The sequence below is a fragment of the Mya arenaria genome, chromosome 13 (genome assembly GCF_026914265.1).
Source record: "Mya arenaria isolate MELC-2E11 chromosome 13, ASM2691426v1".
Classification (NCBI taxonomy): Eukaryota; Metazoa; Mollusca; class Bivalvia; order Myida; family Myidae; genus Mya; species Mya arenaria.
Window position 1 is genome coordinate 59,573,280 of NC_069134.1, and position 60,439 is coordinate 59,633,718.

General features: G+C 34.5%; 1 protein-coding gene across 1 annotated transcript; it reads left to right on the plus strand.

The window, feature by feature from the left end:
• The first annotated feature begins 1,053 nt into the window (after positions 1-1,053).
• LOC128214307 (uncharacterized) lies at positions 1,054-36,346 on the plus strand. Its single transcript, XM_052920701.1, has 14 exons — positions 1,054-1,695; positions 10,738-10,843; positions 13,537-13,748; positions 14,168-14,284; positions 14,700-14,838; positions 15,443-15,723; positions 17,143-17,378; positions 26,642-26,748; positions 28,808-28,937; positions 29,590-29,733; positions 31,178-31,307; positions 32,055-32,162; positions 34,095-34,151; positions 34,933-36,346. The coding sequence occupies exons 1-13, from the start codon at positions 1,612-1,614 to the stop codon at positions 34,137-34,139; spliced, it is 1,839 nt and encodes a 612-aa protein (XP_052776661.1). The 5' UTR covers positions 1,054-1,611; the 3' UTR covers positions 34,140-34,151; positions 34,933-36,346.
• The last annotated feature ends 24,093 nt before the right edge of the window (positions 36,347-60,439 follow it).

Consider the following 60,439-nt stretch of genomic DNA (forward strand, 5'->3'; position numbering starts at 1 on the left):
CTTTACAATGCATGAAACAAGAAATGCATCAACTTATGCGATAAAATGCCATACTGTCAACGAAACCTAAGTTTTATAGTCTTTATTCTCCATTTAGATACATAACCTCAACCGATAGGAGAGCAAAAACAATATTTTTTTACTTCAGATCTTCATTTTTTTTATAACTCTACCTTTATAGGAAATCCAGCCACTAGACTTCACAACAATCTGGAGGAATATCTTAGCAAGATTAAATGCCATAATTGAAGCCCATGTTTTGAAGACTTACTTCTCCATTTATTATGTACAAGTAACTATTTATACTTAAAGTGGCACTCTTATTCAAAATCTATACATACAATTGTAAAACAAACATCAATTTTAAGTGATTAACCTTTAACTGCTACCTTAATAATGCATTTATGGAAAATATTAATTACTGATAACAAGATTGTAACCTTGTATTTAATAGCTTAAAATGCAAAAATATGAAATGATTGGTGAGTGCTAAAAGATTTACTATCACAAGGTAGTGATATGGTGTATTTCTGAACATTCTTTTCAAATTAAATTCGGTGTCCTTCATTAAATCATTGTTTTCGACATATATTCATCCTTTTTGGTATATTAAAACAATGATATGTTTGTGGTAGATCTGATTTTGGAGTAAGAGTGCATCTTTAAAGAAAGGAGTGGGAGATAATTCACATTACGGCTTGAAGCAAATTTGAATCTGATTGACAATTGCCCTACTTTCAACTGAACAAATGTCCAAAAAAACTTCTAGATTTGAATACATAATTAAATAGGTTATGCCTTGTGTCTTTTCTATTCATATCTAGTCGTATGATATTGAATAAATAAATACTTATCCGGCAATAAAACAAATAATATAGCAATAATTACAATAATAAAACCTATCATCGCTTGTATAACATAACTTCTAAACATGACTTGTAGCTGTATTGTATACATATATTTATGAGCGTTATCAAGGCGACGTACAGTAAGGTTATATATACGAGTCACAAAAAGGCTGGCTGTCATACAGTTGATGAATGACACATTTTGCATTAACTACTCAATTCTCGTCTAATTTTCTTTCAGATTGGATTGTTACAACGAAAAAGTTAAAGTAAATTATTTTTATAAAAACAAAACGTGTTAAAAGACGATTTTTATTGGATAAAAAATATTTGAAAGTAAATTAAACACGGAGTTATATTGTTTGATCCAGTCTTCATTTAAAACTACATAATTTTAATTAGAGTTTGATAAATTGAGTTGAATCAAGCAAGACTATTTACATTTGAAGGGGATAATATATTGTTTTAATAATTAGTTTATATCACGAATAACAACTTCGGAGTACAAAAAAACATCATCCTTAATACGAACACAATTTAAACATAATTAGGAGGAAAAATATTCTTCGAATTGGAATTACAAATGTGAAGTTTTTCTTTTATTATTTTTTTGGATTAAATATGACGACTGAAAAGCACGCCTCAGTTAAACAACACCCACCACGGGCAAGCTGAAACGACCCAAGAAGTCCCGACGGACCCACCGTTTTCTCTAACGAAAAGGAATTAACGGATAGAAAACAGAACATACCAGAAGACTAATATGGGGATTACGGATTATACCCAGCATATGTTTTTGGTGGTGTTTGCTGGAATGATGAGCATTCAAATTGTGAAATGTGCTGTGGTGAGTTTCATTTCCCATTAAAAATAAATAAATTATGACTGTGCCAAGAATTGATTGGCACCTATAAATATTAATGACTGCGTTTGTTTTTGAACACCCCGCGTCATGCTGTTTTGTTTTCGTTGTTTTAACTCCCCTAGTATAATATATCTCATATTGATACTCGCGTGTTTTAACATCCCTCATTTTAAATCCTCCATAGAAATGCTTGTGTTTGATTTTATCAACCTTGTATCCGAGCTCCAATATCAATGATCGCGTTTGTTTTGGACACCTCTTGAGTCAGAGCTCCCATATTAATGCTTTCGTTTGTTTTTGAACACCTCTCATTTTAGAGCTCCAGTTTTAATACTTGGGCTTCTTTTGAAAACCCCCCATAATAATGCATGTGTTTGATCATCCTCATATTAGAGCTTCCATACTAACGTTTGTGCGTGTTTTTGAACATCCCTCATATTAGAGCTCCCATAAGAATAGTTTCATTTGATTTGAACACCCCTCCCACAAATTAGAGCTCTCATATTTATGACTTCGTTTGTTTATGAACATCCCACGTTAATTCAACATATAAGAGCTCCCATATTTATGACTTTGTTTGTTTATGAACATCCCACGTAAATCCCACATATAAGAGCTCCCATATTAATTATTTTGTTTGTTTTAGAACACCCCTCGAACATCCTACATATTAGAGCTCCCGTATTTATTCTTTCGTTTGTTTTTGAACACCCCTCATTTTAGGGCTCCCATTTTAATACTTGTGTTTGATTTTGATCCCCTTCGTATTAGAGCCCCCATATTAACCTTTGCGCGTGATTTTGAATATCCCATATTAGAGCTCCAATAGCAATGACTTCGTTTGTTTTGAACAGCCCTCAAGTAAGAACTCCCATATTAATGTTTTCATTTGTCTTTGAATACCCCTTAAAGCAGCACTCTCACAGATTGAACGTTTTGACAACTCTTTTATTTTTTGTCTTGGAACGAGACAACTTTTGTGAGTATCCATGGAAACCAGTTATATAAGACTGCTGACAAAAATTAGATCGCAGATTTTTATATTTGAGTTAAAAATGATGTTTTATGCATTTTTCTTAAACCGTTAGTAATGGTTTAAGACATAAAACATTAATTTTCGAACGGAAATATGTAAATCTACGATCTGATTTTTTGTCAGCAATCTCATATCATTGGTTTGCAGATATTTATGCAAAAATTTGCTCTTTCCAAGACAAAAAATAAAAAAAGTTGTACAAATGGTATATTTGTGACAGTGCAGCTTTAAATATTCCACATATTAAAGCTCCTATAGAGTTGTCAGTATACTCGTGAGTTTCGCTAGTGTTGTGGTCTTTATGGGTGCCCTAAGAGTAAAGTGTTGAAGTCCTAAAACCTCCGGTTCTTATAGGTTGATGCTTCGTTTTGCATTAGACAATACACTTTTTAACAAAGCGTTTAACAAAATGTACATTCTTGCTTTCCATGGGTTCCCTAAGAGTAAAGTGTTGAAGTCCTAAAACCTCCGGTTCTTAAAGGTTGATGCTTCGTTTTGCATTAGATAATACCCTTTTTAACAAAGCGTTTAACAAAATGTACGTTCTTGCTTTCCATGGGTGCCCTAAGAAAAAAGTCTTGAAGTCCTGAAACCTTCCGGTTCTTAAAGGTTGATGTTTCGTTTTGCATTAGACAATACGTTTTTTAACAAAGCGTTTTAACAGAATGATAATGATTTATAATAGAAAGTCAATCAATCAATTGCCGTTGTCTAGGAAAAGTGTCCCTTATGCAAAAACGTACACATGTGACGGAAAGCTCTGAAACTGAATAGTTTTAAATAAGATATAATTTAAATGACAGCTATGTGAATATATTTCGCGTCTTATTAGCACACTGCTTTTAAATGTTTATATGAAAAGCTACAGAAACAAGCTCAATAGCCAAAAGTTTAATCATTAACTTTAAATCTCTTCAAAACATATCAGAACCCAAAACCTAGTATAGAGTCTCATGTAAGTCAAACAATCCAGAGAATCTTTGTGCATGATACAGTTGAAACTACAGGAACAAGCCCAGAAGCCACTTTTTTGTTAAAGAAGAGCCTGTTTAGAGGCGAACTGATAAAGCCCTAACAGACACAAAACGAGAGTCGCACATCACTATATAAAACTAAATAAGTCTTAATTAATAAATGTTTGGACTACTGCCTTGGAGCAGTGTTGGGGTAGGGGAAGTGTGGGGACAGGGGGGCTGTTCGTACACCGCCATGAAAGAAGAACGACTTACTACACATATATCAAACTATATTAGATCGTGTTTGTATAAAAGTATGGGTAACAGCTTTGGAACGGTAAGCGAAATAGGAGTTAAATAGGGAGCCTGGGTAGGGGCGGGGCGGGGCGGGCGATCGGGCGGGCGGGGTGTTGGCGGACTGTCGTACATGGCCATAAAACAAGATCGTCAAACTACCATGGCACACATACATCAAAAACTATCTTTTATTTATAAATGTTGGACTTACCGCCTAAAACGATCAGCAAAACAGAGGTTCACTGCTTGGGGTGTGTGTGTGTGGGGGGGGGGGGGGGTCGTACGACGCCATGAAACAAGATCGTTAGACTACGCATACGTCAATACATCAAACTAAGTTCACTGGGGATGTGGGGGTGAAGGGGTGGGGGTGGGGTTGATAGTCATTTGTATCAGAATTCTTTACATTTGAGTATTAGAATGTGGTCATGACAATGAATAGGTTCGATGAATGGGACAATCAAGGGTGAAAGTCAACTTAATAAGTATTCAATCTCTTTGATGTAGAGTTCATTTAGTATAAATCATGTACATTTGTATACATGAAAACTCGTGATAAGGTCAGCCTATTTTGAGACTATATAGCCTTATCTAAATGCAGTTTTTGTTCATATACCACTTTTGACATATTACATTGGCATTGAAATATCAATTGTCATTTGAAGCTGACACAAAATATGTAAATTCGGAGCTTTAATTGTGTTAAAGAGGCAGGGATGGATTCTGATTAATAAATTATCTTAAATGTATTACAAATCAGTCATTAAGATGCAGCGAAGATATCATTTGTATCAAAAGTTTGGTCTAATTAAAACAGATTTGAGATTATGAATACAAGCAGAATACAGACAATACTTCATTAAAGTGACACTCTTATTCAAAATCAATACACACACATGTATAACAAACATAAATTTTGACTGATAAACCTTTGACTGCTTACTAAATAATGCATTTATGGAATATATTTATTACTGATAACAAGATTGTAACCGTGTATTTTATAGCAGAAAGCGCAAAAATATTAAATGATTGGTGAGTGCTAAAAGATTTACTGTGGGGTACTATAGTTTTATAAGGTGTTTTATTCTTTCAAATTTAACTCGGTATCCTTCATAAGTACCATTGTTTTCGACTTTTATTCGTCCTTTTTGTAATATCAAAACAATATTATTAATTGTGGTAAATCTTATTTGGGAGTAAGAGTGCATCTTTAAGGAAGTCTTATATGCAAGACAATTATTCATATCATATATTGATGCGATTTCAAAATCATCAACACCTACTGGAACTGCCTTACACATTGGCTATATCTAAGGATCTGCAAACAAACTTAAAGCAAATTGTTATGAAGTATTATGATAAAAAATATAACGACTTTTTACCAAAGTTCTGTGAATTTTAAAACTTATTTCGATGTATTTTAAGGTTTCAAGCCACGTTCTTTTTGGCATTATATCAAATCTCCTATAATCTGCAATTCTTGAATTCAAATAATGTTCAGAAATTGAAAATCTTGGTACCGGATATTGCCTGTGGACCCGTGTACCGCTCTCGTTAGAACCAAAGTTTCCCTAAAACTTGCATGTCTGTTTTTTGTGTGTGTGTTTTGTGGTGTTGTAGTATTTGCTGTTGGTGTTGTTTGTTTTTGTATGTTGTGGTGAATGTAGTTGGCGGTGCGTGTTAAGGGTGTGGGGGAGGGGTGCATTTCGAAAAAGAACTCAAATTTCTTTGAATTTGAAATCTTAACTCATGCCCTTTTCCATGCAAATATTAAACAAATGATACTGCTTTATATGGATATGTGGATTTCAAAAACAAAATTGTAGTTATTTAAATATTCATATTTAAACATTTAAGTTTAAAACCGATCCCATACATGTATATCGGCAGATTACTCAATTGCACGTAAAATTTAGTCATATATAATTTCGGCAATTGAAAACAGCGTGTTTACATTGATTTTATTGACAGATGAAATATACAATTTACCCCTAGGGATGAGGAAATAGGTTTTGTAAATTTAGCGTGTGAAGTACGATAACTATTATTTGTTATCAATTAGTTATTCTAAATTTTGAAAATTAAAAGGGATTTTTAATGGCCCAAATAACACGAAAATACAAGAGTCAAATCTTAATCTCAACTCATTTTACCACATTAAAGAACAATAAGCCGATTAAAACAATTTAAAGTTTGTACTTTTTTTAAAACGTATTTTTTCATGAAATGCGTTTATAAAAATCTTTTGTCAGCATTTTAAAGAAAACTTAAACTAGAGCAAACAAGTACTTGAGTAATTGCTAAAAACAATGAGTTGTACTTAATAAAAAAATTTGATGTAGAATATTTTTCTTCCGAGTCTTGATCAAAGTCAACACATTCTGAGAGAGATATAAGATTTTTTAACACTTGATGTTATGGTGTAAAATGAGTTTAAGACAAATAAATTCTTATTTTTTGGTCACATTTCTAAGCTTAATCCTAGTTTGTATTTGTACTGTTTACTTGATTCCGAAAATGTTGACTGCACTTTTTTTGTACATTTTCCCGTATCAAAGCAGGAATCGTAAAGTCTGATTATTGTATAACATGTATATTATCTAAACAAGATTGCTTAAAACACATTGCAATCCCACGAATTACATTATTTTTCAGATTCTACTCTGCCTCTTACATATTGAAGTTTACTAGAATATTTGAAAACGGCGATCCTTATTTTTGTCCGTATTGAGTGGCTTTTAGAAAATATTAAAAGTATGCAAACGTTTGTCTGTATTATATTACTTCTATGAATTTTTGAGATATTTACTGGACGTATACAACTGTAAAGTTAGGACATTCAAGTTCAATGTGTCATTTTCTTTTCGTGTTATAAATTAAGAGTAAGAGTTCATGAGGCCTTGTTATTTATGGCTGGTCAAAACTTTATTTTCACTTGGTCCCATGTTCATTAACCGAGTATCATTTCAAGGTAAAGCTGACAGTTTTGATAGTAATTAAATTGATTAATCTGGGCACCATTCATTTACCTGAAATATGGTGTTATCCTGAGATATGCTTGTATATGTAGAATAATGATTAAAGCTGCACTCTCACAGATTCACAGTTTTGACTGTTCTGTTCTTCTTTTATTCAGAATAAGCTGATTTTGACATTAATGCTTTCAAGTCAGTCGTATAAGATAAATCAAAATGGAACAGATTTCAATTGTTTTGAAAACTGCCGAAAAGCTATCTTTTCTTAAAGCGTTAGCCATAAAACATCATTTTTCGAACGTAAATATAAAACACTACGATCTGATCTTTTGGTAATAGTCCCATAACACTGGCTGTCAGACATTTACGCGACTATGTGCTCATTCCAAGACGAATACTAAAACAGTAAAAAAAGGGAAATCTGTAAAGGTGCAGCTTTAAGCCCACTGTATCATTATAACGTGAAAAAACCTCCGTGTTTTGTGCTGATTTGTGTTTGTGTTCATAACGAACCTGCTACATATGTTATCAGACAAGCTTTAAGCCTTCTTTAAGCGACCTCTCCTCCACCCACGAAAGGCTTCTTTGAGTGACCTCTCGCCCATCCCCACATATCTTCTTCAAGTGACTTCTCGCCCTGTCCACACGTCTTCTTTAAGTGACCTCTCACCCTGCCCACAAGCCTTCTTTAAGTGACCTTTCCCCACCCCCACAAGCCTTCTTAAAGTGATCTCTTGCCCACCCCCACAAGTCTTCTTTAAGTGACCTCTCGCCCACACACACAAGCCTTCTTTAAATGACCTCTCCCACACAGCCACAAGCCTTCTCTAAGTAATCTCGCCCGACCCCCTCCCCAAATCCAGTGAGTTGCACATGCTTGCTTAACTCTCCTAATCTAAATTGCCTTTGGTGTTTGTTGTCATAAGTTTCAACATATTTTCACCAATAAACAATACAAAGGATATTTGTCACCCTGCTAAGACAAAAGTACAATAAATAGGAGATGCATAGCTGAGGATTACCTTAAACATGATGGCCGTTTAGTAAATTATAAACTTTCTGGTCAGCTTTTGCTGATCCCAATGTTTGTTTTATACAAACGATTTGTGCTTAAAGATGCACTCTTACTCCCAAATAAGACTAACCACAATTTATACAATTGTTTTGATATACCCAAAAGGATAAATACATGTTGAAAACAATGATTCTTATAAAGGATACCGAGTTTAATTTAAAAGAAAGATGCTGATAACATGGTATTTCTACCTTATGAGACAATAATAGATCAACATAAATCTTTACGAACTCACCAATCATTTAATATTTTGGCGTTTTAGCTATTAAATACACGGTTACAATCTTGATATCAGTAATTACAATTTTCCATATTTTCATTAATTAGTAGGTAGTTAAAGGTTTATCACTCAAAGTTTATGTTTGTTATACACGTGTATATATTGATTTTGAATAAGAGTGTCACTTTAAGTGTCAGAGTGATATTCGTCTTTATAAGTGTCGTATGTGTTGCTCTCTTTGGTTTCCCTTTATTATGATCATAGTATCGCAAAATCAAGCCTATGACTTGGCAAGTCTATGTAGTTGGATTTAACCAGATTCCAAACATTAGAAACAAACTGAATTTACAAAACTCTAAAAAGCATACTTTCAAAAATAGTACATAAAAATTGCAGGCATGCCTGCTTTACACAAACGGTGTTATTAATTACACCAATAAACCCTGACCGGTTGACACCTAAAATAAATACGAAATAGACAAGTGCTGTGAGCGTGCCTGATGTAATTGAACGTCAGACAGTTTTCGCGTGGCTACCGTCGCATACTTGTTTGGTCTTTTTGTTGAGAGTACATACAAAGCATACAAGGAATTGAAAAGATTAATCGAATGCAAATGGAGCTACGGCGGCAAGCCCAGTAGTATGTTTTAACATTAAAGGGACTAGACACCAGATATTACAATTGCAAGAAAAACAGAAAATTGTAAAAAACACTTACATACAATTGACATCGTTGTGTACAACGCATACAATCTTACTTACTGATGTATCACACATGCATCTTTGGAAATTTTGCGCATTGTTCCAATTCGAAATTTACTGGGGATCTCTAAGCGTCTGTATATTCATCTGTACTCATAAACAAATATGATTTAAAATGGGAAAGCATTGTTGCAATAAAAGCGGATCCGTTGTCTAGTGGTAACACACTTGACTGTCATTCCAGGGGTCGCAGGTTCGATTCCCCGACGCAAATCTAAAACAAATATTATTCATCCGGGAGGGGCGTTAAATGGGGGTCCCGTGTGACAGTGCTATACACTGGTGCACGATAAAGACCCAGGGTAGCTCTAATCAGGTTTGCATTCTGCCTGTGCATAAAACCTAATATGACTAATAATCTTATCGGAGCACTCTCCGAATGGGCCTTGCCCGAGTGTGAGTATAAATTAACACACCCACCCATATTTCCTTATGGGTTTATTCTAGGGATACAGAGGCTCAATAGGGGTATAAACTAGTATTAATGTTGGGGTTACAGCTTTGGAATGGTCACAAATACTGGAGCTCAATATGGGTTAAAACTAGTTCAAATATTTGTGTTACAGCCTCAGAATGGTCGCAGATACAGGAGCTCAAAATGGGTTTAAACTAGTTCAAATGGTTGGGATACCGTCTAAACTAGTTTATGCGCGTGCAAACTCGCATATCAACACGTTCCATTCACAGGATTCGTTCAATCAAGGCAGTAACCGCAAGATTAATAAATTAATAAACAAAAACGTCTGCATTGATTTTTATGTGATTGTGTTGGCGTTGTCCTTTTCTTGTTGTCACATAAGTGCCATGAAACAAGAGCTGATGAAGCGCTTTGTTGTTTGGCTTGTTCCCATTGTTTCCTTTAATAATACTTCATTTGATTAACATACATATACAAGTGTCAGACATGTTTACGGCCATAAAATATGACAACCTTTAACAACCATATATAGAAAGGCTCTTGGCAAATTTATTTCTTTTCAAATTTTGATTGCTCAATATGACGAGATTCGTTAAGCAAATTAATGTATTCTTATTCTCATTCTGAAAATTAAGTTGACATTGTAATAGGTAAAAAGTGAAGAAAGGATTTGTTTTTCTGGGAATACATAGTATTTATAGTTTCTTCTTTCGATCATGTTCATAATCGATTACATTTTTCAACAACATACTGTCTAGAAGAAGAAAAGACCCTAGAGTTTATAGAAATGACAATATAATATATAGGAATTACGGTATTCCCAATATTTGAACTTGATTAAACGTCTACTGAGCCCTTGTTTCGGTGACCGATCCAATGCGGTAACCCCAATATTTTATTTGTTTAGTGTGTGTATCTCGTTTTATCTGTTGGACCATAGAATTTTGTCTTAAATCATGGAATTCGTTAATTGTTAGCTACAATGTTTGTCCCTGTAGTTTAAATTGCATTATTGGAATGCCCGGTAGAACGGCTTAAACAACAGACTGGGGTTTGAACCGGTTAACGAACGTCCGAATCTGATCACATCCGAATACTGTAATAATTAAGTTTAACTTAAGTATCACTGTAAGTCTTTTCAGGATTGCGATTAGGATGAATTTTTTCTCTTTCAACTAGTTCAGTTTTAAATCTAATAATATAATAATAAAAAAATCAGTTTAACGACCATTTTAACGAGTTTTGTCACGTGTTGTTTTAACAAACTGATTTCTCTTTACAGATGAATATCGACTCTACAACTTCAAAAGAAATCATGGATTCATCAGTATTTAAACAACATGTAAAGTCTGTTGAGAATATATACAAATTCGACCAACATAACTCAGGTAGGCATAAGCCGTCGGTAAGCTTTGAAGGGGGGATATATTGGCTACATTGTGATCCCCCCACCCCCACCCCAGTGCAGTTTAAAGAGGAATGTAAAAGGACTTATCGGTAACTGACGTATAAAACTTAAGAAAAACAAAATCATTTAGCCCCAACGATGAATTGCAGCTCGGACAGGCTTATGGTGCCTCATCTTGGTTCGGTTTTCATTTTATCATTCCTTTGGGATGCTCAAAGCCTCAACTTAGACACACAAAGGTGGAATGCTTTTCGATCTTGTGTTTTGTACATTATACGGTTAAATTGAAATATATCGATCATTCACAGCTATATCATGTCTACACCAATAATACGATCAATGAACAATTGTGATATATCCACTTATTTTTATTTTATCAACGTGTATAACAAATGTTTTATAAATTAAGATATATCTACAAGCATGACAATTTCAAACGATGAAAGGTTAGTTTCTGTGTTTGCATTATAGCTTAAATTGCATAATTTTACAAACCAAATAGGAAACTAAGTCTAAGATGTCTTAGTTTGTGGTAAATTAATTGTTTCTTTAAACAAATATAATTACATCTAATACAATTTATAATTTTATATGATGTTTTTAATCTGGTACAGGTTCAGCGATTAACATATGCATCATATAAAGCCATCGATTAGTTTAGTAATTCGTGTTTTTATGTTAAGTTGCATAATTTCTCCTTTTTGCGAAACATACATATTATATCGCAGCCATGTTAAAATATTGAGTCATTTAAACTTATTATTTGGATTAAATAACTGATATTACAATGTGGAACCATCGTCTGTCATTGATGATATAATATAGATAGTTTGTACTTGTTTGCCTATGATATTCAAAGTCAACTATTTAATGTCAAATTAAAAGTAGTCAACATGTTTTTCCTCCCCAAAACCACATCACAACTTTTAAACCAATATGTTACTGATTTCTTATCTTTACAATATACCAGTCAATTGTGTTTGATATTTATATAAGTATATGACGAACAACAACAACAAAAACAACAGCAGCAGCAATAACAATAGCAGCAGCAACAGCAGCAGCAACAACAACAACATCAACAACAACAACAATAACAACGACAACATCAAAGATAACAACAAAAACACCACCACCACCATCACCACCACTACGACGACGATGACAACTATCCCCACCACCACCATCACCACCACCACCAACAACAACAAGACAGAGAATCATCAATAACAATACCAAGAATAGAAATATTCTGTTTATTGTATAATATATAATATACTTCTCATGAAGTAGCTTTTCTCTTTTATATAACCAAACATATCGTTTATTAAGCTAAACTTTCATTTACATAAATTAAAAATATAAGGCGGAAGATGGTTTTTTTTGCATGCTTACAATAGTCACTATGCTATCTGTCCAGAAGGGTTTGGCAAACCATATCATTTTCGTGTGGTCATCATACATCATAAACGGGTCATAAACAATTTATTGACGCGCAAACAATGCTAAGGTGAAGTGATGAATTGGTTGACAGGCGATTCAATAAAAACAATAATTACAATGCTATTAATACATACTTATATTCTATTTGTTATAAATGTCATGCAATTATTGGCTGTCAATTTGTAGGCGAAAAGGTCAGACCGTCACCATGTAGATTTTGTCAACCGAACATACAAAGATATATGTATGGCCACATCCTACACATTGCTAACATGAAAATAAAGACGTCACAAATCATTGGTCAAGACTTGAGACACAATCATGAGTTTTAAGTAATTATTCTTACAAATGACCATGACAAACAGTCAGAAAACAATGTCAATATGCAATAAAGTTGACTTGAGTTTATTTCGTGTTTTATTTGCTATTTGCTTCGCTTAAAAGCCAGATTATGCAAAACCATTTTATCCCGTGGGTGTTTCGTTTTAAAGTCGAGAGAAAACTAATAAACTTGTTAAGCGTTAACAAACACGATGAAATGCGACGAAACTATTCGTATTCACAAAAATTTAATACGTATTTTATAGCAATCACATTTATTTACATCAAGTTGAGAAGACCATCTTCCCTTTAAGTATTTTTATAATGTTGGTTCATATTTTTGTTTTATTTAAAGTTTCAAATGTGGAGTCATGTCAATGATTTACATTTCATACATTTTGATTTACTTAACATATGTACTTTCTGTATATGCTTAAAAAAGTTAAATAAGACCAAGATTTGCTTGCTGCCGTTCATATGAAGCAGAAATGCTTATATTTAGAACACCGCTGAAACAGGTTCTAGCCCTGTTGACTGTGTGACACCAAACATTGCTGTTTGTTAACAAAGATATAATTAGTACATGCATTTTTGCTCCAAAAAGAACCCTAAGCGAGCATTTGCTTTTTAAAATCTGTTTACAAAAGGCCTCAATCAAACCGAGAATTAGTATTTTAAACCAGTTTTAGAAGTTGTGTGATGCACCAACTGCTACTGTCAACGGACGGTCTTAATAAAACCGATACTTTGTATATGTTAAACCGGTTCTAGGTGTGTTGACTGTATGTTGTCGCATGGCGACAAACTGTCTCAATCATCAAACTGAGGCTCAAATACGTATATACATGAATTAGTTATTACAAAACAAAGATTATCTTATCTTTATGTGTTTATTTCATGTCTCTCCAGACCACCAGGGAATCCAACACAAAGCGGATGTTCAGGTCACCGGGGACCCTTTAAAAGACAATGACGTTGAAGTGAACATTCGGACTAATATACACAACTATAACATTAACCTTCAAAGAATAAATTCTTCTATTCTCCACGAAGATTTTAAAGTGCTACATATATACACGGATAACAGTGAGAAAACAGTCTTACACGAAGACAGCCAACAAGTGAGTAACTGGAACATGTCACTAAACTAATAAACGCTAATGTACAAATAGATCAATCCTAATTTTGACATTCGTCCCACTACTCCATTTCGTTAATCATTCCCGTTTTACTACATATTTAGAAAGTTTATCTGAAAGATGAACATTAAATATGATTGGGACTTAAACAATGAAATAATTTATACATACATATTTAATTGTTTATAAAAAATATTTGTAACGTTGTTTTTTTTAAAGTGAGTGCATATAGAGATTCTGAATATAATAGTAAGAGCAGTATATGACGATTAAAATATTAAAAGAAACATGATCATATACCTATTTTCTTTTTACATAGAGGGAATGATAACTTAAAATATAGAGTAGTCCTGTATGTTTTCTTAACTAACAAGTCTTATTGTGATTTTCTTTCATTTAAGCACAAAATGCATGAATTATCCAGGAAGTTACATTTCTTCCACGACCCACATTCAGCATCTCTTGTCAGCTTCCGACAAAATGACAACCATAACGGCAGTAACCTTAAACACTTCGTGGTAAGATATAAACTTTTTCTGTGGTATAAAAATGTCATTTATAATAAATGATACAGGCATCAGACGGCAACCTTGTCGCAATCCTACTAGCCCTTACAGAACAAACATGTCATTATGTACTGTATACATTTACAGAATTTACAAACGAAGACTTCTTATATTAACCATTCGATTAACTTTTTAATAACATCGACGAAATGTGTTTTACCCTGCAGTTTTTCTGACATTTTAACCTTGTCAAACGCTTTTAAGAATTCTAGGAATACTTAAAACTAGATATATTATGAATTCCTAGCAACAAATTAGCATCTAATGTTAATTTATATTATCGAGGAATAAAGAAGCAATACACAAAGCTAGTACTGGTATCAATTGTTAGTAAGTAATATCAAGAAGAAACCTTTAAATGTAACAGGAAGGAATAGTGCACGAGGAAATGATAATAGCGCCCCCTGTTGCCCACAAGCGCCACAAGCGTTCACTGGACCCTGATGCACACACTCTCTGGAAGAAAGCGCCTGAGACACATGATTTCATTGGCGATGAACTTTTTGGTAAGCCGAATAGTTTAATCAATCACTTTTATTAGAGGTCGATAAACATTTTTTTCTCATCATAATTAGACTACTTAAGTTGTTACGGTAGACATTTATTAAGGTTTAGTCAGATTTTAACATCAACTATTATTAAATGATCTATGTATCTGTTTGATGGTATTGTTTACCTTTATATGTTTTATAACGATAAATTTGTTAATTGAAGGCTTCATATAATCACATCACATAATACATTATTAAATTAACTATTGATCTGACTGATGTAATGATAGCTTTAAAATTTAGAAGGCTTCGTATTATAGTAAATTCATGTCATATTCTTAGAGACTCAGTATTGTTCATACCACGAAATCAGCTTTTGCTATTTATTATAGTCCCATTTTGATTTTGCATATCCAAAATAATACGTTATAATAAAACATGGTAAAGGTGTACCAAATAATAGAATGTGCTCTATTGTTTTAACTTAGTTGACCTTCGGAAAATAAAATGATATGAACATGATCATGTAACCATCAAACAATGAGATCATATCTGACAAATAGCCATGCATGTTCACCCAACTTATAATCGTTCCTCAAAACCTCTATATATTTTGCAGTGCCTCCAAATATCGACAAATTAAAATTTCCCACGGAAAAATTTCCCGCGGACAAAGTTCCCACGGACAAAGCTCCCGCGGACAAAGTTTCCGCGGACAAAGTTCCCAGCGCGCCTGACGTCCCATATACACACGCGGGACGTCGACGCAAACGTCAAACACCCGCTGGCTCTACTAAGATAGAGCCTGAACTGTTGTTGTTCTGTGATAACGCCATGGTTCGCCAGTTTGAAGGGGACACAGATGAATTGCTGGAGTATCTTTTACATTTCTGGCATGCTGTAAGTAGTAAGAAAAGTATACTTATACTTAAAAAAAGGTGTTAGTTGCCAATTAATTGTAAGGGCGCAAAAAGAGATGCGGATCACCCTGTCCGTTTGTCTGTCCGCCCATCCACATATGTTTTAATAATTGTTATTTTTTTTAACTTCCTCAGAGTAACAATACGCTATATTGTTTCAAGTTAGGTAACTAATGCTTAAATATTGTCAGATTTATCGCCCTTTGTAAAAATTGTGACAATTTTTATGGTTTTGTTAAAGATGCACTCTTATACCCAAATAAGATTTATCACAATTAATACAAATGTTTTAATATACCAAAAAGGATGAAAACATGTCTAAAACAATGTTCTTATGAAGCATACCGAGTTTAATTTGAAATAAATGTGCAGAAAACACGGTATATTTACCTCATGAGACTATAGTAGACCTCAGTAAATCTTTTAGCATTCACCAATCATTTAATATTTTTAGATGTTTAGCTATTAAATACATGGTTACAGTAGTGTTATAAGTAATTGAGTTGATCGAAACAAGGGGTTGTGGGGAGTATTTTGCAAGAAACTATAGGAGACTCCAATATCAATGGTAAATCATAGTACATATAGTAACAAACAAGTAGGATTATGTAGTATTTACAGTAAAATACTGTTCGCTCGAACTCGCTTGGCTCGAATTCCTTGTTTGCTCGATCTAGGGTAATGCACCGATTTTCTTTATACTGAAGATAAACATTCCAGCTTGGCTCTAATATTTGCCTTTTGTTCGAACTCGTTTGGCTCGAATATCTTGTTGGCTCGACTTTTCTGAGGCTCGAGGTATTTACGCCAAACCCTGGGAGTTCGAGCCAACGGGGTTCGACTGCAAAATGCATTCATAAACCCTGTTAAAGTTAAGCATGAAAGTGGAAGTTTGGTTTTACCATTATGTATTTAATAAAACTACATACTAAGAACGAAGTGATTACTTTGCAAATGTTTGTTCGTCTGAGGCCTGCCATTTGCTCGAATAAATTATGCGCATTTCATTTACATTTCTGGTCTTTTACCTAACAGCTGCATTCATAAATACGACACAATCACGATCAAACCGCCAATAAAAACCAAGTTTTCTAACAGATTTACCGTGTTTTAATATCAGCCGAATTTAAATTTCCATCAATTTGTTTGACAATTATAGCCGTCTTCCTAGTTTTTAAAGAATGATTTACTATTATTTGATTTTCCTAAAAAGTCAGTTCACTTTATCATATTTTTTTCTGACCCGGGGTCGCGAATGATGACACGAGAAATGGCAATAATAGGACCACACTGTTTTTTTAGAAACGCCCTTCGCACCTAGCTAATAGCGTTATGTACAGTCAAACAGTTTTGCAAATTAATAAATTGACGACTAGCCTAGTTCTTCTTTCTCTCGCAGGTGAACTGGAAGTTCCTAACGATATCGCTACAGCGGCAGTGGCCACAAATTGATCTGAAAATCCGAGAAATCGGCGTGTTCCGCGACGCCACGGCCCAGCCGTTCATTGAGGAAAACCGAATACGGCAAGGGAGCCGTCTTTTCTCTCTGTACGACGCCATGGACTCCCTCCAACGCTGGCTTGTCAAGTACGAGACGGTACTTCCGCTCCACGATGTTGCCTTCCTGCAAACAGGGTAAGATATAGTTCATAGATCATTTAAGGAAACAAATTGAGAAACCACTGGCACAATACCGCTATACAAACTTTTTCAACCACACAATACGGTTTTACATTTATCAAACGTCAAATATGATGCTATATATCGCTATGTAATTGTGACATATTACAAAAGAGTTTAATCATGAACTGTTTTACTAGTGTTATATTCTATATATGTATATTTTAGCGCTGCATTATGCTAAAAGGAGACTGCTTAAATGCATCGCTTCAGTATATACACTATATCAATAAAATCAACATGGCACTATCATATCGCTACACTACCACTCAGCTTCAATGAATTGTAGTAGCATATCGCTACACTACCACACAGCTTCAATGTGTGGCAGTATCCTATCGCTACACTACCACTCAGCTTCAATGAATTGTAGTAGCATATCGCTACACTACCACACAGCTTCAATGTGTGGCAGTATCCTATCGCTACACTACCACACAGCCTCAATGAATTGTAGTAGCATATCGCTACACTACCACACAGCTTCAATGTGTGGCTGTATCATATCGCTACACTAACACTCAGCTTCAATGAATTGTAGTAGCATATCGCTACACAGCTTCAATGTGTGGCACTATCATATCGCTACACTAACACTCAGCTTCAATGAATTGTAGTAGCATATCGCTACACTACCACTCAGCTTCAGTGTTTGGCAGTATCATATCGCTACTCTATTTCACAGCTTCAGTGTATTGCAGTATCATATCGCTACACTACCACACAGCTTCAGTGTATTGCAGTATCATATCGCTACACTTTTTCACAGCTTCAGTGTATTGCAGTATCTCATCGCTACACTACCACACAGCTTCAGTGTATTGCAGTATCCCATCGCTACACTACCACAGAGCTTCAGTGTATTGCAGTAACATATCGCTACACTACAACACATCTTAGTGTATTGCAGTATCATATCGCTACACTACCACACAGCTTCAGTGTATTGCAGTATCATATCGCTACACTACCACACAGCTCCAGTGTATTGCAGTATCATATCGCTACACTACCACACAGCTCCAGTGTATTGCAGTATTATATCGCTACACTACCACACAGCAACGGTTTATTACAGTATCATACTGCTAAAATGCAACACAGCTTCAGTGTATTGCAGTATCAAATAACTAAACTTTCATATAGTCTCATAAGCAGAATCATAACGCGACTCTAGTCTACCATGCTATATTTTTTCTTTTATGGTTTTTACTGCTTTCACCGAACATCAAAAATCAAAATTGGTAATAAAAACGATACTGTTTAAAACTGATTTTTTTTTAATTAAGAGTTATTCAAATAACGGTATTGTACATTTACCATTCTCAATGTAACACTTCAGGAACAGAACTATGCTAATATACATGATACATAACGATTCATTTTAATTGACAATGATTTAAATGTCACCAAGTTCATTAGGTGGTAATTTATAAAACGAAGAGTTATCGATCTAAATAAATCCTAAATTCCATGTTAATTTCTTCTTTTGAAAACTGCAATGAACTTTGACATGTAATGTTTTCGAATATTATTTAAAAGGATTTGGTCACAGTGGTGGCATATAACTGCCGTAAGATAACCTGTTAACGTTCGCGTATTGTTTCGTGTTAACCACTTAATTTTCGCAATAATTATCTAGCTATCTAGTTAATACTCGCGTTACGTTTTGGTAAAATAAATACCATAAGACTAAAAGCAGGCTTGTAAGTGCCTAGAACTGCCTCCTATTACCTGTTATAGCTTTACAATATTAACAGGTTATCTAGTTATGGTTTGAGAATTCCACGTTAACAGGTTATCTTACGGCCGTTATATGCCAACATAGGTCATATACTTTGTAAGTTGGCAACGATAAATTTGAATAATTTTATTAACATCATTATAACAGGCAGATTCTCATTCGAAAATGAAGGTTTAGGTTTAATTGTTCATTAAAATATCATTTATACAACAGTGTACACATTTCATGATGCCATAACAATAACAAGTATTGCCATTCAAAGTAAGAGTTGAAAGAGACTACAGTTACAACACAATTATATTACATATTCGAAAATGAATGTGTAGAGTCCCAAGCCTAAAAGAATTCAATTTCAAATCGCTTTACTAACACTTTTTCAACATAATAGAGTAATTTATTTCACATTTTTAAATACGTATTAAAGCTGCATTCTCAGAGATTGACCGTTTTGACAAGGTTTTTGTTGTTGTTTATTTTTGTCGTGGAATGAGTCAATTTTGCGTGAATGTCTTGAAACAGGTGAAACAGACTGCTGACAAATTATCAGATCGCAGTTGTCATATTTACGTTCGAAAGTTAATGTTTTATCACTTTTATGGCTAAAAGCGTTATTAACGCTTTAAGGAAAAGGCGGATCCAGGGTTTGACGTTAGATGGGGCGAATTTAGGGGCTTAACATTTTGAATTACGCCCCTCCGTCAGAAACGACATTTACTTAGTTCAAATATTTCATCGTGGGGGGGGGGGGGGGCTAATTTTAACAATTTCTAGTCGGAAAGGGTACTTTTTGGGTGTATTTTATCACTTTTATTCTCCTTTATTGAAATAAAAAGGGTACTTGGGCGAAATTGGGGGGAGGGGGGGGGGGCGGTCGGCTTTTGTTGTTTCTTTCTTCTAATAATACATAATTTTTCTCATTGCAATATAGTAAAGAACTCACTTAGGGGTACCTACTGCAGACATAAATGTTGATATGAAGTTTACTGGCATTAATGATATTGGCATAAAAATCAAACGCCCTTCCGGTTGGGGCCGTGTTAATGAATATCTTAGTCGGTTTAAGTCGTACATTTAAATTATCTTTTTTGGGCCGACAAAGTGATTTACGACATCGTTGTTAACTTTCAAACCCTTTATGCTCTGAAAATTTAATGGCTATACTTGTGATCTGCAGTGTTCCTAACAAGATTTGGGACAACTGTTTCAGCTGTTCTTCTAATATGAGTACATCGTCAAATATTTCACTTTTAAAAAAAGAAACAACGACGCCTTTAATACTGCTCTTTACGTTGACAAAGTTCTGAATAATCGGCCCATTGTTTTACTATTTTACTACAAATTTGATTGAATTAAACTTTAACTGGTGAAGATTAACACACAACTGAGGAAATAAACAACATTAACGTCCCTTTTTGTGTCGTTTATACAGATTAAAGTTGATTGAAGTTACGACTGACTTATGCCGTAACAACCTGTTTTTAAAGCTTGATTTAGACCCCAGCTTTTTGTTCGTTTCTTCGTTCAATATCCAGACCACTGTGTTATAATAGCTATTAATTCGATTCTCGAACTCAATCTCAATTTCATTTAACCACATTAAAGCATTGCATGGTTAAATATTGTTAATGTTTTACTCTTATTAAAAGCTCTTATTATCTTAGGGTAAGTTGATACAAATATTTCTTCAATTTTTTTTATAGAAATATCATTTCAGAGTAAAAAATATAATTAAGTCCCATTCATTATTCTTGAATCATTACTCAAGTATATATATTTCTGTATATTTTTTTTTAAATATTGAGCAATGGTGTTAATTATCATAATGCGTAAGAAAATGCGCATAAAAAAATAGAAAAAAAACACCTTTCAACAAACATTCAAACACATTAGCTCAAATATTGTCTCTGAAGACCACGATTTTGAATACCTTTAGTAACGCAATTCAGCAAATTATTGTAGCTTGATTGGTTGATGGATATTATCACGTGATGTTGCGAATGTTTTCGATAAAGGTTGCAATATCCATTAGCAAATATATATAAGTCCTTGTGGCCGAGTGTGAAAGGCGACAGTTTTCTCTTTTCTTGACTGTATCGGTTTGGATTCGCTCCCTTCTACAACCAGAATATTTTTAATACTTAAATTGAATTTTATTTGCAAATTCGGTTTAAAAGAGTAAAATAATTATAAAAATAAGTGTGTTCAGATGCATTACTGGGAAGAAAGTTTTTTGGTCCAAAATCATAAGCGAATCCCTTTAAAATTCAATTTGATCTAAGTTCGGCAAGATTTATTCCTCGTGACCTAAGAAATTGGAAAACCACCTCTCCCGTCCTCTTTTTAAAGTTTTAAATTAGTATACACTGAAATGCTAAATATATCTTACACAGAAGGCAAACGTCACAATTTAGCATTAATGAACACAAATTATTTTAACGGAACTGTCGAGTTCCCGTAACGACTTTGACACGGAGACGCTTTAGTTTATATTTAAATCCTGCACGTGCAGATGTCAACATTGTTTTACTTGTTGCCTGAACATTGAAGTTTTTTTATACATTACCGAAGAATAACTGAAGTCATTGAGTACATAAAGTATGTGACTATAACAAATGAAAACTGTTTTAAAATTCATTCTTAATATATTTCCATCTGAATAATTTTTTGGAAGGTGGTTGGTTTGACCTTCAGCATCGTTTATTATATTTTTTGACTATCGTACGTTTGAAATGAATTGACTTGATTATGAAAACATCTCCATACATTTGGAGGAGATGTACAGACTAATATGATAGAAATATAGTCGAAACTCGCTATGATTCATGTTGGTCATTCGCAATAGTTATTTCGCTAAACTTCGATTTCGATTTACTTACTACACTTTAATTGTTTTCATTCAACATGTGCATGCATATTGGTTATTTGATTTTTCTTTAAGGTATCTGTAGTTCTATAGTTATTAAAAGATACATATTTTTTTATATATGTTGATAAATATAATAAAAAGGTAAACATATAGCATATAAAAGTAATCTACGGTTATAAAAATAAACAGCAAACTAGAAGGCATGCACAAGCATATTAAAAAGCTTAGAGGCATAAACCTGTTGTTTTCACACATGAAAATGACCAACAGAACACAGAAAAATGGGCAAGTTTATAGGATTGGCGGCCATAGTATGTCCTGCCTTATTAACCATTTCCCAGGACTAGATTGTGGTTATTGTTTGTTTATTTGTCTGAAGACACAACCATGTTTCGGTATAACACCAATGAACAAAACCACCTGTTGCCCATGTTATTTGGACTTCTTTGAAACAGCTCCTTTATTATCCCCACTCTAATTTGTTTTAAACTGCTTCTTAAAAAGCCATGTTCTTAATAATGTACTTATGCATACATGTATCTCTCTTAACTAGAATGAATAAGATAGTTGTAACGTTGTAATTACAAATGTTTCCTTACATGTTCATGATAGGGTCACCGTGTCATAGTGTGTCGTTCATTTGTAAACTGTCATGTCGGGTTAACAAGAATTACTGTTATTATCGTGATCCTTCATCCGTTGTATATATTTTCCCAGACATTAATAAGCAAAACCATTTGATCATTTTAGCTGCCCATATCATTTCAAAGCAAAACCATGTTTCGTTTAATGTCTAAAATGTCTGCTTTACATAAATAATGATTCAATTGTCCTACGGACAACTCTGTCTAGAGAGGTGTACATTATTTTATTATAGTAAATAATGAGCCTGTCATTCCATAATTACAACTAAGGATTTAGTTTAGTAAGCGTTAATATTTTATACGAAATGCTAAATACAATTTTGTTCCTATATTTATTTCTTCTGAGTAATCATTGCGATTCTAAACATTTGACAGAAGACTTAACAGGCCGAGCTATTTTTTTCGGAAATGAAAACATAACTAATTGTAATAAGCATCAGGAAGACAAAAAAGTCTGAACAGCTTTAGACAAATCATTACTTACCTGAAAAAACTTTTATGGAAATGTCATCAAAACACTGAATAGTGTATCATGATTCGAACGAGGCTTAAAATAAAATGTATTATTTTTGTCACTTTACCACAATTTGTCGTTATCTAATTTTTATGGCCCGAAGAAGACATATATAAATCCGAACAACTTAAGACATATCATTACTTACCTTGTGAAGAACGCTTATGAAAATGTCAGCAAAACTCTGTATGGTTTATTAAAGCTGCACTATCACAGATTGACTGTTTTGACAACTTCTTTTATTTGTCTTAGAATCAGCCAATATCTGCTTTAATGTGTTGTAACCAGTAATATAAGACTGCTGAAAAAAGATCAGAACGCAGGTTTTCATATTTAGTGTTTTCCATATCGAAAAACTTATTTTTTCTTAAAGCGTTAATAACGCTTTCGGCCATAAAACATTGATTCCCGAACGTAAATATGAAAACTGTGAACTGATCTTTTGTCAGCAGTCTTGTATCAATGGTTTCTGGACATTAACTCAAAATAGCTCATTCCAAAAGTAACAATTAAAAAAGTTACAAAACGGTCCATCTGTAAGAATGCAACATTAAGATCGGAATGAAGCTTAAACGATTTTTGTCACATACAACGTTTCCTCGTTGTCTATTTTTTATAGCACGAAGCAGACAAATAGGCCCGGAAGACTTAAGACAAATCATTACTTACTTTAAAGCTTCACTCTCACAGATTGACAGTTCTAACTTTTATTTTGTCTCAGATCAGTCGATTTTGGCATCAACGCCTTCAATTCAGTCATATAAGATAACTCAAAATAATACAGATCTCAATTGGTCGGAAAACTTTAAAAAAATCATTTTTCTTGATATAAAATCAAACTCATATGGGGTGACCTTGCATCATTAACACGTTATAATTAACAAAGATCGGACGTTATGACTAAATATGCAATTTTTCAAGACCAGCTATTTCTTTTAAAAAATAGTTCGTGATATTCTGTTTTACGTATTGCATCTCTACATATACATTAGAAACCCGTTGGCTCGAACACACAGGGACCGGCAAAAATACTTCGAAGCTCTGGGAATTCGAGCCAATCAGGAATGCTTACCTTCAGTATTAAAAATTAAACCTATTATATTCAGTTCGAACCAACGAAGAAACTGAATCAAGCGATTTCGAGCCAATGGGGTTCGATTGTATAGCTATTTCAAATGATAGCCAAAACAATCTGGGTTTAGTTCAATAGGCATCTGAAATTCACGTCATTGAGAATCGAATAGCTTATACGAAACATTTATTCTTTGAAGAGCAATTGTATTAGCCATATTGTGCAGAGACAAGATCCTGCAAACAATCATTAAGCATTACGCAATTGAATAATTCTTATTCTAAGAAATATAATGATAAACGGAAACAAGCATTTACATAAATAAGAAATTCAAATTGTGTGTTTAAAAAGGAAGACTATTGTTTGTTTGACATAAATGTGATTCTTATGTAAACAATAATTCTAAGTCATCGGATGCGACCTTTATAATCAAATACGAACAGTGAGACATGTGTCAGAAACGTCGGAATACTAACAATTACATCCTAGGTTTGAAATTAAAGCAAAATATATGATAATGTATAAATCACTCACTGAAAAAAGCGTGTAGCCTTGAACCCGAGCTTTATGCACTCGACACGGGGCGTTAACCTATGGCGACGGCGATATAATGCTCAACAGCCAATTATAGCACAATATATTAAATGAATATATACCAGTAAAGTACTCAAAACAGGAAATGCTTCCTATATACTGTAAATTATTTAATTTATTATTAGATTCCGGACAAGTTCCAAAGTCTTGGTGTGTTGGAATTATCCTTCCAATTTATAAAAATAAGGGTAACCCTGATGATCCAGACAATTATAGAGGGATAACAATATTAAATTGTTTGGGGAACTGTTTACTTCAGTCATAAATGAATGAATGGCATTTTAGAAGATTCAAACTTGCTAATTGAAGAACAAGCAGATTTTCGTGCAAAGTATGGTACTGTTGATTATATTATACTCTCAAAATGTTGGTAGACTTTTACTTATCAAAAACAGGCAAATTTACTGTTCATTTATTGACTACCGTAAGGCGTTCGACTGTGTTCATAGAACTGCTTTATGGATGATGTTACTGAAAAATAAATGTGATGGGAACATTTTGAAAAGAATATTCAATATTTATCAGAAGGTCAAATCTTGTGTAAATGTTACGGGGGAGCTGTCAAATACGTTAATTTGTACTCTAGGGGTGCTCCAGAATAAAAATCTCTCGCCACTACTATTTCTAATGATCTAGTTAAATTCATTTTTGTAAAATGTGAAGGTCTTTCTCTTTTTACACCTGAAATTCATACATATTTTGATACAAGTGATTTGGATGTTTATCTGAGGTTATATTTTTTGCTTTATGCAAACGATACAGTTATAAAAAGGTTTTAGAGACATAAAGCAAAGACAGCATGTCACCCTGATTAGAGCAACCCAGGTATTTTTAACGTGCACCAGTGTATGGCACTGTCGCATGGGACCCCTATTTAACGTCCCTCTCAGAAAACGAATATTATTTTCTTTAGTGGTTTCGGCGGGTAATCAAACCTGCGACCACATGATCTACCGTCAAGTGTGTTAACACTAGAACATGGATCCGCCACTATAAAATTGGAAAAGTCATCCACAAAATATATTTAGGATAATTTGCATATTAAAGCATTTGATTTTTCAACAGTCTTTCCTGGACTTCGAACACCACACACTCATTTCGGACAGTTGTGGTCATACCTAAACACTGGGGGATCTCCCAGTCTAAAAATCGTTTCCGTCTAAATCTGAAAATGTAATTTGTGTTGGACAATGCTTATATTTACCCTTCAGATAGTTGTTTAGTTGTCGTTAAGTAAATAATCAAATGGATCATGCATATTTCAAGTAGATTGAATTAAGGTTTTAAAGAGCTTCCTACCATATGCCATTATACATGTATTTCTAACTCCGTACATTTTATTAAATCAACTTTAAACAATGCGACGAATCGACCTGTTGTATTCAATTGGCTTCAGTAAAACAATGGACAAGCCGAGTAGCCAGTTGCCTTCACATTGACCAATATTCTGTGTGAAGCTGCACTCTCACAGATTGTCCGTTTTGACTTTATCTATTGTTTGTCTTTGAAAGAACCATTTTTTTGCTTAAATGTCTTGAAACAATTGATATAAGACTGCTGACAAACGATCAGATCGTAGTTTTCATAATAACGTACAAAAATGACGTTTTATGCCGAAAAACGTTTTTACGTGTGCGTAACGCTTTTCGCCATAACATATGATTTTTGTGAAATTCACATAACAAGTTTTACATAGAAAGCATTTTTTTAAAAGTTTTTTCCTTTTACAATTTCGAATCATCCCATTTCCTGTAAATCACCCGTCGACTCTCTTTTCGTTTCAGGAACGACGCGTGTCGTATGACGTCGCATACAAGGCGGTTCAAAGACAGTCGGTTTACGAGCGACGAGGACGAAGAGGAAGTGGATGGATGCGTCGCCGGTACTGCAGGTAGGCACCGGAAGTGCGGCTTCTATCATGTTTATCAAAAAATGTTATATCTGATGGCATATAGGCATCGTTAGGATAGTTTGGATGTGTCTTTATATCAAAGTTTCAAAATAATCGCATAATGCAATGAAATTACAAAGACGATTCCAGCAGTCAAAAAATAACCTTTGAACCTGTTTAAGTCACAAGGGGCAAATCCTAAGAAAAACAAACAGACACTCATCGAGAGACATCATTACGTCACAAGAAAATGTACGCCGAAAACATCGTTATAAATAAACGTTGAGGTTACCGCCTTGTGTCGGTTAGAGTTAACTCGAAGGGGGTGGGGGTAAATCATTAATCCCTTAGATAAAAATGTATTAAAAACCACTGATTCTTCTGTCCAACGATCATACGATGTCGACTTCGAACACCACACACTCGTTTCGGACAGTTGTGGTCATACCTAAAGACTGGGGGATCTCCCAGTCTAAAAATCGTTTCCGTCTAAATTTGAAAATGTGATTTGGGTTGGACAAAGATAATATTTACCCTTCAGATAGCTGTTTAGTTCTCGTTAAGTAAATTATCAAATGGAATATGCACATTTCAAGTAGATTGAATTTAGATTTTAAAGAGCATCCTACAACATAACGTTATACATGTATTTCTAACTTAACAATTTTATTAAATCAATGCTTGTAAAACTGATGAAATGTTTAATTAAAGCAATTATGCAAAAACTACCTTGATACTAGTTTGCACATGTGTATAATTGATGTAAAATGTATTAATGTTTCATTAATCCATCAAACCTGACGCTACCTGAAATGTTCAACTAAAATTTGAATATTGTTTTCAACATTTTTACATACTCATATAATTTAGTGTTGGAATTGTGAAATTTCAGGACATTGTCATGATTACCTAGGTGTCTGAGATATATATCAGTAAGGTCTGCCATTGTTAGTACATCGAAAACTACAGGGGCAAGCACAGTAGTTGAAATTTAAAAAAATAAATCCTGTTCACTTTAATAATCGCGTATTTAATTTACTGCTTTTGTTTGTTTCCCTGTTGCAACGTAGCGCTTTTAACACTGCACTCGGGGAACCAAATAGCATTACCTTAAGTTAGCCATAATGCGTAAAAATAGAATATGTTTGTTTCCGTTTTATGCCACCTCGGGTTTTTATATTAAGTTAATTGTTTCTTGAGATTTTGCACCACTGGTATATGCCAAAAACAGTGCATTTTACACCTTTAAAAGAAAAATGTAAACGATTGATAGAAAATATACTTATTAAGATTTAGGGTCAGTGCACGAAATAGGGTAGGTCGGTAAATGAACTCACAGCAGGTTGGTGAGTCCTCTCCTACTAACATTGAGGTCCCCGGATTGGCCGTATACTTTTCTGAGCATGTATACATTTTGCGCCCAAAGATGACACCATTCTACAACATATCCTCTTAATATTTTAACAACACAATGGACAGCCTAAAAGTCAAACAGTAAACTCCAACCCTTTCAAATATCAAATAGATGTCGTTACTTTTTTGCGTTATTTTGTTTTATATATTTTTGCCTTAAACCACAATTTTCGACAAAAAGTTTCAGATAGGGACATTTCGATTCCTACCAAATTTGATATCACAGGAGTTGAAATAACATCATTAAAAGCCCAAGGGTAAGGGCCCAAACAACCGACTCCACCAGGCTTTAATATAATTATACCAGTGCATTTCCATACAAACGCGTACATTTGTATTTAGTTGTTTAAGACTCAGCATGTGATTATTGTAAAAAGCACTTAGATTGATCAAAAGCTTATCCACCGCAAAACAGCAAAACCACATAGCTTAAACCATGTAAGATGATTGTTTTTACCGGAACACAGCTTTCTTTACTCCATCTGCGCGGATTTATCAACACGTGCACATGCGCTGCTGAAATATACCTGTCACACCATCAGTAAACCTGACATAACATTTTACCGATTATTTCTCTTTCTTATCAAATCCTTCGAGGTGATGATTTTTGACGACAATTTTGATAATAATGTGTTGTGTTTTACAGGTGTGGCGTACGTGCGAGGGGCGTGTCTATCAGCGCCATACTTCCGGAAACTGGCGTACAACTTTGGGATAGGAGAGGCTTCCACAAGCTTCAACGGCGTTATCATCGCCGCCCACGAAGTGGGACATCTGTAAGTCACTAAATAAGCACCCAAATTGGAGTCACTAAATACCTTATATGAAAGTCACTATTCGACCCATATGTAAGTCACTAAATAACCCATTTGTAAGTCACTAAGTAATCCATACAAAAGTCACCCATATGACAGTCACTAAATAACCCATCTGTAAGTCACTAAGTCACCCACATGACAGTCACTAAAAACCATATGACAGTCACTAAATAATCCATATGTAAGTCACTAAATAACTCATATGTAAGTCACTAAATAACCCATATGTTAGTCACTAAATAACCAATCGGTAAGTCACTAATTAACCCATATGAAAGTCATTAAATAACCCACTTGACAGTCACTAAAAGACCATATGACAGTCACTAAATAACCCATCTGTAAGTTACTAAATAACCCATCTGTAAGTCACTAAAGTAAGTCACTAAATAACCCATCTGTAAGTTACTAAATAACCCACATGACAGTCACTAAAAACCCCATATGACAGTCACTAAATAACCCATCTGTATGTCACTAAAGTAACACATCCGTAAGTCACTAGAATTATATCCTTTCTTTTACATACTGATAAAGCTTAAACCTGTAGGACGGATGCACATTGACACAGCGGCTTGAAATATTAACCGAGTGTTTATTTCATTTTCAGCTTAGGGGCTTATCATGATGGCGAGGCAGAGGCCAGTCCATGCGCCAGTAACTCCGGCTTCATCATGAGCTACTCCCGCGAAGACGCCTACAAATTCTCACGATTCTCTCCTTGTTCAATATCCAGCTTCCAAAACTTCCTCAAGTGCGTGTTTTATACTATTTTTTTCGAACGTCATAATGATTATATTTTAAAATGTGAGTTTTGTCTTGTGTATTTATTTTATTCTATTATTAAAAAAAACACAATAGGAATAGAAAATAAAACGCATTTTTATTTACAAATGCTCGGCTTCAATTTCAATATTTGAGTTGTATTATATACATTAAGCATAGCATTTTCTACCAGTAGAATAAAGCAGTTGAAGTAATTGTTGAAAATAAGGAAAAGTAATATTTTAACTGAAAGTGCTACTGTAATACGACCCCAGATTTCCCAACTGCAAAAGAACAGGGATGACTTTCAATAAACCGCTTGCTGGTGTATCTCAAATCGTACATGCTTAACGATCAGTTACAGCAATAGATTAAACCTACAACAGTATCTAAACTTAAACAGACTTGTGTAAGAACTGTATTTGTAGTACTGGATACTATTTCAAATGCGTTCAGTTAGGAACAAAATGTATCGATGTCAATTTGACATGCTGATATTAAAGGGGCACACTTTCGGTTTATACCAGATAGATACACAAAAGAAACACATTATTGCATAATTATGATTAACTCATTTGACTTTATGATAAAAACAACAACATCAACAAACTTATTTTTTTGTGTGTTGATAAAAACATAATAGCCTATATAAATGAGTTTTTCAGTTGTTAGCTACGAAGCCACAAATTCTCCAGTAAAAACGCGGCAAATTAATATGACTAATACATTTATTTATTAATTTAAAGTGTGTCACTTTAAAGTGTAGAATAACAGTAAACATCGTTTCATACATTGAGAGGCAATCTTATCAAACGGCCGCATCGTAAATTGATTTCTTGGAATTGATGTTTCTGAGTAGTTTTTATTTCTATTTTTCAAAATTTATAGCTTTATTTGACAGATAAGGCAAAATGACCTTGATTTTCCATGTACAACTTCATTTTGGCCACTCGCATAAATCCTGATCGTATAATATTTTGTCGTACGTCCATTGATAATATGCTCCCACATTATTACCTTTCCTAGAACTAGAGCTATTTTGTCTTGTCATGTTTGTGTTGTTTTTGGACGCGTGCAAGACGTATGTCATGCTGTAATCCAGCTGTCATAACATGGTGGCATTTTAATTTTTGATGGTGAAGAGTTCTTACTAAATCTGTCTAGAACTTTTTTATTACGCATATAAATGAGTAGTTGAAATTTATCTTTAAATTCAAACTATTTTTTTAAATACACGCCTACAATTTCCATTAAAAAGAATGCTTTTTATAAATTTATCCGTACAAACATTATTTATTAATGCTATATGTTCATCGGCCGCCGCCGCCGACGACGACTACGACGCCGACGACGACGACGATGATGATGATGAATATGATGATGATAATGATGATGATGTGGGTGTTCATGATATACCTGGTTGATTATTTTAGTATGGACCGGTCCGGTTGTTTGAAGCAGAGAGCGAGCACAGAAATCATGCAGTTTCCTACGTCATTTCCGGGAACGTACATGTCAATTACCGAGCAGTGCCGAAGATTTACGGGCGGACCGCCTTGTGAGGTATTGGCAAAAAGGGTTTTATTGGAGTTTTACTTATCTCTCCCTTACATTCTGTATTCTTATTTCATTCGTTATGCGTAAAAAAATAGTAACGGACACACAATTTATCATTAATATGTATATATAATACACAATGCATCGTGTTATCAATATTTAGCAATAGACATGTTAGTTAACACAAATATCACCCCTCTGCCTATCACCAGAGCCAGTTATTTAACACAATGCATCGTGTTATCAATATGTAGCTATACAAATGTTAGTTAACACAAATATCACCCCTCTGCCTATCACAAGAGCCAGTTATTTAACACAATGCATCGTGTTATCAATATGTAGCTATACAAATGTTAGTTAACACTAATATCACCCCTCTGCCTATCACAAGAGTCAGTTATATAACACAATGCATCGGGTTATCAATATTTAGCTATACAAATGTTACTTAACACAAATATCACCCATCTGCATATCACAAGAGCCAGTTATATAACACAATGCATCGTGTTATCAATATTAAGCTATACAAATGTTAGTTAACACAAATATCACCCTCTGTATATCACAAGAGCCAGTTATATAACACAATGCATCGTGTTATCAATATTTAGCTATACAAATGTTAGTTAACACAAATATCACCCCTCTGCATATATCAAGAGCCAGAGATAAAACACAAGTGTTATCAAAATTAAGTTATTTACATGTAAGTGAACATAAACATTGACCACCTACCTGTATCTCAAGGTTGGGCCCAAGCAGTGCGAGCATCTATGTTGTGATGACGCCAAGGGACAATGGCGCTACACCCGCTCAGAGCCCGCCGTGGACGGAACCTCGTGCGGCAAGAGAAACGTGAGTGCATAACGCCTGTTTAGATCGTATTTGTGTAATATTGTTGATAATGTTTGTGGGAAAGGGCTTTCATTGGGAAAGAACTTTCATAGATTGTTTACCATATTTCAGTCCAATCCTATATGTTGATATTATATATATGATCTTGCATACATTGTACGTTTCTTTCAAAATAATATGTGTTTTAACCGATGTTGTTAATAATAACAACTTTGATAACAAACCCAATAGCCACAAGACCAATTAAACCTGAAAGGAACATACAATATACATATAAAATTAAATTGCAAGCAAATAGTTTAATGGCACTAGTAAAGACCATGGATGGTATTCAATATACAATTTACGTTAAATTTACTCTTATACATCATTGAATTTATTCATGCTATTGGTGAGTTTTTAATAACAAGTAATCCGATTAGCTACATCGGTCTTAGATAATATTATGACCACTATTGTATACCAACCCATATGCAATTTTGACCAAGACCTGGTAATACAAGAGTTAAACAAACATCCGAATCAACCAATACTGACGCAGTAAAACCAAAAGCTGACATTTCATTAGCATGGCCACTGATAACTAAAAATCATTTTAAAGTGTGTTCAGAATTATTTCGAGTTCATCAGCTTCTGTCAAATATGCCGGTTATTACTAAAAGCCGTACACTTAAATCTCTAATCTTTTAGTTACACATATAAAAGAAAAAGTTAGAACAATTTAAATACAAATAAATGAATATCAGTTAAATGTATAGTATTAAAGTTTTACATGTTTCGTTCACGACACGTGTACGACAGATGTACGGCGGACAATACTCGACTAAGAAACTTAAATTATTGTTTTATAGAGAAATATGTATTTAGTAACCAGTAACTGTTCTTACAATTACATTTACATTAACGTATGCTTAAATCTGATTAAAACGTCAAATATCAAAATTGTATATGGACCGGTGGTACGGCCCAGGAATAAGTTATTGCCAAGCTGATGAAGAAATGGGTATGATTGGTTGATTGCTTTGATAAGTTATCGCACAATAGTAATATTTCACATATCATGACTAGTGCAGTGAGTGTGTTTAATCATAAAAAACAAAGAAAACAAAAATTGCAGATTCATTAATGTCGCAAAGGCATAAATTTATATTAATTCAAAATACAGCGATGTTAGTAGCGCAGTTATTATGAGCGTCACCCATTTTGATCTTATTTTTTGCAAATATCACTCACACGCTAATAGTGATTGAAGATTAAACAAACCACGAACAATATTCCTTGAATATCGTGATTTTGATAATTTAAAAAATTCATATTATGTAAACAAATATTACTCATTTCACAAGGTGTAGTATATTTTATAGACACGTCACGCACAATACATAATGTGTTGAACTAAATGGGACATTGTAAAGTCTAATATACGTTTTTATATCAAGCCATCTTTTCAACTAGCTATTCTTAACTTCATTATAACATTCCGTTTGAAACACTTTTCTAGCTTTTAAAAAGCAAGACCAAAGTTAATAAGAATACACAATCGTCTAATTGTCATTCTTTCTAATTAACACGTTTTCTTTCGTTTATTTAAGAGTCCTGTATAGGGAATAACTGGAATATCGATACTACTTGTATACGAATGTTGCTTTGGTGCCACACACGAGTATATGACTTGCTATAATATTGCTAGAGTTGGCGTTAGTTGCTATGTGGCGGCAGAAACGGGTCGCCCAGTACTCCGTTCACACAATGTGTATTTATTTGTCTGGTCCGGTATTCACAAACACAATGTCCTGGTCCCTCGGGATCATTAAGTGTTTTGAAAATATATTACCGCTACGGCCTTGCTAGCGATTTTGGAACAAACTCTTCATGCGTTTCGCATTGCATATGTGTTTTTTCCTTCTGACTAAACCAATTCTCTTTTTTCAGGTATGTTTGAATGGCCAATGTATATCAATGTCTTCGTTTGGATAATATAAGTTGAATGTAAGTATGATTAATTTCGTTATATACATGTCCGATTCTTGGTTTATTATGTTGTGTGCAGGTTTTTTGTGTTTTAACAAACATTGATATCGCCTTTTTGTGCTCTTTTAAATAGTAGAATAATTTATAAAATATAGTTTGATTAAGCACATGCATACGGCATTACAGTGACCGCCTCCATTTCCTGTGTTATCTTAGACAAGTGTTGGGAATCGGTTCCAATTTGACTATCGATAATCAGTTCCACTCAAGTAACCGATTATCGATAGTACAATCGTTTGTTAAAATACTAGATAATACCTAGCTACCTTGTCGTTTTATACTAATATATTAAACTCTTTATCATAATATGCACATTCGTTATGTCTATGATAGAAGTTATTAAGTGTTGTATAAGAAAAAGTTCATTTTTACTTGCTCATTGTGGCTTTCATCAGCCATTTTGTAAAAGAAAACATCTAAACACTTACTAATATTTTTTTTTTTTTGTGAGATGATCGATTACAACCAAATACAATCGATTGCCGCCGATTTCAGGCCCAACCAATCGATTATCGATTATAATCGATCATCGGAGCATCAATCCTTGTACAAAATGCACATTTGTCTGAGACTTAGAAAAATGTACATTTTGTACAAGGATTGAAGACGAATTGCACATCAACACTGTTCAGCGGGTTGGAATGTCAAGACTTTATGCATAAAATACAATGACAAATTAAAAAAAATATGAACAACATTGTACATATGTTTTTATCATACATATTGTTTTACTCCACAGTGATAGAAAACAGACTAACAGTAGACACAACAAAGGATTCTATGACTGCGTGCTGTTTTGCCGTCAACATTTAGAATTTTACAGTGAAATTGGCACGTTGAAGTTACGATCCAGCTTGACAACAGCTGCATAGTAACGTTGATGACGTCAGCAGTGAACGTGTGTATTTATTGACAGATTAAGTGTTTGTTGACTTATGAATGAATTTCATAAGATCAAATTCTTTTTTTTTTAAATTTTGATTTCTATTCATAACTATTTGGCATTTTGTTGGCGTTTTAAATGTGTACAGCATGCATAGGAATACACAGAGTTTATTTTGTTTGCAAAGACTGCATTAGACCTAGTGAATGTTTCTGGCATATGCACGTTTTACGATGTCCTTTCAGGAAATTGAAGTGTTTGTTATTTCGTTTATTTATATATTGCTACGTGTATTTGTTGCATTGTTCATTCCTTTTGTTTCGACAGCAAACTCAGTGTTGTTGGTACACTTTTATAACCAATAACATAAAACATTGATATGAACCTTTTGCTTGGCTATGGATACTTTTTGGATATTATATGACTTTTGGAACACAAAAATCAAACACGTGTTATTAATTAAAACTGTATTCATATACAAAACACCCAAGTAAATTGTCTAAATGTAGGAAATATAATGAAATTTTTCTAATCCTATAACATTACATCCAACATGTGTATGTATTTTGTATGTATTTTGTCTCATTTATTATCGAGTATTCTCTCATGAATCTATGAATCACATAACATCATGTTTTTTTCACAGAACAAAAACATTCTACGCACTTAGCGTAACGCTTATAAGAGGTTGTTGTATTTAATGTAAGATTGTTATTTCTCTTGAGGGATATGTAATCACTATATGAATAATGCACCAGTCAATTGTAACCACGCCCCAACACTGAAAATAGCGGGGAATGGGCCTTACCTAGGGTCCCTTTGGTACGGGGGCATTTGGCGGGGATTTTACCAGCAGTTCGTTCCCACAGGGCGGGAATTTTACCAGGGCTTGGCTGGACCTTAAGTAAAAGTCGCGGCCATTCACCGGACCTGGGGAGGGGAGGGGGCGTGATTACAATTGACTGGTGCATAACATTGTAAAAACACTCCTAGTTACATTCCTATGATGAATTGATTTACCAATTTGACTTACATCTATGCACATTTTCATACATGTGTGAGTATTTCATTATTTAATGATTATGTTAAAGAAACAGAGTATGAAGTTTCATCATTCATTCAATAATCAAACAACGTGCTGTATGTTTTAGGAGGACTATATTTGTCTGATTCATGTTCTTTTATCTGCATGGATAAATTGGCATTTTTATTTAATTGGCATGTTTGTTTTGTTCATTATTTATTTTGTTCAATAAAAATGAAAGTGAAATGCTTTTTCTTGGCCGCGTTTTTATCCCAATCAAAATAGGTCAATACAAAGTTGGAAAATAAGTTCGTTTGAAAATCTTATGTAAGTGAAAGTTAATCCTTGATATAATATTCTGATAAGATGAGGGTATGTTTCGTATCTTGTCCGAGGTATAATTTAACACTGCAGTTATTGATAACCCTAGTAAACATCACAAAAATGTTCACCTGCATTCGTCATATTCATACAGTGTCAGACATCTCATATAATTCTCCGTTATAAGGAATTTAAAGTTCATAAAATCACAATCGCTATGTCACGGTGTCTGTATTATTTCCATGCTGATTATCAGCGGTAAACCAAAACCCTATGTATGAGTTATGGAAATCGACTATAATCGAACACCATAAAACTACCATTTTGATTCCAATGGAAAATGTGCACATGCCACGAAAATACGTGACTTTGCTAAATAAATACAGCTGAATGAACTAATGATAATTCAAAAACATTGCAAAACAATATTATTACAAAACACAACGAATGCAAACAAATACTGACCGTTGTATATGAATAATCATTTTAAACCATGAAAAGTTAAACATGACCGATTTTTGCACAAAATGAAACCGGTCATATATCATGACTTACTCCCGCAAAATCATTGGTGGTAACATTCTTAATGAAAGGGAGATTTAGTCTGATAAACCAACTGACTCTTCCAACCGGAGTTGTCTTTCTTACCAAAAAGTGCAACTGGGACTGTATTTAATAAGCAACTTAGATTAAACTTAAATTTAAGAAACTTAGTGTTTTGATTGGCCTGTATATTTAGCTGACCTATAGGCGGAAGAGATTCACTGAGACATATCTAAGGATACGGATAAATTTAATATTGAATACTAGCCCTGGCAACATTAATATTTTGAATTACCGTTTGTCGAAAATGGAAGTACCTTAATCCAAATATATGGTCAATATCAAGAATATTCTGATTGAACGAACAGTCCGGCATTCAGCCAAACCTCGCATGGAGATGGATAAACATGTTTTTTGCATATGTCAAATTATACAGAAATCCGATCGATGGCGTCGAAAAAATGGCACCCAAGATGGCCGCCAACAGGTTCAAATGTACACTATTTATGTAAATATATGTGCACGAACCTTGAGATTAAGACGTAAGTCAACCCAGTTTAATCTTAAAAAGAAGGAAATATGTTATTGTATATTAAACAAAAATATCACAGGTAGTGAATATTCATAATGGCGTTCAAGATGTCTGTCAAATGTACAGAAAGTTATATTCTTAATATACCTTTCTATTTGCTTAAATGATTTGTTAGAAATAATTTTAATGATATTGTATACTTTTAAGCCTTCAAACACCATGTGTACAATATCAATTTCGAAATTGAATAAAAGATGGCCGCCAAAATGAACCAATATGAATAAAAAACAAACAAATAAGTGCATTGGCTCTGAAATTTGATCAGAGATCATCCACGTGTTATTGTTAATATTTAAACAATTGATTCTAATTCACGTATAAAACATTTCTGCCTTAACTTTGGCATAGAAAACGACTGTCACAATTTGAAAAAACCAAGCACTTACTTTAAAATGAGTATGCATTCTATGATCTAAGACTTAATGATATGATTTATATTTAGTATATAGACGGATTAAGTAATTCTCTAAAATATATATTTCAAAAATATCTTTAAAGTACATGTATATCAAATAACCATTTACTCAAAAATTCATGGCATATAAAGAAAATCAATTATTGAATCAAAGATGGTTGTTATATAGTGTTTTATTATTGTGGAACTGACACAGCAGTCCTATTGTTTGTTTGAATAAAAGCCTTATCATTCTATTAAAAAAATACCAACTTTTTCAAGAGAACTTCCGGTCCAATTGATTTTGTTGCCATTATCGTCGCCTGACTATGACAATGCTATGAGAAAGACCATTTTGCCCAACATAATGTGCACGTAAACATTAATTTACGCATTTTTCAAGACGAAAAAATCGAATTTTAAATGAAACTGTGATAATGGTTAGAAAAAATACCAAGTAAAAAGTCCATGAGGAAAGAATAAGATGACGTTCTGAAGCGTAGCGCAAGATCACAGACTGCAACGGATACAAATATACCATGGGAAGTTTCATGTGTTATAACTTCACAGCGTCAATTTTATCAAGTATGTCCACCAATTTCATATTTTTTTTATATGTAAATATTTTTTTTACATTCATAGAATGAACGGTAACTGGACTTGCATTCATGAATCATACGTCATTTCCGACCTAAAAACGATTTCCTTAGTTAGGTATATCACAGGTCGTGTGATATAATAACTTATTGATTTCTAAAACAATTTATTTTCATTAACTGTATGCAATATTCATACTTTTATAGTCAAACCACTTACACTTTTAAATTCGCCTATGACTATTTCAGATATAGGCTTGAGTGAAGAAGTTCTATTAGATATGGCCTTGTACTTTTTGTAATCAGATTATTATTACAATCATTTTATAGACGACAGGCATAACTTAAAATAAACTCCTATACAGTTTATATTTCGTTTATTGTTAGTCACGCTACACTGTAAATATGTACAATACTGTATCTATGGTAAGCCGTTTGCACAATAATTAATAAAAGCTATGATATCTCAGTTCAGATATAAAGACCTAAATAATAGGGCATTACTGTAAAAACGGCGCTAATAACCTATACTATCAACCAATAGATGCATATGGTACGTCTTTGTACAATCATTTATGAAACCTTTGATAATGAAGTATAATTGGCAAACGGCGTGAGGAATGTATAATATCAATCATAAGATGTACTATGGCGCGCCGTTTGCACAATAATTGATAAAACCTACGGTGTCACAGGTTTTGCTCTGATAACCTTGGTAATGGGTAGGGAAATTATTGTGAAAACTGCGCAAGAGCCGTATGCTTTCAAATAATATCACAAGTGTTTTCTATAAATAACCTAAGTTACTCCAAACTGTTGTGCAAGCGGCAAAAACAGGATATTGCATCATATCATAGGTTTCCATCGGTCAGCGAGAACTGACATCATTGATTTTTATTGGTCAATAACATCTGAAAGCATATGTTTATGTTAAAATACGTTTTATATCATCAGACGATTCTGTAAAAAATCTAATCGCCACAAGATATCATTATGTAACTCAAACTTGTTTTACCTTTTTTGCAACCCTCCATCAAATATTAAAAATATGAAATTTACAAGCGTCCATTGTTTTGTTTTTATAAACTACTTTACGTTAAATATGAACTTGAATCTCTCACATACAATATAAGAGGAAACTTGTATGTTTCTGTGTTAGATATACTCATCGAGTGAACATCAAAAGTTATATTTAACGAGTGGTTTGCCACGAGTGTAATGTTTACTTTTGGTGTTCATGAGGTGATACAAAACTCAATTGATTACGCCCATCACCTGTGATCACATGCTATATCGCAATTAAATGTGTATATGAACAACTACTGAGGCAATAACACTAGCCGAAAGCTTAAACAAAAACCCCGTTTAATGACACATGGTCAACGCCAATGACATAGAACACAAAACACAAACAGTTACAAACCAGAAACATTTAACAACAACACAAAACTCGACAAACAAGAAACAACATTGAATTATCGTTTATATTACTAGCGGTATTTATCAAGAATTGTTCGGTACCGACTTTGACGTCAATAAACTGTAAATATATGAGATTTAGAATACAAACACCCAGCATAATCAAAGAAGAACAAGTGAAAACACAAGCTAAATTACATCGAACATGCATAATGGTGTTTGCCGAAACAAAATGACGGGAAAACATTTAACAATATCTCGTTTCTTTCGTTTTTACAGCTGCTTTAAAACGTAAATGTTTAGTGTTGACTATGTGTTTTTAAGTGTACAGTAGCATTTGAGTATATAGCAGAGAAACATGTGATGACATGTCAAAAAGTAGGTGGTAACAGTCAGGTCTACTCAAATTATGTTGATGATGATATATGTTGGTCTGTTGTATGATCACTATTCCCATCACTTTCAAGATCCTGAAATTTCTTCACTGATCCATTGCATTTAACTGGTTTTCGCTTATAAGTTGGCACCAGTACGCGATCAGTCCGTTGATTTATCTTCCCCACTTATGAAAAGAGTTTTTTGACCACATGAACGGGTGTGCATTTTGTCAGTATCTGTACTTTTTGGGTCAATTGTCACCTGATACTTTTCACTCTTGTGCCTTTTTTCATTTGTTTCATCGTCCGCACTCTTTGAACTAAGTGTTTCTTGACCATTTGTGTTTTCGTCCAATTCTTCCGCTGTTGTTTCGTCCCTATTTAGACAAAGTGTTGATTCGTGTGTATATGTAACGCAGGGATATACTGGTTTGACTCCTCCTGACAGCTTTTCCGCTGTGTTTTTCCTTTCAAATACGGGTGTTGGAAGTTCTGATTCACCTGATATGTAAACAAAATAATTATGCATTATTCTACGGCATGTTTAAATAATTGTTATTGAATATTTTAAGTTTACTTTCTTTCAATTATTATGTTTAAATGTACAATTGATATATTGTTTTGGAATTAATGTTTTTGTTAGGGAATGATATCCAATATTTTCGAATAGTTGTTTCTTAAATTGCATGAAATTGAAAGAATATTGGAATAATAAATTCCTTATAAAAGAAGTAAAAGCTCCTTTGTTGAAGTTAACTTTCACTCTGGCATTGGCGTTAAAGTTCAAGAACACATAAATATATACACCTTTTTTTCTTTCTTTTTCATACAACTTTTCAGTGGCAAATATGAAGGAAATTAAATCGACAAATTATATTAAAGTGACAGATGCATTTCAATTAATTAATGCCATACAGAAATAGTCATGTAAATGTAGAATAATGAAAACGAAGTAATTATGAAGGATGAAACATACAGGAAAGAATCCAAATTACAAATAATGAAACCCAGTTTGATAAGTCCGTTAACCATCACTGAAGCTGAAAGCGGTGTTCATATTTTAACATCAAATCTAAGAAATGGTTTATTAGCCCCCATTTATATAATTTGAACTTTGCTAGCATTATTTCTGATATTTCAAAGGCACCAGCTGTGTCCAGGAGATCACCATACACTCACAATCTAAATTCAAAACTATGAGAAACAGTTTGTTGAAGTTTGAAAATCTCTGTTCACCATCACTGAAGCTAAAAGAAGCAACAGCTGTGTCCAGGAGATCACCAATACACTAAAACTTTAGTTTAATATTGCAATATAATGGTTTGTCATTTGTCCGAAATGCATGTCCGAAATTTATGTAACTCGTAAATCAATATACTTATTTGAAGTAAGTAGTTGGAATTTTCACTGCTGCATCACATTGCCAGAATTGAGTCGAACGCTGTGTCGAACTTGTCCGCCATTTGCAATTTGTAGGTTACAGCGTAGTAAATTATTATCAGTAAATCAAGTCATTTCTAATATTTAAATGTGATGTTAAATTGTATTTATGTATGATTTATTGTATTGTGTTTAATTCATATTAACATGTCGTTTGTTATTTAAGGTATCACCCCAGATATCTAATGTTGGGGAGAAATGTTTCACTATTGTTCTTGCGAAATGCTGGTGTAATGCTGGGCTCACTTGTCTTATAAGCATCACTGTTTTACTTCAAAGAAGTTAATGCTGCATTGTATTGTTAAAGAGTATATGTTAATTTATCTACTTCAAGACCTTATATTCACCTTTTAAGTATTATATTATATTATTTATGTTTCATACAAAATATGAGCCGCATTACTCAGCCAGCGTTGCTGGTGAAAATACCCAATTCTGATTGGCTACCAGCAACGCCAACACAAACAACCACTATATAAGGCGATGCATTTTTTTGCGATGGAATCAGTTGTCAGTTGTCACTCGTCTGTAGTCAGTCATCAGAGTAACCTACACTTAACTAAACCAGTCATGAAAAAGAGCTTTGCTGGTTATTTCTACATTACACAAATGTATACAACATTCTAAATACAGTTAATACCTTAATTAACTACATATAATTTTTTAATTATTACGGTTTCAGGTTTACACTTTATTTAAACTCCAAAGGTTTGACATTGACAAAATCCTAAAATATACAAAATAATCCAATTAACTTCTTAATACCGGAAAGGTAATAAATTACACAATACAGATAATATAAATAATTATCTAATACATCAAGCACGAGATAAATGCAAATGCAATTACAATACATCTCCAATAAAACAAAGTACTGTAAAGCAACAACTTACCGGGCAGTGGAATAAAATGGGGAAAAGTTATCTTTGAGATGTTGACACCTCAAAACCTGACTCGAAAGTGATTTGTGAAAATAAGAGCGGGAAATATGCAAAAAATATAAGTGTCTATTAATAAAAATAAATAAGTTGAAAAACCAGTTCTTGTAAACACATACCCATGAAGACAGTGGACAGCACAATACATATACAACACAACTGACCACTAAGTCACACTTGAGTTCACATATTAAACAAACATGCTCTTTTCCTTAAAGGATTAACTTAATAAAATATGAATATGAAACCTGGGTAACATACTTCCTCCCAAAGGAAAAAAATGACTCCTGGCATTTCAAAATATATGAGCATATACATTATTACATCATAATACATAACTAAAAAACCAAAAAACAATTAGGAAATGTACAATTTCCAAAGAACATTGAAATCTGAGCTCAAAATACCTAAACATGACATTATACACAATGAGGTACTAAAGGTACATAATGAGCAAAAAGCCCAAAAACACACACAAAAAACGTCAAAGTAAAACCCAATGCATTATCTGCAAAACAGATTCCTATACAGATTAGACATAAAAACTGTAGGAGTCTCAGCTGCTACCTGATACATCCACTTCCCATATCGTTCCGGCGGTTTACGGACTCTGGTTGGCCTGTTTGGGGTACCTCAGCTAGACTATTAGGAAGTACCTCAACTGAAATGTTGGGGACTACCTCTCCTGGTTGTTCTGAAACAAATGGAAAACTAGAATATCCTTTTGTTGCTGGCGTGGAATTGTATAGCGCTATGTCAGTCTGCTGCGACTGTTGTTCAGCTAGATCACGAGATGGAGTTCCAATGAGTTGAGTAGTGTCTTCGGCCTGAAAATCACCTATAGTATTAGTACTAACAGTAGATTTCAAACTATTGTTTTACCGGATAGGCCTTCTCCTTTGAGGTATGACATAACGCTCAGAATACTCAGAACTCGCGTCAGACTCAGACTCAGGCTGTTGAAGTACCACACACTTGGACTTAGTTGTTCTTTTAGCGCTCTGCGGACATTGGACATCAGACTCCCTAGGTAGACAACTAAATTGCAGTAACATATTACGATGCAGAGTACGTGTCCTACCCTGACCATCTTCACGCCTCACTTCATACACTGGGATATCCGCATTAGGGATGCCCACTACAATGTAAGGATGTTCCTCCCATCGGTCAGCTAACTTGTGTTTACCCTGATGACCTACTGACAAAAAAAGAATTCTATCTCCTACTTCAAATTTGGAAGCCTTAGCTTTCCTATCATAATAGCGTTTACCCTTTGCGCCCTGTTTGGCGGCCTCATTTGAAGCTAGTTTGTATGCAAACTCCAGTCTCTCCCGCAATTTTGCAACATTAGTCTGACGATCAGCAGATCATCCTTTGGACCCAGTACCTAAATAAACATCAATGGCTAATCTTGGGTGCCACCCAAACATTAGAAAATGAGGAGAAAAACCAGTTGAATCACATTTTGTAGCATTGTATGCCTGTACAAAAGGCGCCAAGTTTGTCTTCCAATGAACTTTCTCCTCTGCCTCTAAGGTACCTAGCATTTTGATAAGAGTTTGATTAAACCGTTCTAAAGGGTTTGATTGCGCATGATAGGGTGTCGTGCGAGTTTTTTTTGTACCTACAAGTTTGCACAATTCCTTTATGACATTACTCTCAAAATTGCGGCCCTGGTCACTATGGAGCTTCTCTGGAAATGAATAAAACTTGAAAAAAATATCATAAAGAGCTTTGGCTGTTGTCTGTGCTGTCTGGTTGCGAAATGGCACTGCTTGCGCATACCTGGTAAAATGATCTGTTATTACTAAGACATGTTCATAACCTCCCTTTGACATTTCTAAAGTCAAAAAATCTGTACAAACAAGTTCCATAGGCCTAGTGGTTGTAATGTTTACTAATTCAGCTCTAGGGATAGCGGACTTCCTGCGTATACAGCGTCCACAATTTTCTACCAAGAAATTAACATCTTTTTCAAGTCCTGGCCAGTAAAATCGTTGCCTAGCTAACCACAAGGTTTTCTCTTTACCGGGATGCCCTACATCATCATGTATACCTTGGAGAGCTCTGTTCCTGTAACAAATTGGGAGAACTAACTGTCTACATGGCTGACTGTCTTGTGTAGTGGTTCTATACAATACCCCATTTTCTAAAATGAGATGATTCCATTCCCTAAGGAAACGCTGCACTTGCAGTGACTGCTTCTGGTACACCTCCTCCCTAGGGCGAGATCGCAACAGATCAACCACCCTAGAAACTATTGGATCTTTTGCCTGTTTTACCTTCCAGTTGATTTTCTGCATACTGTTCATATGGTCATCTTCTTCACTGTCCACTAGAATTTCAGAACCTGTAGAAATACAAGAAACAAGTGGTACATCTGTTATAGCAGCTCCACAGACAGCTTGGACAACATCAGAAAATACTTCTGGAATTCTTGAAAGTCCATCAGCGTCAGCATTTAACTTGCCTGGCATGTAACGCAATGAAAAGGTGAAATTTGCTAAAGCCGCAACCCAACGGTGACTGGCTGCATCCAACTTTGCAGTAGTGAGAACATATGTCAAGGGATTATTTTCAGTCACTACTTCAAAAGTATTGCCCCACAGATAATCATTGAACTTTTCTGTCACAGCCCATTTTAAAGCAAGAAATTCAAGTTTGTGCGCAGGATATCGCAACTCAGTTGACTTCAAACTTCGACTAGCGTAGGCTATGACACGCTCTGTACAATCATCTTGTTTTTGGTATAAGACAGCACCTAAACCAGATCCTGAACTATCGGTATTCAGGATAAATGGCTTGGAATAATCTGCAAAGGCTAGTACAGGAGCAGTTATCAACTTATTAACAAGCGTGTCAAAATCTAACTGTTGTTCCTTTCCCCAGTTCCAAACTACAGGACTATTTCTGCGCCTTTTACTTCTCTTGCCGTTAAGACTGTAACCTTTAAGCAATGCATTTAAAGGATTAACAATCGAGGCGAAGTTAGAAACAAACCTTCGGTAATACCCTTCAAAGCCTAGAAATTGCCTCAACTCTTTCACATTCCTTGGAATCGGCCACTTTTCAACAACTGCAGTCTTCTCTGGATCAGTATGAACTTCTTCGGCAGAAATGGTGTGTCCTAAATAAGAAATTTTAGACATAAAAAGTTCACATTTGGAGGGTTTTAGCTTTAATCCATTGTCTGATAACCTTGATAATACTGCCTCCAAACGCTTCACATGCTCATCAAATGTCCTGGAAAATATCAGAATGTCATCTATGAAAACTAAACATTCTCTAAGGTGTAATTCTCCCATAATTTTCTCACAAAGCCGCTTAAATGTTGGACATGCATTGGTCAAACCAAAACCCATTCTATTCCACTCATAAAATCCAAGATTTCCTACAGAAAAAAGCTGTGTACTGCTTGCTATCTTCTTCCATTTCAACATTCCAGTACCCAGATCTCAAATCAAGTTTTGAAAACATGGTAGCACCTACTAATGTATCAACTATATCATCAAATCTTGGTAACATATAAGCATCTTTCCTAGTTTTAGAATTCAAAAATCGCCAATCTATGCAAAATCTGAGACTACCATCTTTCTTTCTAACTAAGACCACATTGCTTGAATAAGGACTATCTGATTCCTTTATGACCCCTGCCTCTAACATCTCCTTAACATGCTGACGAACCTCTTCATACATTCCAGGGGGTATCTTCCTGTACGGTTGCTTGAATGGCTTAGCATCTTCAAGCACAATCTTAAGCTTAAGAAGCTTAGCGCAACCAATGTCTATTGGCCCAGTTGAAAACACATGTTTCCAGTTACCCAATACCTCATGGACTCTTAGGAGTTGCTCTGGTGTCAAATTATCAGCATTGATTTTAACACCAAGATCTGTTCCCATTTCTTCATGAGTCGGGGAACTAGGTACTCAGAGGCCAAATTGTCAACAACATCTACTTCGGTTATCTGGCAAACTGTTACTTTAGGTTTAATGAGAATAGACTTTGCAGACATATTACATACTTTGACAGCAATTCTAGCAAATGACCCTGACTGCTTCATCTTAACAAGCCTTGGACAGACAGTATAACCTGGACTACCATAGTTTGGATTTTCTGTCACTACTTTTGTTATCTTGTGATCAACATTTCTTGCAACACATGTTAGAGTTAAGTTTGATAAGGTGCTAATCTCACAGACTTTTTACCATGCAACTTTACATCATATGAAGAGTATATCAAACTGTCTACTGCCAACTGCCACGCCTCGGGTAATTCATCAGATGAGCTATCACGGAACAACCGAATCACATTAGTACCAAGAATAATGGGACAAGAATTACTGAACTTGTTATCGGGGACTACCAACAATGGTACAAACAAAGGAGCACTCTGAAAATCAACAGATAAAGTACATTAAATGTAACCTATATAGTCAATTTTTGCACCATTTGCTGCCGAAATCTCCAATCCAAGACTATCCAACGGTTTCATAACTGGTTTGGTTGGCATTTCATCAAGTGAATTCTGTGAAATCAAAGAGATATTGGCACCTGTATCAATCAAACATTCCAACATGACCCCATTAATGATAACCACAGTGTGATTTGCTTCGCCTACCAGACGTGAAAACAAATTATCAGGACCCTTACTTTCACCAGCCCCTGTATGGTCCACAACAGAAGCGGTTACTCTTTTGACTGATCCTGTCCAGAGCCTCTGCCTCTACCTCGATAGTGTCCATATCCACCCATTCTGTTGTTCTGAAAATCGTTAGAGAGAGATTGAGTAGAAGGTGGGTTACCTATATGTTGACCTTGTGTTTTGGGTCCTAATCGTCTCAATATTTCGTCAAGCTTCGACTCATATTTAATCTCCATTCTAGTTTCTACCTTAGAAATTTCATCTTTCAATTTTTTTTCTAACTGGTTAAATCTATCGTCTAAACTATTTATGGATGCTAAAGCATGTGCATGGGCTTGAGTCTTCTTCGGTGCTGCTACCGACAGTGAAATCTGTTTCTCAACAGTGCGAATTTCCCTAAACAAAGAATTGAAATCAGAAAGAGTGTCATATTTGTGCCTGGTTTGACCTTTCAACGTTTCACTATTCAGAGAAGTCCAAAATTTGTGTCGTAACAGATCATTTTTTGATTGTGGAGACATATGTCCATTTTCAATTGCAGTTTGTAATAATGTTTCTAACCTGCATGCAAAGGATGTGACATTTTCATCAACCCTTTGTATGGCATTGAAAAATTCCTGCATAATCATTCCATGAGTGGATACATCCCCAAACATGGCATCTAACTTCTCTAAAATATCTGTCACTGTCGCATTCTCATCAAGCGGTATTACCAATCTTCTTGCAGTACCTCGTACCGACCGTCTGATAGCCTTTAACAAATAATGTTCATTAATATCCGGTTCTGAAATCAAACACTTAACTTCATAGCGCCATTCCACAAAAGTACATTCTGTTTTTGGTACTGGTTCATCACCTGAAAAGAAAGGGAGTTTAGGTATAAACGTTGAAATATTGACAACCTGTGTGGAATTTCCTGGTCTAGTTTCAGACAACATTTTCAACACTCCACCTCGTCCTTTGGGAAACTGACTTTCACCTCTAAAACTTTTCAGGGGTGTGGACTTTGGTCGTGCTGAAACATCAAAGTTATAATCACCCCCTTCATCTTCAGCCATATTTCTACAAACTGAAATTATACAGTCAAGAATATTTTGAGCTCACTAATAAATGAATAACAATCTACAGCAGACTTTACTCAATATAAGCTAGTGTCAATATTACCCTCTAAATGCCTTTCTAATAACCAAAAACACCCTAAGCATGTAGAACCCAATGATATTGTGACCGAATTTTCTTCACACTGAAAACACACATAAGACAAACAAACAGAAAATTACTTCATTCACACACCTCAGAATTAATTGGCAAATACTAATGTTAATCGAACATAAACAGTACACATTAAATTTAAAAAAAACAACATAAAAAGTTAGAAAAAAAAACATATACAAAAAACTTTTTTCTATGATTCAAAATTTTCACTGCCACAGCATTATCCTATGTTTATTTTTAATATAACACAAAACGAGAGCAAATTTTCATGCAAACATGCATTACACAAACAATTTTAACTTCATCAAAAGCATAAATCTTTAACCATCTAATATGCAAACATATCCAACAATTAATACTTATCTATTCTTGGAAAACAACAATCTTATGCTTAAGAAAACAACAATCTTAAAAACAATCAACAAAAATTTAACTCTTTCAGTATGCTCAGATTTGCATCCACTGTGAACATCAAAACGAAAGTAGAATTGGCCTAGATTTTTCTTATTGTAACTAAGTAAACCAAAGAAAATTACAATAATCCTCAAAATGAGACGAATTATACTACTATCACAAAGAATTCCAGTCAACTTGCCTTTACTTAATTTTTCAACAGCATAGAATTTACAACACATTTAACTTATTCACTTTAACAAAAATTGTTATATTTTTATATAAACAATAGAAACCTCTATGCAAATATAACAATGAAAATAGTGAAAATTAACACACAAAAACAACAGCACAAAAGTATTCAATACTCACAGTTTATCCGACAAATTTTCACAAAAACACTAAAAAAAAACCTTCTAGTCCGTGAATTCCACAAGATCACTTTTCCAGCTCCTTATTGATCCTAACTGTTCCCAGGATTCTGCACGTCCAATTATTGCACACGAAAATTACGTCCTCTCAATCGACCACTCGAAACGACCAGAACGACCACTCGAAACGACCAACAGCTCCCGATAAGGACTTTTACAAGTCGATACGTTAAACAATGATCTTGACTTGACCACAAATGTATCATTCATGTGCACACAAGAATGTTCAAATAATATATGTTTCAGTCAACATATAAGCATGTAGCAAAAATCTCTCTGCAGATACTCTTTTACAGATGTATTTTACAATTTACTTTCTGAAATATCTCCTGCATTCATACATTTACTTTCTCGCAGAAATGCACTGCTGTTCAACAAAATTCAGTTGAAATAACTTTAAAAATAATGTTTAGAATGATGGGTAGGGCTCGCCCTCACCATGCCACGCCCGGTTGACTAGAAGAGTACCAGAATGGAGTTTAAAGGTCCTGCCGGGATCGCCATTGTTACCCGTGCCCCGTCTCTTTGTATTTATAAGGAATATTACGGTTTCAGGTTTACACTTTATTTAAACTCCAAAGGTTTGACTTTGACAAAATCCTAAAATATACAAAATAATCCAATTAACTTCTTAATACCGGAAAGGTAATAAATTACACAATACAGATAATATAAATAATTTTCTAATACATCAAGCACGAGATAAATGCAAATGCAGTTACAATACATCTCCAATAAAACAAAGTACTGTAAAGCAACAACTTACCAGGCAGTGAAATAAAATGGGGAAAAGTTATCTTTGAGATGTTGACACCTCAAAACCTGACTCGAAAGTGATTTGTGAAAATAAGAGCGGGAAATATGCAAAAAATATTAGTGTCTATTAATATAAATAAATAAGTTGAAAAACCAGTTCTTATAAACACATACCCATGAAGACAGTGGACAGCACAATACATATACAACACAACTGACCACTCAGTCACACTTGAGTTCACATGTTAAATAAACATGCTCTTTTCCTAAAGGGATTAACTTGATAAAATATGAATATGAAACCTGGGTAACATACTCCCTGCCAAAGGAAAAAAAATGACTCCTGGCATTTCATAATATATGAACATATACATTATTACATCATAATACCTAACTAAAAAACCAAAAAAAAAAAATAGGAAATGTACAATTTCCAAAGAACATTGACATCTGAGCTCAAAATACCTAAACATGACATTATACACAATGAGGTACTAAAGGTACATAATGAGCAAAAAGCCCCAAAATACACACAAAAAAACGTCAAAGTAAAACCCAATGCATTATCTGCAAAACAGATTCCTATACAGTTTAGACATAAAAAACTGTAGGAGTCTCAGCTGCTACCTGATACACCGACTTCCCATATCGTTCCGGTGGTTTACGGACTCTGGTTGGCCTGTTTGGGGGTACCTCAGCTAGACTATTAGGGAGTACCTCAACTGAAATGTTGGGGACTACCTCTCCTGGTTGTTCTGAAACAAATGGAAAACTAGAACTTCCTTTTATTGCTGGCGTGGAATCGTATAGCGCTATGTCAGTCTGCTGCGACTGTTGTTCAGCTAGGTCACGAGATGGAGTTCCATTGAGTCGAGTAGTGTCTTCGGCCTGAAAATCACCTATGGTATTAGTACTAACAGTAGATTTCAAACTATTGTTATACCGGATAGGCCTTCTCCTTTGAGGTATGACATAACGCTCAGAGGACTCAGAACTCGCGTCAGACTCAGACTCAGGCTGTTGAAGTACCACACACTTGGAGTTAGTTGTTCTCACTATTAGTGTCTATTAATAAAAATAAATAAGTTGAAAAACCAGTTCTTGTAAACACATACCCATGGAGACAGTGTACAGCACAATACATATACAACACAACTGACCACTCAGTCACACTTGAGTTCACATGTTAAATAAACATGCTCTTTTCCTTAAAGGATTAACTCAATAAAATATGAATATGAAACCTGGGTAACATACTCCCTCCCAAAGGAAAAAATGACTCCTGGCATTTCATAATATATGAACATATACATTATTACATCATAATACCTAACTAAAAAAACAAAAAAAAACAATTAGGAAATGTACAATTTCCAAAGAACATTGAAATCTGAGCTCAAAATACCTAAATATGACATTATACACAATGAGGTACTAAAGGTACATAATGAGTAAAAAGCCCCAAAACACACACAAAAAACCGTCAAAGTAAAACCCAATGCATTATCTGCAAAACAGATTCCTATACATTTTAGACATAAAAACTGTAGCAGTCTCAGCTGCTACCTGATACACCCACTTCCATATCGTTCCGGTGGTTTACGGATTCTGGTTGGCCTGTTTGGGGGTACCTCAGCTAGACTATTAGGGAGTACCTCAACTGAAATGTTGGGGACTACCTCTCCTGATTGTTCTGAAACAAATGGAAAACTAGAACTTCCTTTAATTGCTGGCGTGGAATCGTATAGCGCTATGTCAGTCTGCTGCGACTGTTGTTCAGCTAGATCACGAGATGGAGCTCCATTGAGTCGAGTAGTGTCTTCGGCCTGAAAATCACCTATGGTATTAGTACTAACAGTTGATTTCAAACTATTGTTATACCGGATAGGCCTTCTCCTTTGAGGTATGATATAACGCTCAGAGAACTCAGAACTCGCGTCAGACTCAGACTCAGGCTTTTGAAGTACCACACACTTGGACTTAGTTGTTCTCCCTATAAGTGTCTATTAATAAAAATAAATAAGTTGAAAAACCAGTTCTTGTAAACACATACCCATGAAGACAGTGGACAGCACAATACATATACAACACAACTGACCACTCAGTCACACTTGTTGTTAAATAAACATGCTCTTTTCCTTAAAGGATTAACTTAATAAAATATGAATATGAAACCTGGGTAACATACTCCCTCCCAAAGGAAAAAATGACTCCTGGCATTTCAAAATATATGAACATATACATTATTACATCATAATACCTAACTAAAAAAAAACAAAAAAACAATTAGGAAATGTACAATTTCCAAAGAACATTGAAATCTGAGCTCAAAATACCTAAACATGACATTATACACAATGAGGTACTAAAGGTACATAATGAGCAAAAAGCTCCAAAACACACACAAAAAACGTCAAAGTAAAACCCAATGCATTATCTGCAAAACAGATTCCTATACAGTTTAGACATAAAAAACTGTAGGAGTCTCAGCTGCTACCTGATACACCCACTTCCCATATCGTTCCGGTGGTTTACGGACTCTGGTTGGCCTGTTTGGGGGTACCTCAGCTAGACTATTAGGGAGTACCTCAACTGAAATGTTAGGGACTACCTCTCCTGGTTATTCTGAAACAAATGGAAAACTAGAACTTCCTTTTATTGCTGGCGTGGAATCGTATAGCGCTATGTCAGTCTGCTGCGACTGTTGTTCAGCTAGATCACGAGATGGAGTTCCATTGAGTCGAGTAGTGTCTTCGGCCTGAAAATCACCTATGGTATTAGTACTAACAGTTGATTTCAAACTATTGTTATACCGGATAGGCCTTCTCCTTTGAGGTATGACATAACGCTCAGAGAACTCAGAACTCGCGTCAGACTCAGACTCAGGCTGTTGAAGTACCACACACTTGGACTTAGTTGTTCTCACTATAAGTGTCTATTAATAAAAATAAATAAGTTGAAAAACCAGTTCTTGTAAACACATACCCATGAAGACAGTGTACAGCACAATACATATACAACACAACTGACCACTCAGTCACACTTGTTGTTAAATAAACATGCTCTTTTCCTTAAAGGATTAACTCAATAAAATATGAATATGAAACCTGGGTAACATACTCCCTCCCAAAGGAAAAAATGACTCCTGGCATTTCAAAATATATGAACATATACATTATTACATCATAATACCTAACTAAAAAAACAAAAAAAAACAATTAGGAAATGTACAATTTCCAAAGAACATTGAAATCTGAGCTCAAAATACCTAAACATGACATTATACACAATGAGGTCCTAAAGGTACATAATGAGCAAAAAGCCCCAAAACACACACAAAAACGTCAAAGTAAAACCCAATGCATTATCTGCAAAACAGATTCCTATACAGTTTAGACATAAAAAACTGTAGGAGTCTCAGCTGCTACCTGATACACCCACTTCCCATATCGTTCCGATGGTTTACGGACTCTGGTTGGCCTGTTTGGGGGTACCTCAGCTAGACTATTAGGGAGTACCTCAACTGAAATGTTGGGGACTACCTCTCCTGGTTGTTCTGAAACAAATGGAAAACTAGAACTTCCTTTTATTGCTGGCGTGGAATCGTATAGCGCTATGTCAGTCTGCTGCGACTGTTGTTCAGCTAGGTCACGAGATGGAGTTCCATTGAGTCGAGTAGTGTCTTCGGCCTGAAAATCACCTATGGTATTAGTACTAACAGTAGATTTCAAACTATTGTTATACCGGATAGGCCTTCTCCTTTGAGGTATGACATAACGCTCAGAGGACTCAGAACTCGCGTCAGACTCAGACTCAGGCGGTTGAAGTACCACACACTTTGAGTTAGTTGTTCTCACTATTAGTGTCTATTAATAAAAATAAATAAGTTGAAAAACCAGTTCTTGTAAACACATACCCATGAAGACAGTGGATAGCACAATACATATACAACACAACTGACCACTCAGTCACACTTGAGTTCACATGTTAAATAAACATGCTCTTTTCCTTAAAGGATTAACTCAATAAAATATGAATATGAAACCTGGGTAACATACTCCCTCCCAAAGGAAAAAAATGACTCCTGGCATTTCATAATATATGAACATATACATTATTACATCATAATACCTAACTAAAAAAACAAAAAAAACAATTAGGAAATGTACAATTTCCAAAGAACATTGAAATCTGAGCTCAAAATACCTAAATATGACATTATACACAATGAGGTACTAAAGGTACATAATGAGTAAAAAGCCCCAAAACACACACAAAAAACGTCAAAGTAAAACCCAATGCATTATCTGCAAAACAGATTCCTATACATTTTAGACATAAAAACTGTAGCAGTCTCAGCTGCTACCTGATACACCCACTTCCATATCGTTCCGGTGGTTTACGGATTCTGGTTGGCCTGTTTGGGGGTACCTCAGCTAGACTATTAGGATGTACCTCAACTGAAATGTTGGGGACTACCTCTCCTGGTTGTTCTGAAACAAATGGAAAACTAGAACTTCCTTTTATTGCTGGCGTGGAATCGTATAGCGCTATGTCAGTCTGCTGCGACTGTTGTTCAGCTAGATCACGAGATGGAGTTCCATTGAGTCGAGTAGTGTCTTCGGCCTGAAAATCACCTATGGTATTAGTACTAACAGTAGATTTCAAACTATTGTTATACCGGATAGGCCTTCTCCTTTGAGGTATGACATAACGCTCAGAGGACTCAGAACTCGCGTCAGACTCAGACTCAGGCTGTTGAAGTACCACACACTTGGACTTAGTTGTTCTCTCTATTAGTGTCTATTAATAAAAATAAATAAGTTGAACAACCAGTTCTTGTAAACACATACCCATGAAGACAGTGGATAGCACAATAGATATACAACACAACTGACCACTCAGTCAAACTTGAGTTCACATGTTAAATAAACATGCTCTTTTCCTTAAAGGATTAACGTAATAAAATATGAATATGAAACCTGGGTAACATACATACAAAAGTACTACTAGCATATTAAAAAAACTATGATAGAATACAGAAATAAGTAGTTCACATCCGGGATACAAAAACAGACTATTGGTTCCATTGCTGACTCATGTAATAAGTAATTGATTAGAGAACGTGAATAAATTAATGGAAATCCTGACAAATCTTAAGTTTCAATCTTGAACGATTAGAAAATTGAACCACCCGGCTTACAATTTTTAAAGACGGTGTGATAGACAGGTGGTGTTGATAGTCATTTGGCTGTTTGGAAATTGCTTTTGATTGAACAATAAGTATCGTTTGGATGACTTCTTTGAACAGTTCTTATGTCAGAGAGTATGATTATAAACCTAAAGCCTACTGCGTAAATCTTTGGCCTCCCTTCTTTGTGAATGGGTATAACAATTTCGAGTTTGCAGTTTACCGGTATATGAATGCAGTCATTCATCAAAGTGATCAGGGCGGCAATATAACAGAGCTATGCAATGCCGCCATGTTTTAAATGCTTAACGATGTTAAAGCATGGGCCCTTTTAATCTTCATTTCTATAAAAAAGCTCCATCGTCGGTTACAGGACACTCATTGCTCAAATTGAATCATTTAAGAAGTCAATTGGGCGCATTTAAATCTTCATTTCATCGTCAAAATGATTTAAAAATATATTGTGGATTGGATTTGGTTTAGTTTAAACAGTATATGTTTTACAACGATTGTGAAGAAAGCTATAAAAGCTTATACTAGGTCACTCTCATTGGCACGGTGTTGCGGGTGAGTGTGGTCTTGTGTTGTTTGGGAAACCGGAGAAACCCACGTGTACGGCTTGGTGACAACTAACCAAACTCACATGGACGGAAATTTCTATAATTGAGTTATGCAATGCCGCCATGTTTTAAATGCTCTGGCATAATGATGTTAAAGTATTGGCCCTTTGAATCTTCATTTCTATAAATTATCTTTAACGTCGGTAACAGAAGCTTTGGTTTGAATGCGTCGGTAATAGAGTAGTCTATGTTTATAAGTGGTTTAAGTGGATTCTTCTTACACAAATTAAAAACCAAAAAATTAACTTACTGAAGAGTTTTTCTTTTAGCTGAGTGTATAATTCTGTGTCCCCGGTTGTTAATACAACATCGATAAGTTTTCTTAAGTGTTCGTTTCTGTTTTCTCTGGTTATCTTTGCCCTCCAGCTGAAATGTTCAAGAACAATCTACATCATTTTTTCATTTTTATTTTGAAGTAGGTATTCCACAAAACTATTTTTCTTGATCTGCAATGTTTACGATAGAGGACGAATCATATAGATGTGACTTCCTACTCATAATTATTCATCATCAAAGTTCATGCGAGTTATGATATCTTAAATTCTTGGCTTTGACCTTCGTTTACAGTTTTGCCTAACACCTCTGACTATAAAGATTATACGACAACGTTATATACATATAATATAAATCTTTGAATAAAAAAGAATAGTTTGCTTGAAGTTGATTGGTTGAAGGAAACAATCTGTACATACTCTTGGAGCGCTTTTACTAGGACAAGATCAGTCGAAAGTTCAAGGTCAGCTCTTAACGAAGAAATAGCACCACACTTTTGCGCTATCAGCTGCAGGTTCTTATTGCAGAGACCATCTAAAACAAAGTACCTAATCTGGTTAATTTAAACGTGTAAAACTATTATTCCAAGAAAAACAACAGCGGGTTACTAAGCGGCAAAGCGTAGCTAGCGACCAGTTTCAATATAATTCAAAATTCATATTAATTATATCGATAACATTGATTTATAATTATTATTGAATGTAAGCTTTGCACATCATAATAACAGAAAGTTCATAGAGATACTTTGTAGCTAAAATTAAAACATAAACATAGTCACCAACTTAACCTGATTTGTCACAATGGCATAGTTCCCAATTCTTTGACAAAGTATTACCATCAGCAATACCACTAGTGGTTTGGCAGGAGCCGGTGTTTATATCAGCGTTTACGTCTCTTGCCTGCGATGGATGAAAGACAATACGTTTAAAAAAATAGTGCGTTAAGCAATCAAAGTCATCTGGCAAAAGTCAGGCAGTTAGTGCATTCGCTTCTCACCAAGGCGACCAAGGTTCGATTCCCGACCTGGGCGCATGTGAGTTTGGTATGTGGTCACCAAGTGGGTTTTCTCGGGGTACTCTGGTTTCCCCAACAACACAAGATCACACTATCGCGCAACATCGTGAGTGACTTAGTATTAGTTAGCATAACTCTCTTAAATCATAATCGTTTTAATATATATTATGTTTAAACTAAGTATTATAGAAAATATCTCTGCATACAAAACGAACCTAACTAACAAAGTGTTACCTCAATGCTCACGGTTCTTGTTCTGTCAGTCTTTTCTTCATATCCTGGAATTGCATTGAAATTATAAATTTGAATCAATCAACTGTAAGTATCAGTTGTAGTAGAATGCGTTTTATCCACCCTTCATGAGCCCAAAACAGCGCGCTAAAAAAGCCCGCCAATTTAACGTACAAGCCCATTAATCATGTATTATACGTGAGATGTGATAGGCAAAATCAATTATGATATAATTTATTGCATGAAAAAACATGGCGGGTACCTGCTGTAACGTTACGCAGAATATGGAGAGGTAGTATTCATCCTAACATAAATAACATTCGTTGTTAAATTCACTAAAATATCGTTTTCAGATATTTAGCTTATATTTATCTGTTTGCTCGAAACTGTGTTTGGACTGCATTGAGCTTCTTTTAGTCTTAAAATCAGGCCTCAATATCACGAAAAAACTTAAGTCAAATCTCAATATCAGTCTCAACTCATTTTACCACATACCATCAAAAGTTATTAAAAATAACATATGCTTTTACACCTTTGAAAAGGCATTCTATCATGTTATATGTTGATTTATGCCTTTGGTCAAGATTTCAAGGGAATACCTTTCTACGGCCAAAAATGTATTTGAGTGCAATGTCTTGTTTTTTTAATAATGACTCAAGTCTTTTTGTTTGCCCTCGAATTAGGTTTCTTTGAAATATTGGCAAAATATTTTTATCAACACACTCCATGAGAAAATACGTTTTCAAAAGGCATAAAAACATGCAAGATTTTAAATGATACTATGATTTCATGAGTTAGAAAGAGTTGAGATTGATATTAAGATTTGACTTGAGTATTTTTGTGATATTGGGACCAGAGGTGGAGGGCCTCCACCTCCATAAGGGCGGATAAACGTACACTGGTTTAAGTATTAGGAACATGGGCCACTTGTTACCTTTAGATTACTTTCAAATTTAGATAAAAAATTCACTCGGTCACGAACAATTTATGCATTCTCAATGAGTCGTAATGGAAGGAGGAATTATTTAAGCTGAGTATAGCAAATGCTTAGTTTCTTGTACTGCAGCTTTTTGAATTAACAGAAAAACAAATAAAGAACAACAAATGTTTGGTTAATTGAAGTATCGAGTTTTAATCACATTCACCTCATTTCGCTGTCATGATTTTCGTACGTTTTCATGTTATGGTAAAATGCGAAAAAATTGGAAATCTATAACAAAATGCTAGTTGATACATTTAATTACCTGTACCTGAAAGCAAAGGTGTTTCGGAAACACTCTGATCTTCGATATGACCGTTGCCTAGAATTATATGGTCCGGTAAAGTGTTGAAACTTGTTTCCTCGAATTCTAGTGATGAAGTGTCTGTAGGATCCTTTCACAGTAAAAATATGAAAAAATAGAATTGATCATACACTATAGAGCACTAACGGGACAGAAGTCACTTTTATAAGGCTGACTAAATTCATTAAATGTTTAACATTCTGTTCTATTAACATGTCACTGCTGGCTGTTTATGGTCAATACGACAAGCTGTTTCCCGGTCAATTTGATTAACTACAATTTAAGATTACTGAATTAGAAAAAAATAATATATATAGCTGTATTAGTTTTAAAATATTGTGCTCCTATTTCGCATTACTAGAAAACATACGTGTACTTGCTGAAACAATGAAATCTCGATTCCTTTCGATCTGGCATCTGAAAACAACAACATTTTTAACACTTATACAAAGCAAGTTCGAAAAATCGAGTACGGTAAACAGCATCATTTGGTCAATAAACTTCAAAAATGTTTTTCGGTAACGGTTACATTTTACGACCTGAGTGAAGCGGCTCCTCCTTCTGCCCATTAAACTGAAATACACAAGGTTTACCTATTTATTACTAGTATAAGTAACAATGATTGTTCACAAAAGACAACCGTTAATGAACATGCACAATCATATCAATTATGTATATTTAGATGTCTTTAATGGCGACTATTTTGCACAATGTTCCTATAAGAAGAATAAATTCAAATGTACAATCGTTTTTTAGCCGAACCGTTTTAATTAAATGAGATCGACACAACCGATTTAACTCGCAGGGAACACCAAAGGTACAGACGACAGTATTAACCACCTTAACTCCTCATATACTTTACTTTAAGAGCCAATGGACATCACAACCATTTGAAATGAAACAAATGAGAACATTACATGAGTACACTGACATAAAATGCAATAATTCACCATTCTTTACGGATTGTAACTGTACCATCTCCTGAAGTCGCTTTCGAGTTTTTGAAGGTTTGGCTGTTTGGCATTCCCTACCCACTTCTGTATTGTAAAACAGACATTAACACCACTACTCGACACTTACAAATATTAACGTTTTCTATGGCTAATTTCAAAATTGTTGTTGCGTCTGAATTTAGTTTTTGTGCCTGACTCTAGCAAACCCATTCTCGAATATAATTCCTTGTATTATTTGATATATATATATTTGATATATGTATTTGTGCGTAACTCGCTTGAGTCATCTTGCTAAAAAGGGTGTATTCACAAATAATCAATGTGTTAATTAATGATTGACGTTGACAGTTTTACAAACAAATACGAGTATGAGAAAAAACCCATCATAAAAACGATAAAGGGCATTACACAAGTCCTTTCAATCGTTGACGATGTGGACACAAACTGATAGGGCGAGGCAAGAAAACATTGCACTCGAACAGTGTTTAGAATGAAACATGATTGATATTGGATATATAAACCCGTTTCAAAATTTTGAAACAATTGTAACAATCCAAGTAAACTAACATTAATCAAAGAATTTCAAATCAGAATGTCGTTAATGGTAACTGTTTTTGAAACCGCCTTGCCAAAGTCAGTGAAAATATAGTAAGATTTCACTTGGGGTTGAAATCGAACCGTCAGCGCTCAATCTTACACTTGCCCCAACATATATAT

Coding starts and splice junctions, on each gene's coding strand:
- LOC128214307 (XM_052920701.1), top strand. CDS start 1,612: ATGGGGATTACGGATTATACCCAGCATATGTTTTTGGTGGTGTTTGCT. Junction 31,308..32,054: donor CGGGCGGACCGCCTTGTGAG/GTATTGGCAAAA, acceptor CTGTATCTCAAG/GTTGGGCCCAAGCAGTGCGA. Junction 32,163..34,094: donor CCTCGTGCGGCAAGAGAAAC/GTGAGTGCATAA, acceptor CTCTTTTTTCAG/GTATGTTTGAATGGCCAATG.